This window comes from Blennius ocellaris, assembly GCF_963422515.1.
Source record: "Blennius ocellaris genome assembly, chromosome: 12".
Lineage (NCBI taxonomy): Eukaryota > Metazoa > Chordata > Actinopteri > Blenniiformes > Blenniidae > Blennius > Blennius ocellaris.
In genome coordinates, this window is record NC_137661.1 from 12,233,004 (window position 1) to 12,293,951 (window position 60,948).

The window sequence follows — 60,948 nt, forward strand, 5'->3', positions numbered from 1 at the left end:
ACTGGTGCGTCATATGAAAGAAGAACTATTAAAACAACGAGTAATCCTCAGGGGCTGTCTGCTATCTGCAACAATACCATGCACAAGGCAAGCCTCTGAAGTTTATTTACAATTTGATTAATTACTCTTTCCTCACAGTACTTCGCCCCTGAGAGGTGCACAAAATGATCCAGTGTGGAAAGCAGTGTGATGCAAAATAATGCCGGTCAGCTGTGAAATACACCTGGATTCAACCATATCGGGGCTCTGCTGCAGCTCTGCTGCAGCTCTGCCAACTCAGATTTGTTTTGTTGATACATCCTCTTAAAGGAATTCAAACAAGAATTGATTAGAAATTACAGCTTCTCAAGAATAAGATTACGTGATGTATGAAAGCAAAATACAATGTTTTATATTTCACTCGAGGGCTATATGTCTGTAATAGTCATCAAATTGTCAACAGCAAACAACTTGTTTCGATGTTTCAGCTCTGCATATCTGAGACACAGAATTTTTATTGTCTTTATTTACTAAGAAAAATCTGGAAACTTTGAGTCTGCCGAGCCATGGCAACCATGAATGCTTTGCTTTTATCATGCTTTAACAATTAGTTCAATATGATTCTTCTTATTAATATTCTCTCACGCACACTGCATCTGCAGATGGATGATGTGTATTCTGCAGAAACTACACACCCTCGTAGAATAACCACAGAGTCACTGCTTTGATCAATAATTCTGTCAGCCCAGTCATTATATCATGTCTTTGCTTGTTATTGTCTATAAGGTCTATTAATAGGTGCATTGCATAATGCATTACAACCACTGTAGAACATTGGCTTTTGCTCCTCTTAGCTACTTCTTCTGACATCATCAGAAAGAGCACAATATTTAGTATGAATTGATTGAAAGCACTTGGAACTGAAACGTGAGTCATTATATGCCTCACTCATATGCTCAGCCTTCAAATGTCACTGCAGTTCCAATCTCATTCAGCTTGTAGTTTAAAACTAAATGCTCAGCAGGCGATTTGACCAAGTCCTTTTTCTTTTTTGCTTCCTTTTTTTGGACATTTCACTGTTTTTGAAACAGTACCTGCGACCTGTGTAACCAAACTAAACTCACATTTAAAATTCAATCGCATCCCACAATCTGCTCTTATAAGGTGCATCAGCATTCTTCATATTGCAGCTTCATCTTCTCTGAAAGGTAATTTCAAGAATAAATGCCCAGCTGGTAACCATAATGCACTTTTGGCAGAGAGAATTGTTATAAGACAAGTGGGCTTTCAAAGTTCAACTTTGTCTCCAGAGAAATTAACTTTTTAATCTTCAGATAAGATCACTAAAATCTTCTCCTGAGAGGAAGACACAAGATTAACATGACAAGGGCCGGTTTGGGATGTCTCAAGGGAATATTTCGATTTTTCTCTGTGGATGTCTGTGAAACAGGAAGAAAAGAAGTATAGGTGCACACATTCTTTCAGGCAAGACTGAGTGAGCCTATCTATTGTCACATCAATAATAATAGTCTGTCTGGTGTTAAAAGTGAAATTCACAGAGCAGACAGACACAAAAGAAATGAGCAGAGTAAACTCAATCTTCAACCTTTCCGAACTCCCATGTTGAGGTTTTTTTTTTTTGTATGACAAAAATGTGGTGTCACTGTCTATATTAGATTCTGCAAGTTGAAAGTCAATTATTGTTGTCAGGGCACAGCTGCTGTATTTGATCCTATTTTTTCTTCCTGACAGTGAGGCAGAAACATTCAATTGACTGCATCAACAATATTCATTTTACTTTTCGCTCCATTGAAATAATCAGTGGATCATTTTTATTTATTTTTTTCATCCAGGGGGTAAAATCAATTGCAACAGCAAGAGTAAACTTGGGAAATCAACAATAAAATGTACTGGTCAAGTTAGTCAGACCTGACAGAAATTCAATTCTGAGATATGCTGCAGCTGCCTTGTTTTTTTCCCCTGCAGCAGAACAATACAAACTGATTTTTACAACCTGAAACATTGTTAACTATTGGTAATGCATTTTTTTTTAAATACTATTTTGTTGCTTAACTTAAAACATTTAGCTAAACCTTCCAGAAAATACAAGCATTTTATTGTTTTATGAATCAGAAGAGATGGTAGACATAATTATTCTTTCAATCATGGAAGTTGTCAGTAATGAAACAGGTAATAAAAGCAAAAGTAAGGATTGTGGTACAATTTTTTTGTAGTATTTTTTCTCTATTTGTATCTGTATTGCCATTTTCATCCATATCTGCATCTGTATTCATACTCACATATATCTGTATGTGTATTTGTATCCAGATCTTCACCTGTCTGTGAATCTACATCTTGAACTCTATACATGGCTTCTGTAAACCCCGATCCACGTCCCCATTCATCTGCCTCTCTTTCTATTTCTTGACTTCTTCATCTTGCGTCAGATGAAAAGAGCACAGCTCCCTCCTCCTATTCTCACCACCTTCTACAGAGGCACTATAGAAAGCCTCCTGACCAACTGCATCTCTGTCTGGTCTGGAGCCTGCAGTGCCTCCGACTGGAAGTCCCTGCAGAGAGTGGTGAGGACGGTGGAAAAAATCATCAGGACTCCACTTCCTCCCATCGAGGAGATCGCCAAAAGCCACTGTCTGACCACGGCTCAGAAAATCAGCAGAGACACCTCCCACCCCCACCATGGATTGTTTTCACTGTTGGACTCTGGAAGGAGGTTTTGCAACCTCCGTAGCAGAACCTCCAGGTTCTGTAACAACTTCTTTCCTCAGGCCAAAAGACTTTTGAACACAATAAAATAACACCTTCATTCCCCCTCAAGCCGTCACAATCGGATTACTTCACTGGACTGTAAGAAAGACAATATAACATACATAAAAAATGTGAAATATATTTATCTGTATAGTATTTTGTTTTTATATCTATTTATAGCTGCACCTTAATTTTGTAAATTATTTGATAAAACTTTTTTTTTATCCTGCACTACAATTTAATGCAATTAAATAAAATTCTTATCTGTACTGTAAAGTTGTAAATTTGAATGACAATAAAGAATGTCTAAGTCTAAGGCTAAGTGTATATGCATCTGATTCATATCTAAATTTGTATGATGATATTATAGTTTCCATTTCAGATCATCAGTTCATCTCTTTATGAACAAAAAGTTTAATTGACTCATCACCCAAAAACTTTATTAACAGCTCAGCTATATATTAGAAAGAGACAGGGTTTGTGGATACTGATGCTTTGAGTATGAATAGCTCATTCAGTTCACACTTTGAGGTCCACAGTAATACATTAAATTCTTCTGCTGGTGTAAAATGGTGCGTATTTAAAGAACTGAGGATTTAACAGGTGATTAGACACACAACAGTTTCCATCACATTATAAAAAGTCCAACATGGATGCAAAGCTGTTGCCTAAAAAAACAGAATGAAACCGTTATGAAGGCTAAATTCCAGCATCACAATACTGGTAATAAAAAACCTCAGATGTGATTTCCACAAAGAAGAATTATCCTCCCACACATAAGGATTTATTTATGAGCGAGGCCTCCACTTGCTTGTACGACTCCCACACGATGACCTCCGAGGTTTTAGAAACATGTGGCCATAACTCGACCTTATTTGTGAGGCATTGGCCTTTGTGCCATGAAAAAGCTTCAATCAACCCCTGTAATTTACTGCCAACTGATGTTCATCTTCATAAGAAAGGACATAAAAATTTTTCCAGGTTACCTTGAAATAGGGGTTTCATTATTGTAATAATACTAATACATATTAATGCTAGTAAAAGCAGCAGTTCCTGCTGTAAGTATATGGAGTTTCTCTCTGAGGCATGAAAATGAACATTTATTGAGGGAAGTGTCTCTAAATGTTTAACTCAAATTTACAATCTGTGTGAAAGCAAAAGTATATACTGTTTAAAACCTTTTGCAAGTGTGATTTAAAGAAATGTCTCAACTTACACAGCTGTGCATTCACAAAAATGTTATTCCTGTGAGCTTATATGGTACAAGCAAATCTAAATCCAAAATATGTGACAGTTTCACCATTTTGATCAAGTTCAAAGGATGTGAGGTCAAACAGTCAACAGTCATAATGCAGATAAGATGATTAAAATAGTAACTGAGCATTGAATTGCTTTGGTTTCATTATAACTTCATTCAGAATCCATTCAGGAAAAATTATTTTAATGACATTTTGAAGTTTAATTTCAATGTGTAATTACTGAACAAATGCTGGTTTTGAATCATTGTCTCACATTTTTAAATTAAAGCTTGAAATCAAAGCGGACATTTACGTTTATTATGATGTAATGTAATAAAATATGGTTGTTTGTTTTTTTCCCTGATTACCAAAAAGAAAAAAGAAAACTCTGCTCATAACCATTCCAGAGTTCGGTCTTGAACCTAAGAGGAAATTCTCCCTGAAACATGCGCAGCTACTAGTAAACATCATAAAAGAATTGCTGGCTGACGAAAATTGCATGGGGACAAGAATAATGGCTGACCTTCTATTAACACAACTTGGCAGGAGCAAATCCTGAATTCTCAAAAAGTTTGACTTCACATGTTGCTGAAAATACAAATGAGGCCCCACAACTGCCTTTATTATTCTTAGGCAGCTTTAGAAAACATCATGTCCATGGGAGGAGATTTGGAGATTCTGTGTTGCAAGATTGAAAAAAAAAATTGGGTACCGTACTCAAGGTTATGCATCAGTACGCTTACGTTTGCACACGCCCATGCACACGCACAAACATTTGTGAGCTATGTTTCATTTTTGTTTAAGCATGTGCACCACAAAGCCTTTAAGGGGAGTTTCTCCACAAGTGGCCCAAGTAATCAGTTTTGGCCAGATGTTGGGACGCTGTTCTGTGTTCAGAAAGAACTGACACAGATTTCTCTTTTTTGCATGATCTCACTGACTGTGTCAGTTTTTGCCCTATATAGGTTGACAACCAGCTAATCTGGGTACTTTCAAAATGACTGAAATTGGTTCGTTTTTAGTGAACTGTGAGTGACAGGAGTGACAACACCAGAATTAGTGTATAAATCTGTTTTCTCGTGTAATCTTTCAGCAAACAGTCTCCTAAATCTGCCGGACAACTCAAACTTTGTACCATTGGAGATATGCTGGGCCATTTTTGAGGTTTATATAAAGTCGTAACATCTTTTTCCTTTGCTTTCAAAAACAGAGAATCGATCCTTTGAACATATACCATATTTATGTTCAGAAACACAAGTCCTGGGAATGAAAGCATTGATTTTGACTCAGTGACCTTCTGGAGAAAGCTTTCAGTCATGCCTGTAGAAATCAAGATACTCTGAGGTGCATAGCTTTGTTATTTTCCTCAGCATCCATTTATTCATTCAAAATCCTCTGATAAGCAGCTTTGCATTCATGCATATTTTAATTGTTTCAAAGCATGGTCATCATTAAAAAGTTTGTATATTTGCACCTTTTACAACATTAATTACATTTTTTGTTTGGATTTTGCTTTGGCTCTATCAACCTGATGAAAAATCCTGCCTATAAATCACACTGAGCAGAGATGAAACATCAGGGTTTACTTCACATTCACAGTGGGGAAAAAAAAAAAAAAATGCCTGCAAGTCATTAAGGGGTGCTGTTGAAAAGGATCTAAAGCTCCTGTGTAAGTTAAAAAAGTGACAAAAGTTCCCACGGGGAAAATAAAATAGCAATAATGTTTCAACTTGCTTGGAATCAAAGATACAGATGAGAAAGTCAATTAGGCTGGAGGACAAATGCAGTATGTAGTGTATAGAAAATTCTAAATTTTCATTATATTCATGCTCGATAAATAATACAACACAATTCATCAGAAATCCGAAAAAATAAAAGAGGGTAAAAACTATAATCAAAGGAACAATAGACACCATCCAACCATCCGTCTTCCTCCCTGCTTTTTCCTGTTCAAGGCATCTCAGCCGAACCCAGCTGTCGGCGAGGGCGAGGGCACCCTCAACAGATCGGCAATTATAAAAAACATTCCATACAAGTTAAATTCTGATTTAAAGATATATTAAATGCATATTTTGTTGTTTGTCATACATATTACAGTGATTTCTTTCCATATAGAACGAGAGACCTCTGAAGTAAACGTGTGTGTGTGTCTGTGTGTGTGTGTGTGTGCGTGCGTGCGTGCGTGCGTGCGTGCGTGCGTGCGTGCGTGTGTGAGTCTATTAACTGTTTTGATCGGTCCAGTGAAGATATTCATATTTGTGAGCAAGCCTGTGCCACCTCTTAGCTTCCCTTATTTGCTTCCTCCAGCTCATTTTCTCACCTATTTTACATCTTCAAAGTATCAGGAGGCTCTGGTCTCTCAGACAGAGCACCCTGCTAAGAAGACACTTTCTCCACACTTTCACTTGCCAAAAAACTCCACAGAGTTTTGGAGAAATGGGAATATTTTATATTTCATTTCCTAGCATTTAACCATGCACAAACCTTGGATTACATCAGGGCCAGAACTGAGTGTGTGGAATGTTTGCAAATACACATAGGCTCCACAAATACCTTCCCTTCCAGGAGCATTTTGCTGCAGAGGTAGAGCTCATTAATTATTTACAACAGAGGGATTTTATGTCTCATCAACTCAAAATAAAATCCAGTGCTCATGTTCATGGAGACAAAGTGTTGTGTTCGTTCGTGCGTGCGTGCGTGTATGTGTATGTGTGTGTGTGTGTGTGTGTGTGTGTGTGTTTGCCTTGTGATGGACTGGTGACCTGTTCCAAGTGGAACCTGCACTTGCCCATAGTGAGCTGGCTCCAGCGCCCTGTCACCCTGAACAGGATAAAGCAGAATAAAAGATGAAGTGATGGTTTAAAGGAACAGTCAATGACCCAATAATTTATCTTGAAAGTATTCAATTGATAATTGGTAACCTGAAATGACCCTTTAAAGGCAAGACAAGTTTATTAATATAGCATAATTCAGGCTCAAGTCAATTTACAGGGCTTTTGACATTTTCTGACCCTCTCTGTTTTACTTCGGTTGCAGTCAACTGAGATGGAGACTTAAAATGAAACAAAGAAATAGCCATGTCTAAATCGTGTCTCTTGCGTCTAGAAGTTGTTACAATCTGGAAAAGTCCAAAGGGTTCCAGAAGTTCCTTAACACTGTTATCTTTGGCATAATCAACAATAATATGACAATCGACTGTTATAACAACAGATTCATAACCAATACATACGGCAAACAGTTTCCTAAAATCATGAAAAAAGCATTGCATTGGATAATGGTTACCTGTAGATGGTTGATTATACACCTCAATATACATAAAATAGGCTGATGACCTTTCTTTTTACACAGACTATTAAACAGTCAGAGCCACTATGTCAGTAAAAACACAAACCAACTGCATTTTCCATCATAACCAAATATTACAGCTCAGCTCCCACTCAGTTTGTCTTCTAAAAGCTTTACCAAATCAAACTATTATCGGTAAAAGGTTTCAGCCCGAGAGACATGTTTATGACTTTTAGTGCTTGATGACTCATGTGATTAAAAATGAGAGGCTGGTTAGCATCGAGACACAACACAAGCCTCCTTCTAAACAGTGGGTTGTTGTATGTCAGCAGTGGGATAATGATAATGGGTTCTAGTCACTGTGTTATCTCCCACACTACTTCAAATAGCAGCTGTGCAGCATCAGGGAGGATCATCCTGGTGAAAAAAAAAAATTCTAGTTCCTGTTCTCGCGCCATGACAGTCCCTTACCTCTGTGGGTCACGCCACCTCCTGCTTCATGAATCACATTAGCTGGAAGACTACTTTGTATTGACAGCATGGCCATTAACTTTGAAACTGTTGTTTGGCTTAAGAATAAATAACCACTGTTTGTCATACTCCAAACTTTACACACCGACTACCCATTCTATTATGACCATTTGTGGGCAGATTATGTCATATATTACCATAAATCAACAGGCATGATGCACAAGGAGCTACTGAGGCCCATTTAAGCAATGAGCAGGACTCAGGAGATCCATGCCTTGACTGTTGTTGTAGTTCTGGTAGCAAAAATATGATCAGACTGACTCAATACCTGCATGACAAAATATCAGTGCTAAAGCTTGTTGACTAAAACATGATTTGTGTAAAATAAAATATCTAAAGTGTTCTTGTGTGATGGCTGCCCATATACATGCCTCACCTGGATGGCTGCTTCAGATGGGACACTTTAAAGAGGCTGATGGATTCCACCACAGGAGATTTGACACTCTTCTCCACCTTTTGAGGTGGTTATGCCCAAAATACCAAAATAACACTTCTAGTGACTATATTCATTCTGGGGCTGTACACACGAGAACACCGTTTCATGTAACCGCATCGTTTTTGGCCCATCGTCCACATGGAGCAGAGTTTTGGGAGACTGAAATTGATTTACTTATTTAAAAACAAAAAAAATGCTCTACTTTAAGGCCTGGTATATTGTTTTGGGCCGGGCTGATAGTGACTGGTGAATGGAAATTTTATTGAGAATGACGGGAAAAAAAAAAGATTGTTTTTCCTCGTGTGGACTAAGCCTAAGTCATGTCCTGACTCTTCAATGTCCACTTTCTCTTGCTGGTTTATGAGTGTTAGAGAATTGTTTGCTTAAGTTTCATCCCTGGGAGAGTTTTGTTGTGTTTTTCTCTTCTTCCACCACCTTCTGCCTTTCCTGGAAGGCAATATCCGCCCTTGTCATATTCCCCACACTTTTTCTTTTCTTTAATTTTTTTCAACATGAAAAAGCGTCACCAAAAATGATCAGTCATTGCACTGAGATCTAATTTGGTGGAGATGAAAGTGAGGTGTCAGAAAAAAAAAAATTGAAAAACAAGATGATGCTCTTCTACTAGATTAGGGATATTGGAAAACCCATTTCGTCTTGAAGAGAACTCAATTATATATGCAGTCTGGCTCACGGGTTATGTTAAACAGAGCCAGCTGTCATTACTGAGTGAGAAACCAAAGTCAATATACTATCTCTAAAATGAGCAAACAACAGTTGTCAAACGAGCTCTTCATGTTTAATTTTCAGTACGTTTCCACTGTATTAGCACTTCATCAGTGTCAGATCTATCAATAAGGCATTTTTTTGTGAAGCAGACTTCGTCATCACACGAGCGGCATATTGATTTGTGGTGAATTCAAAGAGTCTGAAAACTCAATAAGATGTTGAAATTGTTTTGCATTATATGTCATGTTAGGAATATATCAATACATGTAAAACACAATTTAAACAACACACTGATCCACAATACCCTGTGACGCTGTACCTGTCAATTAATGCATAAGTCACTCCAGAGCAATGAAGGAAAAAAAAAAAACCTCTTCTCAGTCAATAACAACAAACCAGTCCCGACCTGTGCACATCACAGGAGAGAACAAGTGAATGACAACAGAAGGAGTTGTAGGATGGCCCCAACACCCTGACAGATCCTGTGGTGCTGTGCATTGTGTGACCAGCATTCATTGTGTGATACAACTCCACTCGCCTTCATGATCACGTTTCGCTCAGAACAAGAAAGTATAGCATGACTGTGTATAGCATACACAAGACTGGGCGAACTGTTTCAAGAGGGGGGGGAGAAGTAAAGAAGAAAGTGAAGGCAGGGTAATATTTAATTTTAGAAGACTCCCAGCTAGAATGAAGGGAAAGGGGGAAGGTTTACAGGACAGTATTGAAATCTAAAATATTTAAGGATATAGAGACAGTGGCAATGACCAAAAGATGAGGCTGAAATGGAGGTGGAAGAGTGGGAGATGTTGAGATATCCACTAAGAGTTACGGGAAGTGACAGGATTAAGAATGAGTACATTAAAGGAATTAATTTGATGAGAAAGTTGAATACACATAAAGGTTGAAAGGTTGTTTTTTTTTCATGGATGTAGGAGGGATGTAAGATAATAATGCTAAGGATGGAGCTTCAAGGACAAAAAACGGCAAAAAAAGAAAAAGAAGGCAAGGCCAATAGGCGGTACATGGTGTGAAAAAGAACAATACAGGAGACAGAGGACATGGGAAGAAGAAAGTTTGCTGTGGTACCTTCTAATGGGAAAACTCCAAAGGAAGAAGACAAGATGAATTCATACATAATGATAGACCTGCAATCAAACCTGGGACAGGCAGAGGAATAGAAGGGAAAAACAGGTGTTCATTATTTGTTTGAAGAAGCCCATAATTCTCACATTCACATCAAATATCAGGTTGGAAATTCACCACATAGGACCGTGAAGATAGTGACACAAAGTGATCTTGTCTCTGTCGACATGTTCTCTGTTTATCTTGACACATCCACAATGTGTTCCTAATCAAACACAAATGTATGGGGTAAACTTAAATCTGTCCTTCCAGAAAATCTTTCCATTAATAATGTTTTAATCACTAAATTATATCCACAAGAAGTATATCAAAATTTTGAAATGAAACCACCGGTGAGTAAATGTTCTTCTCTGCTGTACGACGGTTAATAATAAAGTTGTCACTAAGTAGGATATTAATGTTCTTCAACAGATATTTTAGAGAGATCAAGAGGAGAAGCATAATAGGGGCACTTAAGTTGATGCAAAGACATTCTGTCGTTCCACTTCACCTGCTTTCCACTGCACATACTGACCTTTGTAGGTTTCACTCCTGAGGGACGGTTGTTCATTCATTAAAAGAGAAGGAAGAAAGCAACCTTCAAATTCCTCAGTGTTCAGGTCTCAGCTGACCTCACATGGATTACAAACATGTCCCATCAGATGAAGGAGGTCCAGCAGAGACTGGACTTCCTGGGGAAGCTGAAATGCCTTTCCCATCTCATCCTAGTTCATTTCTTCTGAACAACAAAATAAGGCCAGAGGAAATATAATAACAGAAACAACAGTGAGCAACAGCGATGTTTAGCGAACTTTTGACACCTCAGAATTGTTTAAAATTTCAGATCAAGGATCTGTAGCTAAATTGTAACTAATAATCAGTTCATACTGCGTATTTTGCTGCAGTGTTAAATTAAATACTCAAAGGTTCTTTTTCCAGCCATGGCATTAATAAACATGAAAGTAATTCAATGCCTAATGACAATTTCAAGCAACATACATTAGGTTCAAGGTTAGATTTGCTAGAGAACACATTTGACTGCTAATGGTCATGTTTTTGCATGAGATGCATTCTGCAGACAATTTGCAATCCTAATGAGAACTCACTGATCACATAAATGGCAGAATATGCAAATGTGTCTATACAATTTTCTTTAAGATGGCCTTTTATGAACTGGGATGCTGGGACTATTTACGGTGTGAGTAGTATTGCTAAATTGCTTTTGTGAAACAAGTCTATAAGCATTTCTTGCTTTCTCACATTATAGGTAATAGACACTTTTTATATTGCCATCAATGCAAAGAAAATCATGTTTCTCATCAATTTATAAAGTATGACATATATCAACCACCAACTTGGCAGTCTTACTTTAATTTCACCATATTTTGCTTCATAATCAAATTGGCTTCATTTTCAAAAGGAAAAACGAAATAAAAAATTGCTCGTCTTCAGCCAAGTAATAGTGTTTTAGAGTAATTTGTCGCACACATTTGTTTTTGGCAAGAGACGTTGGTAAAGAACATTGTGGTTTGGAGTGAGGGAACACACAGGAGGAATGCAGAGCAGAAGGGCTGTGATGAAGATGGATGTGGTTGGGATTGGATTGAGAGTACCGGTACTCTGGCAACGTCGTCCAGTCTGGTGAATGTAAAGCGAATAGCATCGTTCACAAAGCTGCTATGAAGGCACATACCTGTATGAAGCTACACACACACACACACACACACACACACACACACACACACACACACACACACACACACACACACACACACACACACACACACACACACACACACACACACACACAATAAAATCAATTTCCTGTGATAATTTTACTGACACATTTATGCGATTTTGAAAGTGGAGGATATGTTAGAAATAGCTAAAGGGATAGAAAAGAAATGGTCGTATTTGTCTTTGCAATTTGTCATTGTGGGACGGTCTTCCTTGTGTGTCCCTCCAGAGGATCACAGGAGTAAAAAAGACCTAAATAAAGTAATAAATAAATAAAATAACACTCCCTTGACAGGCTGCCAGTTGACTAAACTGTAGAGCCAAAGGCACATAATTAACTACTCTCTCATATGATCAATTTAGAGTTTCCATGTGACAAAATAAAATGTTTATATTGTTGAGGAAAGTTAGAGTGCCAAGGGGAATCCATTCAAACACAGGGAGAACATGTAAACGACACACATAAAGGCCCCGCCTTGGAATCAATGTCTGGTGAGCCCAATGTAAAGTGAAAGTGTTAATCACTTCACCATTGTGCCGCCATGACAAGTTTATAACAGCATTACAGAGTTCACTTGGAGCTTACTCCAAAACTTTTAATGTCAACAGATTTTATTTTTAAATTTGTCATGTGTCTTTTCATGTGAAATCAGTAATGTTGCGTCTTCAAAGTCTTTAAAAGAAAATCCTCTGCTTTCACAAGTCCCTCCTTGAACAATTGACATTAATTTGTGTCTGTATTCATTCAAGAATTGCTCCATCATGGAAATGCAAATGTAGTTGTACCTGGGGTTATTGACTACAAACAGTGTTAAGCCTGTAAATCTGTCAGGATGAGGTGATTGATTATTGGAGGTTTGCTCATTAATATACAGCAGTTGTGAAGTCAGCCACTGTAGATAGAGCTCATAAGCACACTATCGTAAATTTAAGGCTAATCTGGCCTTGTTGATTCGTCTTTTACAAAGCCTTCTCTCTGTTTTTAGTTGTTTATTAGTTGATTATTGGGTGAGTATTTTATTCATAGTTCTTGTACACTAATTTCTTAACAGTTTCTTGAAGATATCCTGTACATATTAAATACAGACGTAGCATTCAACAAAATGTGAATATTTCCACCAAATCAGTTGTCTCAAAATACATATCTGTCCAAGTTATTTTACACTCTTTAATCTAGACCTCACCTGGTGTTGTAATAAATTAAATCTGTTTCCAGTTGACACAAGTTGAGAGAAACAATCATCAACAAACACACATAATTAGGTTTACCTAATACCTGAAAATGTGTATTTTTATGCTGTGGGGCGGAGTCAAAGTCCCAGCTTCATCATGTTGAAACTTTGGTTTTAGATCAAATAAAGTGACAAACATTTTTTTCAAAGACTTTATCAAGACATGCCACACAGAACTGTAAACAGGAACTTTAAAAGACAAGGAAGAAAAACAAAAAACAAACAGGAAGTAATAATCAGCTTTCAGTAAATAAATCATCTGAGAGTTGTTTTCCTTCCTCTGTACAGTAGCTGGAATATCAGTGGTACAACGTGTTTGTGCTGTGCAGTCTCCAGAGGCAATACATGTTATTGCATGAATTGAAAGTAATAGGCCATAAAGAAAGTATTACGTTCTCAGACTGGCTTCAATGAATGAATGCTAAAAAAGTGAACAGCTTTTCTGTGTTAGAACATTAAAATCCACCAAGTCTGCAAACATCTTAATTTCCCTATTGGAATGTAAACTCGGACGTTAAAAGTCAGTTTTGAGACCTTTTTCAACACAACTGACAATTTTGCGTTGTGGTTACCATAGCAACTAATTTGGCTCTGGATTCAATGTCTACCTGTTGTGTATGTTGAAAGCAGCTGAGTAGCAATGATTAATTTGCACAAGTTGTATTAGTTACTTCTCTGCAAAAGAGGGTGGAGTCACAGCTTCAGCTTTGTTTGGTGTTGATTGTTATCCTTACGTTTAATGACACAAGGTCGTATAACTCTTTATTGAGAAGCTAATGAAAAAAGAAAAACTGAGCAAAGTGATCTCGACACACACACACACACACACACACACACACACACACACACACACACACACACACACACACACACACACACACACACACACACACACACACACACACACACACACACACACACACACGCACACTCTCTCTCTCTCTCAATGTTCGTGCACATGTGTTGATGTGAAAGAAACTGTATGTTTATTGGGTTTTATTAAAGTTATTATCAAGATGTGTGGATGCATTTCCTTATATTATATGTGAAAGTGTTGCAGCATGACTGGAGATGCTGCTGAGTATCAACTCATTGGAGCAGGAGAGCTCAAATTGTTTAGCTCTAAAAAACAAGAAATTTACTGTTATTGAGGGGGCAGTATTGTGTGCCTACTTGACCAGATAACATAAACATGCATATTGTTTTGCGCATTATATCCACCTTTATACTTAGTTATTATCTGTCATCTGCACTCACTTAACAATGTTTTTTCTTGAGCAAATAAGTGTGACAATCATTTTGAGTCTGTATGCCAGCGTTACATTAGAGCTTGGTTGTGCTTCAATATAATTAAATGACACTTGGAATTTACTCAATGATGCCACATATTTCAATATATTCAAAGTAAGCCTCTTCCATATGAATAGAAAATTCAGTGACAGAACAAAATAGTATCTCTATAACCAAACACGCAAGCTCAGAAAGGCAGCACACTTCAAAGTCTACAACCTCAAATTATGTTTATGAAACCTGAACAAACTTTAGATTCATGCTTTCTGGCATCTCAGATGTAAAACAGCACCCCGGCAAATATTAAATTGTGGACACCTCATTCAGTTCATCCTTTTGAACTATTGATTTAGACTTTGTTTCTGTGTTTGCAAAAGGCAACCGTCTTGACAGTGACATGATGCAGAGGTTTGACAGTAAATCAGTGAGCATGTGTGTGAGGAGTGATAGAATTTGGGTATTTTTGCTGGGATTTTATTGCAGTTGGGTTTTTTTTAAACGGGCTGATGGTATCAGACAGATATTTTCTCTTCTCACAAACAATGAAGAAATACAGGGCTTCTCAATCTCAATATGTTTTTAATTTGTGATGTGAGTAATGTTTTTATTGGATTATTGAGAACATATTTAAAAATAAAAGTTACCACATAATATCACCTCAGATTTGGGTGGAAAATATTAATGTGGCAATACCTTCAGCTCCTTCAGTTACTATTTTTATTTCTTTGTGAAAACAAAACAGGTCTGTTCAAACCTACAAGAGTCAGATTGATCAAAGAAATACTGAAAAGCAACTTTACTCTACTTTATATATGGAGGCCACTAATGCACAGAGGTAAAACCCCTGATATCACAATTGGAATATTTTGTCTTTTCGATCATCACTTGAGATTACTCTGTTTGGCTTTCAGCAGTTTGTTCTGGCAACACAGCACCTTGTAACTTTTCCTCTAGCTTAACGATCATTTCCTGCTCCTCTTCCAAGTTCGCAACAATTGCAGTTTTTACACCAGCAAGTGATGTCTCTAAGTTATCAAACCATTTGTTCACTGAATTTGTCATCCATCAAATCGCCTCGAAGATGGAAGATGGAGAGTCTTCATCTATCTGTGTTTCCACAAGGTCATCGTTGAGGTTATCTGTATCTGGGGAGCTAACGCTTGCCATCTTGCTTGGTGAATTATCGCTTTCACCCTCTGGGTGATTTTCTTGCATCTTTTGGTCTTGTTTTCTGTTTTTAACCATCTCTAATAATTTTATTTTCCTTTAATTCCGTCAACAGGATTGAAAAGTGAGCATTTCTCATTTAAATCAAGCAATGGTGGAGGGGCCGGGTAAAAACACATTCCACACCATGGTTTGCTCAGAAGCGCCCCCAAGTTTTTTTTCACTCCCTTCAAATTTCTTTTTTTCTTGCCTCCTCCACACAACATGGAAATCTTCTGCAAACCATTTAAAAAGAGCTTCAGGAAAACGAAAAAGCAATAATAGTGCTGCATGTTTAAGGTTTTAATTATGAAGGTGAATGAAGGTCATTCTATGATATTAATTTGAAATGTATATTGCCATGTGCGGGTACAACAGCCTCTTGCTGAATGTCAGAACCACTAATTAGGAATAAAGTTAAGCTGCAAGCAACCTTAACTTCCCACGATGAGGATGGGAAGAACATTTTGCTCTACCCTGGGGTGACCTGTGAAAAATGCACATAAAGTTGTCAAGATTTGATTAATCGAGTTGTATTTAATAGTGTCAAAGTGCAAATATATGCAAAAGGTGGAGATTTCGAGTGCAACAGCTCATATTCCTGCTTGATACACCATCCATAAACACAAAGTAAAACACCTTTATATTGCTTCATGTTTCATATAACAGCAATTGTTACTAAATCAAACATTTTAATTCAATTAATCGTGAATGGAGTAAATCACCTTTCTCAGTGTCCACACTAAGTCCACCATTTAGTCATTTTATTGTTGAGCCAGGCGAGTGTCTGCATCTGATAAATTTGTGTAGGCCCATTAGAATCTTTAGTGCCTCATCAATCAGATGTGTCAAGCTCAATAGAGTTCAGCATGCATCATTTTTAGGAGGAAAGTACAAGGAAGAGAGAGTACTGGCACGATGATATAAAATCTATATAGATAACTAAATGAATATTTTTCCCTTTGCTAAATTCAAAGCAATATCATTACAAATGCATGATATTCTAAATTGTATCTCAGTCATGATTTTGTTATAGCAGAAGTCTTTGGGTGTGTATGAAGATACGTGCAAGGCCACAACAATTCCTAACAGGTGTCGTTGAACTGGAGCTCGGTTCCCCAATTCTGGGCCTTGAGGGCCTGTGTCCTGCACATTTTAGCTTTCTACCAGCTTCAGCACTCCCCAGTCTGATGTTGAAGTCAACATCAAGCTTGTAAAAAATATACTTTCTTTTTTGTGATTCACAAGACTTTGTTTTAAAAACAACATATGGACTTCACTTATATCATTCATTTCACCTCTTTCGCTGTCTCAGTGTGCTTTTATATGATCTGTCACATTCACCCAGCCACACACACACACACACACACACACACACACACACACACACACACACACACACACACACACACACACACACACACACACACACACGTACACTCTTTCCCCCCCCGTGGTGGGGGAAAGAGCTACAAGTTTCTAAAAATGGACAACAAAAAGCGCATTCCTACCACTTTCCCCTGTGCCTCTAACCACTGATATAAACTCAAATATCTCAAGGTTTGAATGTAACTCAAAGGAAAAGAGTTGCAGGCTACAAGGAACTAAAGTGAAACTAAAACAAGGTCACATTAGGAATGATTGCACACACTCCCCTTCCACTCAGAAATCAATATTAATCTATAATAACTTAAGTATGATCAAGTCATCCTTTTTCTGACATCGTGAGTTTCCATAAATGCTCTGATGAGCGGGTCCCTCTAAATGCTGATGATGCAAGGAACTGGAAGGATACTGAAAAATCTGAAGAAGCTCTCAGAACTCAAAACTTTTTGTGGAACAGATTACATAAGAATATTTAAGTGGTGTTGTTAAGTGTTTTAAGTTAATATAAAATTAATTATTTAAATCAAATTAAACCTCCTTTCCTTTGTTTATTGAGAATTCGGGCAGTCCTTATCATGGGCGCAACACAAAACACTTCCGGGGTTAAGTGAAAGTCGACAGATAAGGCGAGAGCAGGGACAATTCGGACGTACCCCTGGTTTTGGTGTTTGTCTTTTGGTCAAGGGCTCTTCACTACAGACAGGGTGCGATGAGGGATTGACAGACTCGATGGTTGGAAGGGTACAGATTCTCCTAATTGCACCTTTAAGGCACTATCTCTCAGTGCTATCAGTTTTTTTCATTTTCATCTTACTAAAAGGGTAAGCAATTGGATTAATAGGTTTAGTGAAAAGCAAGTCACGCTTTTCAAATTCTATTGTTGCATGAAGGGTCTTAAAGGATGTGAACCACTGGTGTTTTGTATAAGCTCTCTTTCCATAGTCCATTATGCAACAAGAGATGGATGACTGTTTACTCTAAATGACATAATTGCTCCTCAAGGACCTCTCAAGGAGGAGTGGAGGCATGACTTTAACTAAATCAATCAAGGAAGTGATAGATGGCTCAACCTTACCCTGATAATGCTTTTTAATGTATACCATGAGTGTGTGGGTGAGGTTTTGCTCGAGGGCTGTGTGCATTGTGTGAAGACAAACATCTCCAGATCACGTAAACACCCAGGATGAAGCAACAGGTCGCCTGCGAGCTGCACAGAGGATACCACAGTGTCTGTGGCTCAAAATGTAATTACTCAGATTACTCTTGGAAAAGGTTTGGATGCTTGTCCAGAGACAATGACTCCAGTATGATCCAGTCATAGTGTTTGGTCGTTATGACATGGTGAGATGCTGTGAGTGAATGACAATGAGGTGAAAATGGAAATCTATGTAAGGCGTGTTTTCCCATCACACATGAACATAACCATGATTTCCACTGGGGCTGGACATACTACATACCCATGTATCTATGTGAGAAGTGTCTATTATCAAAATTTAAATGAATATAACCCATGGTTCATATTAATCCATATATAAACTTTCCAATTGATGTTCCATAGTTTCTTTGCCAATGTTCTTTATCTTTTACCTGATTTACGTTCTTTATTAGCTGAGAGAGAATTGTGCTCAATCTTTTCCACACCTCTATCAGTTTGTGTCCTGACACTGATTCTCTCTGCTGTCCAAAGACAAACTAATGAAGCCATAAATCCATCCCACAGTCGTGTAGCCTAGTCCTGCCTAAACACTCATCAGTGATGTTTTCTTGTTTACAGTTGAGTCTGAGGCTTGTTTTACCACCATTTCTATGTACGTGCAATAAAGCTTACAGTGGTTGAAGTAAATTCCCTGTCACCACTCCAACAACAATCTCTATGAACAGTTTCAGTCTGGTTTGCATCGTCATCACAACACAGGACCAGCCCTTTTCAAAGTCACCAACAATGTCGTGATTGCAGCCGACTTCAGACTTTTATCCCTACTCCTCCTCTTTCTCGATTTAAGTGCAGCTTTTGACACCATCTTCCACTCCATCCTCCTTCACAGATTGGTATCCACAGCACTATTGAACACATGCCTGGGCTGGTTCGAGTCATCCCTCTCTGGTCACACTCATTCAGTTCATTCAGTTAAAAGCTTACATCCCAGCTATTTCCCCTTTCCTCCAGTGTCTCCCAGGATTCTATCCTAGGTGTCATTCTCATCCTTGTCTATCCGCTCCCCCTTGGCCATATTTGCCATAAATACAATATCTAATTTCACTGCTATGCGGCTGACACTCAGCTCTACCTCTGGAATTCACTTGCACCAAACATATGACATCCAATCCAACATTCAACATTCAATCACTGGACACTTTCAGATCACATCATAAAAAAAAGGATCTTTTTGAGTAAGCATACTTATGTTAAAAGATATTGACTGTAAGCTGTATTGCATCATTTTGATGTAAACATTTGTTTTTCAGATTATATGTTTAATTTCACCAATATGTGTCTGTGTGGGTCAGGGAGAGGTTGAGGGAGAAAAAGAAACAAGCATTAAATGAACTGAATCATAATATCTATCTGATATATCTCTATCTCGAGCTGCGTGCGTGCGTGCGTGTTACAATCTACAGGCAATTTACAGTTTCTGACAGTGTTAATGTTGGGAAGAAACTGGAGCACCATGCAGTCACAAGGAAAACATGCAATTCTACAAAGAAAGGCTTCCAAGCCCAACTTGAACTGAAAGCAGAGACCATCAATGAGGCAAGAGTGCTAACCACTATACCTGTGGGAAGCCCTGACAAAAAAAGCTATTTTTATTTGTTAACTACCTGCAACTCTATGACTAACTAATTTAGAGTTTTTCCTCAGTCTCTTTGAAACATTTCTCAACTCATCCCTGACATTTGGATGTGTATTTCACAAAACACTTAATGCAAATATCAAAATAGCATGGGTTGCCTGCAGAAGCCAGTTGTTTGCTCAAAATTGTTAGTTCAACTCTCAAAAGTAAATATCTGTGTCAATGAACATGACAGTGCCATCAAAATGCCAAACCCTTGTGTCATTGTGTATATAGAAGACTGGTGGAGCATGGGACAGTGCGGGGAATATCTTAATCTGGATATGCACAAGTGCAGAACTACTTCCGTGTCAACAAAGGCACATGTAATTACCGTATTTCATAGAATGTTTGAACCTGTGCTCACATGTTGTCAATTGACACGCAACTCAAGGCTTGCATTCGTGCACTGCGCGTCTATTGGGAACAATGGGGTGTTTATTTGAAGACAATCAGACCTTTAAGCCCTCGTAGGCCATATGAAATAAGGTGGCGGGCCACATTTGTCCTGTGGGCCTTGAGTTTGACAAATGTGCTAGAGAGTGCCTGGAAAGTTGACAAGACACCCTGTATTGTTTGGCCCAATAATGGGAATAAGCGCTAACAGAGATAACAGCACCCATGGTCTTCCTACCATGTTGGCCTGGCACATCAACTGTTGCTCTGTGGCCAATGATATTTCGATGACGTCTTCTGCATTTCATTAGTTTTAAGCTGGCCTCATTCATGTTTCATTGTTAGACGCAATCTTACTTTATTTTTGCTTTACACTGTGCAATAATACTATTCTGCACATTGTGCTGTTTTTAACTGCTGCTTCTAATGTTCTTGCTGTTTTATATGGACAATACTGCCTTTACAACCTCCACGGCAACTGCTAATACTATTATTGGCAGCAGGCCTGCCACTGTGCATAATTTTCTGCTTCCGCTCACCCACCTTTTCTGTGTTATATTTTTTTATTTTTCTTACACTTTTTAATGTGCCACTCTTTGCCCACCTAATTGCTCCTCAGAGATTAGTAAAGTTTTCTTCTGATACTGATGAAATTGTGCAGTGGTTCACTTGCTTCCAGTTCCATTACATGCCATACCCAGAGGACACAAAATGAGTTTTATGAATTACATGCGTTTTCATTTTGGACAAGATATTACTTGATTTAGTCAGGAGAAGCACATTGAAATTAATAATCTCTTTAAAGTGTGTTCTTGAGAGCTGGGGGTCTTGCTCAGGGACTCTTAGTGCATGTTGTTCTTTGGACTGTGTGGGAAACCGGAGTACCTGGAGGAAACCCACACTGGGAGAACCATAGATGTTTTATATCTATGGGGAAAACATGCAAACTCCACAACCCCAAAAGGCCCTGTATTTGAACCCATGACCTTCTTGCTGTGAGGCAAGAGCACTAACCACTGCACCAATAATATTAGATCAAATGTATTTACAGCACATAATGCATATTCTTATCTACAGCCATAGCGAACCTGTACATACTGGCAGAACAACCAGTAAGTACAGGTTTTCAAATGGAACAGCGTACAGCTCCTTTGTATTCATTTTGAGGCTTTTTTCAGCACCCTGTCAGTGGTTGAGATTTTATTTATTTAACCAGGAAAGTCCCGTTGAGATTAAAAACCTCTTTTTCAAGGGAGTCCCAGATCCAGATCCACTCTTTATCTCTCTTAAGGCCACTACACACAGTGCGATTTCCAGCCGTCCCAGATGAAAGATAGCAGACATGGAAGAATTGTGGAGAGATCTTTGGTTTTGGCTCTAAATCGGTGGTGCGATATGTGAGGATGGCCCCAAGCACAGACTCCCAAATTTCCATAAAAATTGAGTTTGTCAAAATAATAGCCCATGGAACACAGGGAAACAAAAGTGACGAGACGACACGACACAGACAATAGGGGGAGAGGCGTTTAAATACACAGGACAAGGGAGGACACAGGTGGAACTCATTATGACAGATAGGTGCACACAGAGGGAGAAGACCATTAGATAATTGAAAATGTGAGGTGAGACACACATGGGCTGACAGAGACAGAGATCTGACAATATGTTGCACTGGTGAGTGCAGTGAAAGGACGACCCTTGTCATGGTATTGCAACCAAAGAAAACCTGCAATAAAATTCAGACAGTGTCAGATATTTGGGGTGATCGTTCAAGCTCCGTTTGTAAAAATGGCATCCCAGGTTGGTCTCTCTTTTCGAGCCACAACTGTGTCCATGTTCTGTCCATCTCCTTTTTTTTGGTAAACCGGTGATTGTCAACCTTATTCATGATGAACCCAAATTTGGTTGATCAAATAATTGGTTGTGCTTCACATATTTTCTTTGGTTAGAAAAATTCCAAATTCACCTGCAAGATTAATTTCAAAAGTTTTAACTAGGATTGATGACGGCACGACATTGAATGTAGTGTGAAGATAAATTAGACATCCTGACTTTAATTTCAACCCATTCTTGGTTGATGTATTGTGTGATGCCTTGTTGGGTCTGTTCTGTCTTCTGACACTGGCAATAAAGCTGCTGGAGGTGGACATGTGGATGTTGTGAACAGGAAATGGAACTTTCCAAACTGGTAATTACTGCTATATGAATTTAATAATTTATTCCAAAGGCGTGAACGTCTGAACCGACCTAATCACCCTTTAACCCTACAACTCAAAATGCATATATTTATATACTGAATACTTCACCTGATTAATAATATAGTGTTATGTGATACCCTGGTACAGGGTATGTCTGGGGCTGAATCAAATACAGAGTGGTTTAGAAAATGTTTGGAAAATAATGTGGGATACAGTGAACGCTTCTCTGGTTAGTATAATGTAGCACGAACTGGACAACAGCCAGAACCATTTATTCCTCATTTATTCATGTGTCACACCTCTCACCACAAGCCATGTGTGGAATAAATCAGCCATACATTGTTCTCTTTATTAGCCCATAAACACAATACACGGTGTCAACAAACAGAGGAAGCTTTCTCATGCCTCACAGGAGCCAGCAGCGGCATTCATGGCATTCACAGAGCTCACAACAACAAGACAGCAAACAAACAACAACCACATCTTGTGCAGGAAAATTATCGTTCTCCTCTGTCAAATGTTCAAATCTTTTCAGCACAGAGCCCAAAACTGTGTATGTGTGTGTTGGGGGGGGGGGGGGGGGGGACTATATTCAGCAGCCACGGAAGCCAAACACAGAAATGAAAGATTATGTTCATATCTTTTTAATAGAATTATAGCATTACATTGCCACAAAGGCCAATAACAGCAATAAACAGGTCAAAAGTGCATCTTGAACATAGAAGAAGACAACAACTTGCTTAGCAACAAAGGGACATTTTACAAACTAAATATCTCTGTTCTTATCTCAGCAACATGTTATGTAACCTATCAGTTACAGATATGTCAATATATCTGAGAAAAAAAAATACCTTAAGCCACAGTGTCTATTTGATTCCTCATTCGAATAAAGGATAAGAACACAAGAGGACTGTGAAAAGAGTCAGTCACTGTTTGAAGGAGTTCAGGTAGCCCTCATCTGAGAATCGAGTCTCAGAGTTTTACAGAATTTGGAGAAACTTGAGCGTAGGTCTCGTTTGACACCCAAATGCAGATGCACAATGGGAAAGAGAGATAAGAACATGTACAACTGATGGATATCGGGTAGAACCTGTGTGGTGGACCTAACCGGTTTCTGATGTTTTTGACAACTGTGCTGTCTGAACAGAACAGAAACTCGTTGATTATTTATTGTCAGTGGTGAAGCGTTTGTGTATTATCCACAGGTGAGTTTCAAAAATATTTCAAAGGCATATGATGAATTCTTTTTAAATCACTGATGCTTTGGAAAGGCTGCTCTGACCAGTGGGAGCTTTAAATAACAGCAAATAACCTTAGTTTATAATTTTGGTGAACTAGTCTTTTCTCAATTTGTAGATTTTTCTTAATCCCCCAAAACCAAGGCATTGAAAAGATTTAATCCAGTTATCTCAAGCTCTTGTGAAAGGACACAGGCTCTGCTACAAAAGTATGACAATCTTTCATTAAAGAGATATTGTTGTTAAACGAGATGGTTTTCAGCTTTTTTGTCATATAGATGTTACATAGAGGAAACAAAATCAACAGAATACTTAGATCCAAACATTTGCATTGTTCTTCAGTTTATACGGCGTTAAAAGCAAGTACAGATTTGGATAATATATTCATTTATATCAATTCATGTTTAGCGCAAGTGAAATGTTTAAAACAAGCAAATAATCTTATCTGTGAGGATCTCCCCTTATCTTAAAATCTCAAGATATAAGCCTGTGAGGCTTTCAATGAATTGCTGCCATGCATACGTGATTTGACAAACGGAGATAGATACAGCTGATATTATTGGATTCTGATCAAGTCATTATGTAATTAAACCCTCCACTCCTTCCATGCTGGTGCATGATTTTTGCGTCATTTTCAGCTGAAACCGTTCCCGGCACAAAGAGACGCTATTCAATCAAGAGAGGATCCCACAACCTACAGAAGGGAAGTCTTGAACGGTATTTGTGTGTTTTTCCAAGAGGCCCATGTGCTGCTTTTATGTTCCACTGGCAATATTTAGTTTGTGGCTGAAAGCAAAAGAAATCCGGGCCCACCTCTTCCTCAGCCCAAACGTTAACATTGCCTTTAAAGATGTGGATCAATAGAGTTGGTGATATTGTGATCTCATATTACATTTTAGTGCCCTTCATCGAATCAACATTCATATTTCATAATAAACTGCAGAAAACCAGAAAGCACTCTCTGTAATTATTGAATTGGCTTTTACTGGATCCATTAGGCAGGCTTGAAATGCAATATTTTTGACAAAATTATTTCCATTCCATTTTAGTTTCCACTGTGGGGTTTGGGTTTTATGGAAAATTCACAACTGAGCAAAGGCCGGATGACTTTAGGGGGTGGAGTTCTTTGGACAATTACTTTTTCCTCTGTTGAAAAGCAGGAAGCTTCCCAGTCTCCTGGACAGAAGACAGAAATAATTACACAACACAAATTCAGGGGGAAACTCATTAGGTGTGTTGTAAAGCTACCATGTCCCAAGGCAATTAGTGAATAAATGCATTCATTGTTTTAAATCAGTGAATTACACGACAGTGCTAACTGCTTAAGTACTCTATTACCACTGCACAATGTGAACATGTGCTCAGAATAAATGTTCTTGATGCATAGCCACGACCTTCATGGCACTGATTACAACCCAAACTGCTCAAGTCAGAGTGATAGAGTTAATTCTTTTAAAGAAAAAAAAAAAAAAAACGTTTTTATTATTATATAATATTATCATATTCAGACCTGTCCGTGATCTCCCGAAAGATCATGAGTAATGCTATTAATTCGGCTTTGATAGAATACTTCTGAATGCTTTGTTTCCTTCGACAGTGTTGCTTTTAATTAACAAACAAGGTTAATCCTTGAGTTTGTTGCTGAAACCAAAAGAAACCCAGGCCCACAGGCCCAGTTGGCAACTAAGACGGACTGACTTCATAATCAACACAGGGATCAACTATAATCTGCTCTGTGTTTGATGGCGGATGAACAGACAGCAGGGAAACAGAAAATACTCATCTTTCACGTGGCTTTTGCTGATGACAATTTCCGATAGGATCATTATCACTGCGCCTGTGTGTATTCTCACGGTAGAAAGAAAAGCGTAAGTCCAGGCACGGCAGAGCGTACATTAGCCTATAATCTTGTTGGCTGATGTGCTGAGAAGGCAGACTTGTTGGTTAGGAGTGATGAGAAAATGTCCAATCGCCTGAAGGGAACCATGACAGCAAATGTGCAGGTTCTTGAGTGTCTATCACTCCTCTTGATGAAAACATGTACAGTTCAATGAGACGACGGAAACACAACACAAAGTTGGCAAATCGAGAAATAAATTAGCACCTGTGCAAAAGAAGTGGATGAACTCAAAACAGCCTTATGTTCTTTTTGCAATAGCATGCAGTCATTTGGCACTAACAGCAAACCACCTCATTTATAAGGAGATCGATTTCATCTGAATCCTCTGAAACGATTGCACCGTACACATAGAAATATAGGTATAATTGGCCTTTTCAATGTAGCATTGGCAATACAAGCAACCAAATATGTAGCTGATGCTAACAACTAAACAAATTAATAAATTACTATGAATGCAGGCAGGTGTGAAAATAATGTAACGCGCCCATATATCACTGTGAACAGCTTACTTCATAAAGCATCACGTGAAGCTATACAATAGCTGAAGATGAGCAAAAGAGTCCTTTTAAAAAATATATTTTTGACTATGTGAACTGAAGTCTGTTTTAAACGTGTGTAAACAGTTTTCTAACAGCTCTCTGCTTGTCAGCATTGAAGTGAAGTCGCTCTCTCCTTTTACAGATAAAACTACTAAAATTCCAATATCACATTTGATGATCTCCAATAAAATGTGGCTGGTGAAATGTGTTGGTGTGTGCTTTCAGTCCAGTGAAATTGGCAGACATTGCTATGTAAGACTTTGATAGCTGTAGTCGTTCCACTGCAGCGTCAGGAGACCCTGACGTCCGTTTCCTCACAGATTCACACTTTGTCATTCTAAGACTGGCACGAAACATACTTTAAGAAGTAAACTGCATGGAAAACACAACACATTTCAAGCTAATTTCATATGCAAGAAAGAAATTGCCAACAAACCAAAGGCTTCACATTTCATTCCCCTGTCTTTGAGCCAAAGACATTTAGTACAGTAAGCATAACTAGCATGACTGGCATTCTGTACAGAAACAACAAAGATCACATCATCTTTAAAGACACTTACATACATAATCGAATAATCAGTCTCTGGCTCTAGTTGAAAATTTGGTATCATCTTTCTGAACAGCCTCTTATTGTTTTTGAATAAAGTGGTTCAGTTTCATGTCAAATAAAGTCAATGTATTTACGACACAATAGAGGCAAATTCAAAACAACTTTCTGAGCTCATAAACATTCACAAAAAACATGATTCATTTCATCAGCTTGTGGGTTCAGTTTATACAAAGTGATGAGGATGGGATGCATTACTTCCATATAAGTCTGTTTAAAGTCAGCCTTGTTCATTTCTAGGGAAGAGTTGTTGTTAGAACTGATAAGTGCCGAGTGGGGACTTCCTGGCAGCCAAATGCAGCCAACGGTCAGAGGTGACATGGTGATGCATTCACATGCTGGTTAGGTGACTTGGAATGAGATTTTCTGCAAGCAGAACAAATGCTTTGAGTTAACTTGGCAGGGTTTCATTAGAACTGCAACTGAGGCTTCTCCGTCCCCCAATGTACATTATCCATGTTTGGAGGAATAATCCATAGTACAATCTCGATTTCCAAAAAATGTCCACATGCATAAATGTTTTCCTGGTTCTGGGTCACAAGATATTAGATGACAACCAAAGACTGACTCAGTTGCTTTGTGATTTACAAAGGTCTTTTGATTCTTGGTTTGGCTTTTTGAGGGCATCCAGCACGGTCTGGGTCTCCTTCTGCTCCTCAATGGAGCAGTTGGAGACAGCATTAGCCACGAGACAGAACTTCCGCAGGAGGATCTCCCTGAGAAGCAAATAAACCCACGGGTCCAGGATCTGGTTGAGGGAAGCCAAACGTATCACTGTCAGGAAGAAGTTACAGTCGAGATGGACATCTCGGCCAGTGGCGTTATTGGAGGTTCCTGCTCTTGAATTACATTCGTGAGAGGATACTTGGGTGGAGATCATCCTCAGCATCAGCACCTGAAGGGTGGATAGTTGCACAAAGCTTAAAGTAGTATCACAAACATTATACACAATTTTACTATTCACTACAGTCCACAACAAAAGAGCCTTCCAGTAAATAGCATTTTGTTGGTAGATAACATATTCACATGTATGTTCTTGTATTGTTTGGGTTTTTTTTTTGTATTTAATATGCAATGTACTGTGGCTTCTATGAATTTCTCTGTGCGACTAATAAATATGTGACTGAAGACACATGACCTCATAGAGTACGCTGAGCAGACCCATGCAACAGGGATCCTAAATGGATTACCTCTAATGGAAACTGGCAACAGCCCTTCAAAGGACAATACATGACAGTACTCATCCCAGTTCTCGTATATTTTCTGATTGAATGCATTGAGGGCAGAGTGATCAGAAACAGAAGGGAAAAAAACAAGCAAGTGGCTAAGTGAATGGCTGGTTTGGGTAAAAGCAGAGAAGTTAAACTCTACTTGATGTTCGGTCTGCATTCACATATTTAACTGTCCTGCAAACAGGAGATTGAATGTCTTCAGTCACATAAAGGTTTGTAGTGTTTTCTGACAAACGTTCACAATAAACTTATTTAAATTCCCAGAGAGTGGTTGTTTTTTTTTGTCCTCATTAGGATTAATACTGCATACAGTAGGATAATGAGGACAAATCTCTTTAGGGGGACTGAAGAAAACATCATTTGAACACGTACAACTTGTGGTATTATCTGACAAATATATTGGCAGCAGTTGTTTGTAGGAAAACTTACCAAGAGAGGGGACCAGCATATAAGCAAAACACACATGATCCCCAACAGCTGAATGACGGTCTCTGTGGTGAGCCGCTCCCACTGCTTTGAAGACTGAGACGTCCCAGACTTTGTTTTACACCGGATAATTAAGCCCCGGATCGTCACCACGTTGCACGAGAGTGTGACGAGCAGAGAGAAAATCCCAAGTACGGCGAAAGTGATCGCAAAAAATATATTGCCTGGGACTTCGCTGTCCCCTGTGCTGATGAAGCACCAAGTCCCCGGCCACTGACGCGTGTATTTCCCGACCCCCGCGATGGGCAGCAGCGCAAAGAGCAACACGAGACACCAGATGACAACCAGAGTCTGCTTTGTCACACTTGTCTTCATGTGATTAGAGTACCAGTGGGGATTTGTTATGGCCATGGCTCTTTCAATGGCCATGGCACTGGCCAAAAAGAGGGCGCACAAGCCAAAAGTTGTCATACACACGCCAAAAAAAGCGCATAAGTTCCCAGATGGGTCGATGCGCTCCCATTTCAGATTAGCTCGGTAAACTGATATTACAATTGGACTCGTCAAAAGCTGTCCAAAAAGGTCAGTTAATGCCAGGGATCCAATGCACAGCAAAAAAGACTTTTTCCTTTTATTTTCCTTCTTTCTGTAAGAGATACACACCAGAATAAGAGCCAGTGAGTTTCCCACCATGCCGGTCACCATCATGGTAATAGGGAATCCAACTGATACTGATCCACAACTGGAGTTCTTGGTGATGTTGCCTTCGCGCAACGTTTTGGAGACATTAGACTCCAACATCTGTCCAATAATGGTTTGCGAACCCTCTAAAGAATCACAGTTGTCGGTCGTCATTTTTCCGGACGGGATAAAGCCATCAGCAGGAAATTCCCCATGTGTATCTCTCCAGCATAATCTTGCGCTTCGACTCGGCTCCAGCTGAATGCAGTGCGTAAAAGCGCGTCAGGTCCTTGGAGATGGAGGCGGGACTACTGAAGCGACACGTGAGAGCGCACAAGTGAGAGCGCAGTGGTTTAAACTAAGGCATTTCTTGAAGGAAATCTTGCGGAGTGTGCCTCACGTTGGGATATCAGTCTATTACTTTTGCAGTCACAAACAGGTCTAATGACACTTGAGAGGAACGCAGCATAATCTCGGGGCGCATCTTCAGGACCAACAAGAACGATCATTAAATGTCGACGAGGTGAGCACACAGGCGGACTGATCTGATAAGATTGGAGACTGAACACAGCTTCTGGGTCTCTCAGGGTGGTGGTGGTGGTGGGGGGGGGGGGGGGGGGGGGGGGGGGGAGGGGGTAATGAAACATTACTCAAGTATCTGCACGCAGAACCAGGCCGTGGTGTATTAAAAGGCGTCATTACGCTCCGATGTGAGATCAATACGTAGAAAGTCACATTTAAGAAAATTAAGTTATGGGTCATTTGTTCAACTTTGTGCGCCCATTAGGACGATACTCACGCTCAATAAAGATCAGGATGAATGTTGCTTTTAATGGCCATGTTACCCTGGCCCCATTCATATTAAGAGACGGAGTCTGACTTAGAAGATGTAAACTATAATTAAAATGTAGTTTCTATTACCAATAGTTTGTCGACACTAAAAAAGTGTAACACTAAAGGATCAACTTTATTCAAACTCTGGAAAGTATCGACTATCATATGAAATCGCACCAGTGTCAAGACATTGCAGCGTAATAACCAACGTTATATACTGTAACTTTAGGGTTTTTTTTTCATTCCTGTGGCATAAACTGCCACCTGTTGACCAGATCGAGAAGAACAAGTGCTACCATTAGTGTTTCATTTATCCGAGCCAAACGCATTAGGTGGATTTAAGTGTCTGTCACCGTTTAAAGTGGTGTAGAGGATGAGGGGAGCACTATGACGTTATTCAACGCCCAACGTCGAACCATCAGCCACAGTGAAGTTACTGAAATATCACTTTGAAATTGCCTTATTATTCAGCAAACAAGTGACTTCAATGAAATCATTTCAGTGATATGAGATTACGAACACCACGATTTAATGGTTTGTTTTTAACCAATGGCTTAGCAAGACATTCTGCACCAATATCCCCAAATCTATTAATGCACCTTAATAAGTAATCAGCCCATGGCTCTCAAAATGCTGTTATAAAATGTAGCTGTAATGATCACTTGAACGACTTGCATGATTGACAAGAGGCATGCTAAAATGAACAGTCTAAAAAAAATAATTCTATCCTTGTTATTAATACACATAACTGTCGTTTCTAATTCTCAGACTGAACAAGGAGTGGGACTGAAATGTCTTCACCTTCTTTGCAATATACATATTAGCATGCATCTACACCCAACTTTTAAGTTCTAATTCAGCAACCGTCTTTAGTTGTATTTTGTGAATTGATTGCATACATGTATTCAGAACCACTATAATTTTGTATCTTTTTGTTCTGCTCCTACATTCTCAAAGTAAATACCCACTGAGCAATAAACAATTGTGAAATCAAACACACAGCAGTATGAAGAATCAATGTCAACATAATTTTATTTACATTGTACATTATGGTAGATTAACCCATATAAAGACTGTACTGCCACCGTTACTTTTGTCGGACTAAACTGGAGCAAAAAAAAAAAGGAACAGTTTTCTATCAAGTCTGTTATTTTAAGTGACTATTAGAAGAAACAACTTGGTACAATGAAATCAAAATGGGCCTCGGCGGTGTTAAAATGCAACCACAATTCTCAAAACGTTGGGCTGTCTTGTTGATTGTAAACAAAATACAAAGACTTGCAAATGTCATAAACATGTTAATTCCCAATGCAACACATCACATTTGTGATTTGCAATAGTTCACCATTTCATTGGCATCAGCCATTATTGATTACGATGGCAGAAACGTATCTTGAAAAACTTGGAACAGGACCATACATACCATTGTGTAACAGCTCCGCTTTTAATGGTTGGAAAGTGACAAGACCAGTTGTTCAAGTTTTGTCGTGTCCATGGCCTCCAGAGCAACTTCTACTATAAATACATCTGAAGGCTGAAAGCTTCACATTTTTGCCTGGAATAGTTTTAGCTAATCTTCAACTTGGTTTCCATTTAATCTGAATAACTGAAATGCTCCTCTGGTTGTTTTGTTTCTCTAATCTCTTGGCCAACATGGCAAAGTTGTTTTCCCTTTTTTAACTTTTTGGAGCGGAGCGTCACATTCATGATAAAATTATATGACTAAAATGGTCAAAATATTTTTTCTGCTCAATTGACAGGTCATTTATGTCCTATTTGGAATATAATGTGGGTTCATGGGATTTGCAAATGATTGCATAGCGTTCAATTCAGATGTAGCAGTGTCCCAACTTTTTGTCTAATTGGGGTTGCGCCCTTTTACCCAAAACAATAACTAAAACATTGAATCCTAAAGCAAAGAAATTTTAGTTTACTGCCATTAATTTAAAACAAGCAACATCAAAAAGTAAAATACTTACCTTTGTGAAAACAAAACATACATTTACAAAGAATGTAAAGAAATGGCCAAAAAAAGCTACATTTTAGGTATTTTAATTTGGTGCTTTAGTAATTCATATTTATCAAAATTACAAAAAGCTAAAAAAAAAAAGGAAAAAAAGTGTTTCTTTTAATTTTCTTTCTTGGGCCTCAAAAGGCAACCAACACATTTTGCTCCAATTTCCAATTGTGTGTGTTCAAACAAAACCTGTCATGAAGGACAGCCAAGAGTCTAGTACAGCCTCTACACAGTATATCTGACTTTTCTTGTAAGACCAAACATTTATGTTTATTGGACACCTATTGTTACAAACACGGGTCACAGATTAGGGTGTGTGGTCTTAAAAAGGGAAGGTGTAGGAAATGGCGGAAAGAAGTTCTGTGGCCTCTGTGATTTCTGAGGGAAGTAAGACTTCTGAGATTAGATGAAAATGAACAGCATACTGAGGGGGGACGTGGTTTGTTTTCTTTGCAACACAACATGCGCTTTGATTTAAATTGAATATCTTGTCTGAAAGGCTGTAAGTTATTTCTTTTTTGAACTGCTGCCAGAATGGGAGGATCCAGACGACTGGCCGCCGCGCCTGAAATCACACAAACACCACGGGAAGAGGGAAAAGGTCAGCAAGCGCAGTGTCAACACTCAGTTTTGCATTCAAAGAAGCAATGACAAGATCAAGAAATGTGAAAAACACACACACAAAAAAACCCCCAACATGACAAAGTGTGTAAATCTGAACTCCCATAAGCCAGGTGACAGATGGCTAATAATTATCAGTGCCATTGTGGTATTCCACAGAAACCCAAACCTTTCGGACGAATGTGATCTAGAACGCTTCCGTTTTCTCCCTCCAGATGACGACCTGGAGCGACTGTGCTTCTGACCCCTCTCAGGTGAGGAGGGGGGGGAGGGGGAGTGGGACCTCTTCCGGGGAGAAGAGCCCTTTCCAGACCTGGAGCTGGATCTTTTGGAGGAATAAACCAAGCAGCAACGTCAGTAACACCAGGACACCGTTTCTCCAGCGTGGGTATTCATTAAGCTTCTCTGATTAAGAGCAACTCAACTTTATATTAAACTAGATTAAATTAAATAAGACTATTATAACCAAGGCACTAAGACTCAATCAGTGCCCCCCACATAGATTTTGTCAACTATTTAGCTTCATACATTTGACCATTTAAACGTGGGCCAAGGCAGCAGTAGTGCTGAGAGATGCTTGACGAAGACAAAAACCTTTTACTATTAATACGCTCGGACCAATGTGAAACCTCGAATAAACCTGCAAAGATGTTCATACCAGAGTGACTCAGGGAAGAGCACAGGGCAGTCTGCTATAACCTGAGCTAGAGAATAAAGAGGCTGTTGTGGAGCTTTCTAGTTCCATACATACACTCTCTACAGGGAGAGAGTGCATGTCACCTCATTCACCTGGAGTGTGACCTCGAGCGAGATCCAGATCTGGAACTGGAAGAGCCTCCAGAGCGAGACCTGAAAGACAAAAGAAAACAAAACCTTTCCAATATTTTTTGGAACGAGGATACAAATATGTGAATCATTTCCTGCTGATGATTAGGGCTGCACAATAACAGGTATGTGGCGTTGCCACTTGGTGACGAAGCACTTGCTCATACCCCTTGAGATACAAAGGTCGCAAAATCGTGGAACCGTCTACCAGTAGATGACGGAGAGATGCGTTTTCAATCCAGATGTCAAGTGCGGGTGTGTTTGTTTTCAATTCTTTAGAGAGAAACGAGTTCGAAAATAGACTTAAGTGTGAGAAGCATAGTCCCAGTGTGTCCGGCTGGTGCAGAACGCGCTGCAGAAAACCCTTGGAGCCACCGGATTATTATTATTATTATTTTTTAAATATGAACATATTCAGTATGTACTGCATTTAAAAAAGTGAAACAAAGGGAAATGTTGGTGGCTGTCAATATCTACGTTTGCTGGCCAGTCAAGATAAAATTGGACTTTGAGGCCATTAAACTAAAATGAGTTTAACATCCCCGATCTAGAAAGACCATAAATCACTCGGTGCCTTCTGTGACTCTGAAACTAACCCAACTATAAACAAGCAGTTGGGCAACAGTTCTCACTTCCACCACAATGGTTAATGTCTCACCATGCACGCTGACCGCAGCCATGTTTCCATTTAATTGTCAAATAAGTTGCCATGCATGGCACAAAGGCAGTGTATGGTAACATAATTGATTTTTGTCATTTGTGACTTGCATAAAATAAGCGCATGTTGATAGCGGGATGACGATATACTGCATCATGCAGCTCTAATAACAATTGGCAACAACAAATTGAAATCAGTCTCATATGAACACATGAGATGAATCAATAAATGGGTAGGGCTTTTCAAAAGTCGACATAAATAATACATCGTTTCAATCTGAAGTAAAAAAAACAAACATAAGATCACTGAATCAGCACATCAGGCTTCTCACACCACAGATCGGGGGAGGGGTTAAAGAGAAGGGTGAACAACAAATCAGACAAACATGACATTTAATTGAAGTCCATCAGTAAATCAGGAGGAAGATTGAGCTGATACTGACATTTTGCCCGGAGTTACCCTTGACCTGTACCCGTTTACCTGGACCTCGACCGTGAGCTGGAGCTGGAGGAGCGCGAGGACGAGCGGGAGCAGGACGAACCTGAGCGGCTGCCCCGCTTCTTGGCAGGCTTATCATCCTCATCACTGGCATCGAGGTCATACTTTGACAAGTCGCCATCGTCGTCATCATCATCATCCTAAAGAAAGAGTGGGGGTAAACATCATGCTTGGGGCGATGGAAAGAACTGTAACACTTTGTGAGAATTTCAAACTCGCTATGAAGCTTACATCCAATTTATACTTGGACAGATCACCGTCTTCCTCCTCCTCCTCCTCTTCATCATCCTCTTTTGGCACTTCTTTCTTTTCGCTTTCTTTTGAGGAGGGTGTGCTGCTCTTCCCACGATACTTTTTCTTTTTCCTACCAAACTGTGGCGATTGAGGAGGGAAAAAAAACAAACCCCAAAATCATTTAATGTCACCTGCAGCAGCTCGAACATCTGTAAAGATCATTATTCTACAGATGGTGAAAGGACTTGCAAACGCGTACCTCATCATATTCACCATCAGATTCCTCCCGTTCAATATACTCCACGTTTTCCCTTTCGTTGAATCCTCCACCATAACCTGACGTATAAAGAAAAAAGAAAAATCAACAAACGCAAACTAGAAATCAAGAGTAAACCAGAAAGCGACAAGAGCTGTAAATTGTTGGGTTACTAGGGGTGTTGAACATAATCGCTTCGACGAGGCACCGTGATGCGAACAATTCTGCATTGATGCCGCAGCAAAGCATGGCCCAAAGTCGCTCATTAGTTTAACTGCTCAATACGGGACTCCGAGCCGTAATAAATTCTAAAGAGTTTCGGGGCTCTCACATCAGCGATGCCAAACATGCATAAAGTACGACTGACCAACTCGATAACGGCGAGCTGGAGCGTGTATGTGCGCAGCACATGGCGAGCTCACTCCCTCGGTCGACAGTAAGCATAGGAGAGCGAGTGGACGCATGCTATGCACTGCCCTACGCAGGAGTCTACTGGAGCCTTCAAGGCTGTTTGGAGCTACGAGCAACATCGAGCAACATCAGGTAGGACAGGAAATGCAGAGCTGTTGCACATCGTTTGTTAACAGCATTTAATAAGTACTCATATTGGCAAGTAAATAACGACTAGCACTCAGACTCATCTTTCAAAAGTGGACTTGAGCATCCCTCGTTTATAATTTAACTGTCCTTTTGTGAAGTGCACTGCACTGTATGATGCCATTTTAGTATTTACTGTTAATACACTTGTCTGCATTTAGACTAAACTCATGTTCATCTCCCAAATCAATAAGCGAGTTCATATATATCCGACTGCTTGTATTCATGAATGACGGAAGTTAGCCGTGAGCAGCTATAAAGAAAACTGTCGATATAACGGTTATACAGCATGATGCGTCTTGGAAACAAGTCAAAGACGAGGTCATCGTAATCAAGTGGTGAGACCAGTGAAGATGCAACACTTCTTGGCAAATTATTGAACCAAACGGTTTCCACTCCACGGTTCAATATGCCACTGTGGACAGTGGGTTTTCGGGGATACAATTTACAGACTACTGTGTTTTGGTATGTCCACTGGTCGAGTCAGCCTGGTGCAACTCCCCGCGAGTTAATATCTAATCACTGTCATTGCTTTGCCCACTGACACTGTTGCAACTGAAGCACCCACCGCAACTTTTCTCCCTATAGCCAACAGCACGCAGCATGTCTAGGTAACACAGAGTCCGGCATGTTGTGGTTCAGCAAAGTGTCCGAAAAACACAGTAATTCCTCATCTAAAGTTCAGTCTCAGCCTGAGCAGATCGATCTTGTAGTCCGGGGAGTGGTCTTTACACAGGAACAGAATTGGAAGAGGAAGTCTGTAGCTCTTAGCCTGTTTAGCATGTCGGCTCTTTTCCCGCTTTTCTGCTGTTAGGTGCACTGCTGTCTCCTCTCAGACCGCTGTTTTGTTATATTTGCTGTATATTTGGGGTCAAAATGTCCCTCGTGCCACATAAATGGCTGGTTCCAGTCCCACATTATGATTCCTCAGAAGACGCAGGTCATGAGCGCCGATTGTCAGCCTCTGCGCAAAAAGCACTGGCTTCATACAAATCTCTCATATGGGATCATTTCAGTTGCAATGAGGGAGTGAAAAAGGTCAACAGAAATGTCACTATCTGCAAATGTTGCCAGTAACATATACCAAATGTGAAAGGAAACTTCAGCAATACAAGCATGCATTTCCAGCGTAAGCACCCTGATGTAATGCTCCGACAGGACCCAAGAAAATAACTCCACCAGGAAGAAAAAAAATGGATTGAAATCAAACCAAACTGGTGGCCCAAAAACTGAGGTTCAGACCAAATCGTGGGCGACCTATACCATTGCACCTCTAATGCACAACCCTCTGGGTTACCTGTTCTCTCTTCAAGCTTGGCATATTTAGGAGTGTTACACATGTTGCACTCTGATCGCCGGGCCCAATTCACATTTCCACATCTAGAAGGAAAAAAGAAACACACAGAAATTCAAAAATTACTGAACAACAAAAAATTACATTATGTCAGCATTTCCAACATAACAGATTCTGTTCATTATATCCCTTGAATGGTGTTTACTGGAGAAAGAAGGCCACAAAAGATGCTTATTTGCTGCTTCATATGTGCCAGATAACAGTGAAAGTAAGAAAGTTAGTTTTTTTTTCTTTCCTGTGGGACCCGATTCAATGCAGGTCTTTATGTGTTAAACACGTACGTTTTGCATTGCCAATCATTTGCACTGAAGAGGCCTCTGCTCTTCTCAGCCAGAGTTTTCCCAATTTCTGTTCCTCCAGCTTTCATCATCTTTGCTTCTGTGGTCTTCTCTGTAGAAAAGAAAAAGGGAAAAAAACCAACACATGTTCAAATGGTTTTTCCTATGTTGTAAGGAAAATGTTATGCAGAGAAAGAAACAAGGGACAAACCTCGGCCACATCTGTTACAGCTAGTTCTTCTGGCAAAATTTACGTTCCCACACCTGCAAAAACATGATAAATGTAGTTATTGTATATGCAAATAGGAGCTAAACCGTCCATATGGAGGACAAGAGTGAAACAAAGCAACGATCCCCAGCAGAAGAGAGAAGGTGTCTGTTCCCATGTGCCACTGGCTCTTTGGAAGGACACATTTTGGTCAAAGGCCTCGGCAGTGACCACTGCAGCTGGCTTGTCCGTCACGTTTGAATGCAGTCTGGTGGAAACATGATATTGCTGACTCCAGATGACTCTAAACTCGGGACAACTTGGCTTCTCAACCACGATAAACAACACCCACAGCAGCCAACGCAGACGCGGAGCGAGACGGGAGCTAATAGGCTAACGACAAAGTCTACACCCTGTAGCTACTTTTAATCATATGCTCCAAATCTAAAATTAAAAACGCCCGAACAATCTCAACCCACGAGCAATGTGTAGTAATACAGCTGATCTTTTTTGTTAAACTGCAGGAGGTTGGACGGCAAACAGACGGCAGCTACAGAGTTAGCATGAGCCAAATGCTAATAGGCCGAAAGCCTGAAAGGGCGAAGAGCGCTTCCACACACGTGCGGCTGAATTCAACCCCCCTCGGTAAGCAGTACGTGGAATTATTAATTGGGACCCTTACTTCTTATCGGGGCAGATCCAGTCTCCGTCGCTCACTCTGAAACTCTTCCCGGACATGTTGCCTGTTGGCGCCTGGCTCTCTCTCTCGCAGGGTGTGCTCTCACTCACAGTGTTCATTCCACTGCACTGAGCGTTCAGCTCGACGCCTCTGTCTGCTGCCTTCAAAGGCTGTCTGTAAATCCCCACATCCACCGACCACCCTCCCCACATCAGCACACAAACTCATTATCCTGCGCGAAGTCTGCGCCCAAGGGTCTGTCAGGGCTCGCAGCAAAAATTATAAACGTCTTTTATGTTGCGATGATGAAGGATTTTATTCGCGCTTTGTGTTTAGTAGTATACGTCACACTTTGTGTGGCACTTAATTTTTCACGTTATATTAAGGCAATATAGTTCTGCTCTTTTTCTTCTACCAAAAATTTGATTTGTAAAGTGATAATTTAGGACTTTTAGGTTTAAGGAGACAGAAAACCGTATTTCCGATTTAAATTTAATGTAACATCAGAAAAAAAAAGGTCTCAACTTGTAGGACAATCAAGCCACTTAAGATGTGTGACCGTATTAAAATGTGGGAAAACTTAAGTATGGTTGGGGGTTTTAAAATGTGGGAAAATTTAGGGCCCCGTTCACACGAAAATAAGTGTAGCCGCAAAACTCAGCCATGCACCGACCGCACTGGCAGACTCCCAAGGTGGAACCTTTCTTTCATGGTCACGAATTCTTAATACATAACGGTAGTTTTATAGTTGACAGTTCCCCCTGATAGCATTCAATTTGTTGTCTGTCTATTCGAATGTCGGGTTCTCTGGATTTTGTTAAAGTGTATAGCATATTGTTCTCTGCACACGTCTGAGTGGTTTCATTACACAAAAAAAAAGAAAACAAGCAACAGCGCCCTCCAGTGACCCGGAATACGAACTACATTGTTGTCATGCGTCTGCTGCAGTGTAAATGCAACAGTCAAGATGTTTTCCCGTAAAATGTTGTCGTGCAAACAGGGCCTAAGTATGTGAGAATTTTACAGTGTGTGCCAGTTTTAAGATGTAAATCTGTGAGGGTGGTACTCACTGTGAAACGTTTGAGAATCATCGTTTTAGCTCAATATACAGCTACAGAAAAAAATTAAAATATTTCAGTGTGAGCAGACAAACTATCAGAGCTTGAATGCTCATTGGCTCAGACTCCAAAACATTCTTATTTATTTTTGGTAATAAGATGACATTGCTTTGTGCATCATTTTGAGGTGTCGCTGTGATGATAATTAATAATCGTGTAATCAGCACATAAAGGTGAGTGTACAGGAAAAAACTCCTGGTTAACAAAAGGGTTCAATTGTGATTTTACATGTTCGTCCTGTGCTTTCTTCTACTTCCTCCCACAAACACATGTCTGTTAGTTTAAAGGGGTGCAATTTCACGAAGGACCAGGACAAAGGACAACATGAATAATTTGCACTACTGTTGAGATCCGAGACACAAGCTGCTCAATAGGAATTACCTCTTGATTAAAAAAAAAAAAGTTTTTTATTAAAAGACATTTTTGTGAACTACCGTTGCTCTGTGTCTGTGTCACCCTTTCTCAGAGGCTTTTCCAGTCTTTGTCTGGAAATCATGAGCATGTTTTAGATTTCCAGTTCATTGAAGCCCCCCCAAAAAAGACGAGGTGACAATTTTAGATGTAATAGAGCCAAGAATAACAGTAATGTTTGGTTGATTCAGAATTTGTCAGTGACGCCCTGAGGGCTGGTCAACGAGAGCAAAAGAGTGAGATATGGGCCCTGGGCCATATGAGGCCATGTCTTAAAGTCTGTTAATTCTTCAACTGACAATCCACACACATATATATAAACATGCCTTTTATCCAGGGGTGAGCTTCAGCCCATATGTATGGACATGTTTGTGGCAGGTTCCTGATGTATACATTTTACGTCAGATAATAAAATAATATACAGGCATTGATGAGACATTATGAACAAATTCTTCCTTTATTGAGCAACAGACAAACACATTATTTGTGGCTTTTGCAAAAGGGAGATAAGGCTTCATAGAAAGGGGAATTAGAAATATAGACTCATGCTTCATTACACATTTGTTGTGAATTGGTGTTTTTTTTTTTTTTTTTTAACCCTTTTTTAAAGGTCCCCTCATTAAAAAACTAAGAATCAAATTTATAAGTTCAGACTCTTATCTCAATTTTTGTTGCAACACAAGTAATGGCCACTAGATGGCAATTAATACCAACATTTAACACGGCACATTCCTGCATGCACGCCCTCTTCTTTCATTTCGATCTGTTCGCAGTGACGACAATGAGCTTGGTGATTTATATTGAGAGCTGAATAGATTTATTACGGGGAGAGATGATTGCAGATGAGCAGTTTGTGGTTACAAGTACTTTAAAATGAAAAACGAAATACTCTTTTTGTTTTACTTGATACACTTGGCAGAGAAGATATTCTCATAAGGCATTTTTGATGGGCTACAAACGTGATATTGGACTAAGCTTGCTTGTCCAATCTCTTGGCCACCGCCACCACACTTACACTACATGTATTGAGAGAGACAGGGAAGAAAAATAAATATTAATAAAAAAAAAAAAAAAAAAAAAGAATATATATATATATATATATATATATATATATATATATATATATATATATATATATATATATATATATATATATATATATATATGTGGTAAGTGTGGTGGCGGTGGCCAAGAGGTTGGACAAGCAAGCTTAGAATCAGAGATTCAAATCTCACTGCTGACAGGTCCCCACTGTGGCTCCAGCAAAGTCCTTGACCAACGGCAATTAACAACAACAACAACAACAACAATAATAGATGTTAATTGTAAACTCACTTTACATTTGAACAATCTCAAAGTGCTACATGCAACTTCCCAGATGTCACACACCCGTGGCTCCTAGTAAGTAAACAGTTATCTATTAAAAGGATGGCTAAAATGCAGAGAGCAATTCACACTAAAATATCTATAAAATATGCTTTCCTTTTCTATCACATGTCTGATGTTTTGATTTAATGTTGCCATATAGCCCAACATACAAAAAATTGTTAGGGGTTGTCATTCTGTGCAATATATATATATATATTTTTTTTTTTTTTTTAATAATAGATGACGAATAAATGTAAAGCAGTACGTTAGTGATTTATGTCAGACCTCAATAAAACATGACTGTAACTGTTCTTTAATAACTAAATCAAAGCATTGGTTAAGCATCCATGAGCTGGGAATGCCTGCAAGCAAGGATTGATCTCTCACAGATTATCTTGTAACGGGAAACTGGGGGAAAAAAAAAAATCCTCAATGGCTCTCAAGTGGTCCCTGCTGAAATCTTTTATTAGTCACATGCTAAATTGAGTTCCATGCAAAGAAGGTAAAAATTATATTCTGCTCTAGAATTTGATCTCACATTAAGTTTCAAATAGCAACCGATAAACACTAGGATTACCTGAATTTAACGCCTTGAAGTTATTTATTCAGTACCGGATCTGTTTAAAACAAACAAACAAAAAAAAAGCAAACAAAGAGGGCAGCAATGTTAAAAACAACATTTTACACATACAGATGAGATAATGCTACAGCTTCAGCTATCTGCCTTGTTAACACGCAGACTGTTGCGGGCCATATGTCGCTGACAGATAAATACCATTAATGAGGGTGAAGGAAGAGCTTTAAGCTGCAAGTCGCAGTTATTTCTCCGGTGATAAGATTTAACAGCTGCTGTAGTTTGGAGCTCAGGCTGCTCAAGAATCGCCTTTGTCCACCCTCTCGGTCAAAGTGAAAGACCCTCGGAGGTCACTGTCACAGCTGGCGAACGACCCTGAAGCCCTGCCAGAAACCATTTCAGTATTTCATGCGGCAGTCTTTTACTTTCTTTTCTTTGCTTTCAGTTCTGGTTGCCATTTTCTTTTTTCTTGACAGGGGTGAAATGACATTGGTGAGGCATGTCCCTTATATCTTGGGTGAGATTGGTTTATTTAATTGAGTATACTGGAGATGAACTGAACAAGATTTTTTAATCATACATTGTTTTAATCACCGTGTATCTGTTAGGCAGACATGCACTTGATTTATGAGCCTCACGCAAGACTTATTAGGACCAGAGGCCAGCGATGATAAGGTAGACGAGTCTGGAGAAGCATTTTTTGATATTGCCTCCTAGTGTTAAAAGGAAATGATTCTTGAGCCTTCATCAATATAATTCATGATATAGTACATGGGGGCCAGGAATTTCATATTGCCTGCAAAAACACAGCTCCACACACTCAGCTCGTTATTTGTTCATTGCCAGGAACTGCCGTTGTGCTTTTTGATTCTGTTTACTTCATCAAAATCATTTTTCCTACGAGGGAAACCTATATTATTCTTCTTGATGGTGTCAGAGGCATTGCTACTTACAAGTTGCAGCTGAAGATGTACTTTTACTGGCTTCCCGCATTTCCCAGAAAGAAATAGGCATGATGTGAACTGAATGAAGCCTTGAATAACTAATAGGCAGATGCTGCAAATGCTCTGGTCTTTGCAGCACCAAGTTCGTTGAAAGATTCAGTCATTTCAGAGGAGTCGGGCAATTAAATCTCACTGAGATAAACGCATTAAATTGCAGAGAAGTGGCTTCATTGGTGGTAATGCTTTCTTAACTTCCCCACATCCTTTTCTGGCAAATGTGCAGCCCACCTTCTGATTATGACCTGGGTCAAAAACACTGCTAAGAGAGATTTTTCATGGGTGTCAATGAGGCTTTGGCTTTACTCACACTGTTTTCTAGCCCAGTGGCTGGTTATGGCTGAAGGTTCATGCACAGCAGTCTCTGACAGGGAAAGGCAGCCATGTATGTAGGTTTGGAAAACCTGCTGCAAGCCACCAGGGCTTTCCACCACTGACAGATGGCAGGGAGCTGTTCCATCGGAAAAAATAAATAAAAAAAGGGGTAGGGCGAGGGTGAAGAGTTGGAAGCAGGATGACATTGGCACACTGTCCTCAGTTCCCATCTCGATATCATGATTCAGCATTAATCAGGTGGTCATACATGCCAACAAAAAGTGAGCTGTGGGTCTGTTTATGAACTTGATGTCATTTATGCAAAGAGATTGCTTTTGTGCCTGGCTGTTTCCTCACATATAGAGGAGAGTGTAACACAGTTTGAGAGGTGGCTCTGTGCTCAGAGTTGAGGTAGGTGAACTGTAGGGTGCCAAAGAACCCCATCAGAATTATATAACGCAGACTACTGCACAGTGAAACAGCTTGTGCCGGGAGATGTGCCACTGCATTGTGCCGTATCTCCTGTCCTCTCATCCACCCCTTATCACTAAAGCACATTCATTTTTGGAGCCAGAGAGCATGCACTTTACAATCCAGCCTCACCATTTCTTGTAAAGGAAATCTACAAAGCATGATATGATGTGTAAAATTTGAAACTAATAAATCTGGTGTTTAGCAGTAGTAATAAAAATACAAGATGGAACAAATTCTACTGGTTCATCAGTTTTGATTGTGCGAGCTTATCAAAGTGCTTTGTGCTTCGTGCTCAACTGGAGCAGCAGAGAGCTCCGAGCCTTTCACTTTGATAGAGATTTTTAAAGTAATTATTTTTTTAATCCAATTTTTATTGATTGTATGTTCACTATAAGCAAAAATGCTTATGATTTGAAATTTGAGACAACCCTCAAGAGGAAACGATCTTCAGTAGTAGCATATTTCTTCTCGAGACAACCATAATACTAAGCAGGTGATCTCCAGCATTCCTTGCCGACAATATCAATGCGTCAAGGCAGGCAGATCTTGACAGGCCAGACAATTGGAGGAGTGATGTCGGCAAAAAGCCTAGACCAGACGCTGTTCTTCAAATGGAATCAGAGAATTCCACGGATAAAGTGTTTACAGGGCGAGAGGCGATCCCACTTGATGATTCCTGTGTGACCAAACAAAATGCAATATCTAAACCCCTGCCTCCATTAAGGCAGGAGCAGAGGGACCATCTCCAGTGTCATCTCTCAAACGGTTTTGTCAGGTCTGTCGCACAGACTCCTGTTTAATTGCCACATATCACTTTTGGGGAAACTTTGAAAGGACAGAAATCAATGTGGCTCCCTTTTCAACTCCACAAGCAACTCAGCAAAAGAATAATTCAGAACAGTTAGAGATACTGCAACTTGCATTTTATTTCCTCTCTAGAGCTGATTATTTTCTTTTCAAAACAATGCCAGTGCTTGAGACTGGATAAGCATATAATTATGAAACATTATTCATGAAACTATCTGTGTTATTGATGTGTTTGATTTCACCACCACACTGTGCTCTCTCTGCAAGTTGTATATTCGCATAGCAGAGGAGAGAAAATGAAAATGAGGAAGGCAGAGTGAGGGGAAAATGACAGATGGATAGAACAGAAGAAAGAAGTGATGGGTTCACCGTAAACAATACTCAGACCGTAATTAAGTGACCTGACTTCAATTAGAGGCGTTATGTGAGGAAAATTGTTTTTGTGGTTTGACGCGCTGAACCATGCATTTGATCCCACAATTCTACTCCTGTTATCTTTAACCCCCTCCCTCTCAATCCACCTCTCTTTATTCACTTCAAGTTTCACATCTGCACCTCACTTCTGGGCTAACAGGTACTGTGCAGGTAGTCTGATTGCCATGTAACGATGGCAGATGCAAGAAAATGTGAAGCTGCATGGATGTAGCTGTGGCCTTTGCTTTTTGTCTGGCTTTGCTCTTGGGGGTGACATAGACCTGGCAGTGGGGTGATTAATGTGATAGGTGGAATTTGTCTCGTTATGCCGACGCCGCTAATAAATGTCTTGTAAACAGCCAGTCACCGCTGTTAATGCATCATCATAATCCAGGATTAGGAGGTGCCAGGCATGGCCAATAAATGCAATTAGGCACTGACAAAATTAATTCGCCTGTAGTTTCCTGTGCTCTGTCCGATCTGAGTGAAACTCAAGTGTGTTCGATGATTCTTCACAAGTAATACTCCATGAAAATAATACAGGATTCAGTTCAGGAAAAAAAAAAAAAAAAAGTGAAGACATAACGTGAATCAGATGTTGAATGAAAATGTGACACTGCTACCAAAATGAAAGTCTTCCTGAAAATAAACAAAAAAAAACAACAAAAAAACATACAAAAAAGCCAAAATATAGTGTACCCCCACATCAACAAGTTTTCAATGAAGGCAGAGAAGACAGGTGACTTTTAAATGTGACTGGTCGTTAGAGAGGTCACCCGGACAGCCATTAACTGCCTGTCACTCACCTCATTCATGCCTCATTGGTGAAAGTTCTGATGCATTTCTTCACATTTTTATGGGCACAGCTTATTTTTAGCACCTGGGACTTTGGTGTGCTGTTTTCTAAAGATTTTAAAGACACCCCTCCTCACCTTCCCCAGCTTCCAGTCAGCCTGTCCTATTACCAGAGTGATGGTCAATTGAGATGATCAATTTGCATAATGGAGCATTAAATTGAGCCCATCACAACCACCACTCAGCAGCTTGCTCCCATGGAGTCACTGAGAATGGCAATTGCTCTTGAAGAGGGAACATGTATCCTCCTTGCTGGAGTATCCTTTCACCATGCATTTGGCTGGTGAATATAGCACCAGCCACTGAATAATGTAGCTCTTATTCATGAGTAATCTGTTACTGGATTGAAAAGTTCATGCTAAAAGTGGGTCCAAGTATGAGAGAGAATATTTACGTTCAAATGTTAAAGTGGAATTAAAAGTCAGATTGAAAATGTTAACTTTTTTTTACTTTCCCTTGCCGCCCTTATTTTACATTCTCTAATGATATGAACTCTCATGGGTTATTCACCACCGAAAAATCAGTTAAAGTTAAAACACTTCCTTTCAAAGAAAAATTATGGTATTTCAGTCAAAAAAAAAAAAAAAATCACCATCAGTGTGTTCATCTATATACACTGAACAATATGTTTAGTTGCACATATTCTCAAAGTGACCAATGGTAATTGGTTTTGGACACCGAGCAAATCATTTGATTAACACCCACCAAGAAAATCCCAAACTGTTATCGTAGGTAGATTAGTTGAGCTCTTTAGAAGCATGTCAGTGCCTAAGGACCTGTGACAAATTGCATCCAGAGGGCTGCTTGGATCTGAGGCCGGTGGACTGTGATTGATGTGCATGCTATGTGAGTGGCAGAGAAGAGTGAGATAGAGCCGTCATGGCCTTCCTCTTCAACATGTTGCATTTGTTTTTGGGTGGTGGTGGTGGGGTCTCTCTGGGGAGGAGTGCTGTCCAGAGAACAATACGGCAGAGGCTCCTTCGTGTGCAGGTTTTGTTAACGTGCCATTTGTAAGTGCCCATTTGGCACAGCCAGATTTTGCAGCTGGCAGTTAAAGCTAAATTCAGTAAATTGAGTGCACCACTAAGATGGACTCTGATAGTTTCACAACCTCAGTCACAATTTTCACATCAATTTCACAGTGAAATATCTTTTATCAAAAACCACACTCCATTTGTTTCATTTTACCACAATTGACTTTCCATGGAAAGGACTCCGTGCGTACAAGTGATTTACCCATGTCATGAATAGTAACTGGGAAACTTTAATTCCCATGAGTGAGTGTTACCTTTTCCTGCCACAGGCAGCCTGCTGGGCTGCTGGCAGCCTATCAGCCACAACCTGACAGGTGATTGACAATAAAGAACTAAGGGATTCAGAGGAAGGTGTGAGGCAATGATCTGATGTGTTTTTATGAAGCTTTTGTCAGATGTTTTTGTGACACTGCTATTGGATGAAACGTGTCGGTGGAATTTAATTTGGCATTTTGACAAGGAGTTTTCTCATAGGAGCCAAATTTGAGGACAGATTTATTAAAAAGTGTACAAATAAATTGCTATCCAAAACGAGGTGTTGACTTTTTTGTGGATGTTTTGGCAAAATGTGATTGATGTAATATGACAGAAAGGGCAAAATAATATTGTGACTTGTAACATGGAGCGTACAAAATGCACCTTTTAAACCTTAAATGATCTACTGGTCACCTCTTTACTCTTGCTTATTTGGTGATCAACTCATCATACAACACACCTTTGTATTACCTTACATGTAGTTGTTTGGTCTGTGTATACAAATGTGCTTCTCTTCAATTCATCCCGTGTCTCTCTGTGGGTGAGCAGAAATCCCTGTTTGGATCTGCTTTGTGTATGAGAGTCTGCGCTGAGAGCTGCACACCTCCTGGTTTGCGGAGGATTAATTGGTAAGTCTCTGCATGCATGAGTGCAATCTAATTTACCTCCATCAGTTGATACACAATAGCAAAGGTCCCTAAACAGGCAGTGATAAAATACAGCTGAAGGTCTCGTTCAGTGTCTGGTCTGGTTAGTGCCAGCGCAACCTGGTGCCTCCACTAAGGGCTGTCACAGCCTAAGCAGCAACTCCCTGCTACCTGGCTGGAATCTAACCCTTTACTCATTTTATTTCAAATATCGCACCAGAAAGACAACACGGCTGAGTATTTGCTCCTGTACGCTCCAAATCCATACCATTAGCATAAATGGGGAATCAATTATTCCAGCCCTGATGGAGCTGATTATGCAGAGACAATAAAGTCAGAAGGAAGGAGTCATAATTACAAGATGACCTATGTCGCCTTTCCTCCACCACCACTGTACCAGCGCCATGTTGATATTTCATGGGTGAATCGGTAATTACCTGATAAGAACCGCCGGAAACACGGGGAAGCAGATTGGCCCATTTTACAGAAGTCCTTCAGTGGAGCAGTGTGCACTGCTGCAACATCGACAAACTCAGACGGAACAGTGACTATGCCCCACCACCCACTCACAGCCACTTCCTCAACGCACAAACAAGAGAGACTCATCACACTCGTTCACTGTAGAAATGTTGACTCTTCAATTTACATTAAGCGTCAAACTTAACTGGTGTGTCAGACTCTTCGCGCTGCTGCCCATTTGATGATAATAACCAGTATAGCTCTCTGTGGGATGAGGAATACAATTCAAATGGCTTTATCTCGTGAGGCAGAGGTTCTGTGATGTGCCAGGAACTCCGCAGCACAGCCCACAACCAGCTAGTACAGAGAAGTGGGGCTAGCACTTCCATCTCATGCCTGTCAGAATGAGAGAAGGGGTAACAGAAAGGCAGATGGGGAGAGCAAAGGAATTATGTGTGAATGAAAAAGAGAGGGACTGGGGTGTTTTATCCCCTGGAGTTTCTTATGAATAAAAACCTCACTTCATAAAATTCTCTCTGTTGGACAGAGAGGGGAAATTTCACCATTAAAGAGGCACAAATGGCTATTTGCTAAATGAAGAGTGTGCCCACATATGTTTGTCGTTGTTGGGTTTTATTTTTTCAAAGCCGAGGGTGAGGCGCTTTCTGCGCTATTAACCCTTTTACTAAAAAAGCTCCCAGTCTCATGCCCCCATTTATAAATCAGCTTCTTTGAAGAGACCACCATGCATCACAAGCAGACTCTTATGTGTTCCTTCTCTTTGAGAGGCTTTTGGAATCATGTGGAAAACACCAGGTAGCCCACTGTTTTCACCACTGAATGATATTAGCAAATGTGCTGCAAGATGTTCTGAATTATTTACATCGCTGGAAACACAGCATCCTGTTATGAGGACAACTTTAAAGGCTCCCTTCTTCCTTCCCCGGTAATAATGTTGGCTATATTAGCACGAACAAGCAGCGTGCATGTTCATTTCAGTTTGAGCAGGAATTTGTGTGAGATCAGACACCGCCTCGTCATCTCTGCTCAGCCGTCCCACAGCTTGCTTTGAAGTGCCTGGCTACAGAGAATAATGAGGATGCAAGGTCATTTGGGATGACTTGGGTAACTCCCAGCCACCTCCCCCAGCACACACACACACACACACACACACACACACACACACACACACACACACACACACACACACACACACACACACACACACACACACACACACACACACACACACACACACACACACACACACACACACACACACACACACACACACACACACACAGAAAAACATCTCTGAAATCGGCATACACGATGTAGTATGCAGTAAAGGAGGAGAAAGAGGAAGGCCGTTCAAGTTGTGTGCGAGGCAGGTGTTTGTGAAAAAGACATTGCGCTTGATGTTCTATAAATGCAGAAAGCAGGCAGGGTCAAATGAACTGTTCTGAACTGTGATCGGTATTTCACATATACACACTAAGCTCTTTATCACTCTTTATCAGCAGAGTTGAGTTGCAGTTTTGAATTCCATTGGAGTGAAAACAATAATAATTGTCTATGAGTATGGAATATAATATTTTAATGCTTTGACCTGGGTAAACATTGTGTAAAATGAAGCTGGAACACCTGATGGACATAAGAATAAATATGACTTGATGGTGTAACCATTCAAGTTTTGGGAAACTGATTTTTTTTCTCCACCATCTCCAACCTCCAATTCCTTGCAAATCATGCCACATTGCTGCCACCTTTTGAGACAGCTGGGCCCAATTGTCTCTGGCAGATGTCAAGGCATCCTGGCAAAGCAACATAAATCTGGGACACTTGGACTCCACAAGCAGACGAGACATCTTGGAAATCCATGCCACCACAAGGGGACACTGTGGACATGTCTGCCCAGGGGCTTGTTTACTAATATTGACATTGCTTTGATAAAAAAAAAAATATATATATATATATTAAATAAAATATACATAATTTCAAACTATTTAAGTTTAATATAACACATTTTAGATGAAAAGGGGAATACATTTCCATCATCATCTGTAAATTGGGTAAATTTACTGTAAATCTGTAATTATTAAATATTTGAGAGGCCTCTTATTTCCCAATCTGTGTGAGAGCGTGTGTGCGTGGAATATAGTGAGGGGCTATATGGCTAGCCATTTCACTCTCTAATAACCTCTGTTGAAATGAGACTTTTGGGGATTGAGATAACAAACGATTATCACTCTGTGTTATTGTGATAAGCATGCAAAGAAAACTACACAGGGACACAGGGCATAGCCAATTATGAATATGAAAACCTATTCATTGAGCCAAGCCCCATTCTTTTCAGACTGTAACAGCCTGACACAATAGATATCCTCCGCTGATTCCCAAATGACTTCCTGTCATGTTGATACAGACACAGGTTTAGCTGGAGACCATGGATGTGGTAAATTATAAATATGGATGTCTAATCACTGAGCAAACACCATTAGGCTACAGCGCATTATTTCCTCATTCCCATAAACATCCACTCATATTCAGACTCATTCGTGCTGCATGCATGTCCATGAGAGTGCATACTTATCAATGAAAACACCTAGTCACTGTAGGAAATACAAACAATGGGCTGTGTCCTGTTTTCAAAGCTTTCTTGTGTAGGATTTTGAAACAAATGTCACTCTGGGCTGTTTTATGTGCCATTACATAGAGAAAGAGCAAGTGCATTTTATTTTCCATATTTACATAAATATCCTATCATATTGATGCAAAACTAGCATTAGTGGATATTACTGTGGTAGTGTGGACTCTCAAGTGCAGTCATCTCTCAGCAGTTCCATTAACTTGCACTTATGTTAATGCAGACACAGTTTTATAGGACAGCTATGGGTCTGTTAAAATTTCAATTTCAGTTGTTCTTTGGTTCCTCACTCATACCAGAACTCACTCACACAGGAAAAGCTCTGTGCAATGGCGTTTGATTACTGTTTGTTTCTCATAGTTTTACAAAATCGATTTTTACAGTATATTGTTTCTGATACCAGTATTGTGAATAACACAATATGAAGTAACATATACTTTTGGTAGTGAATCAAATTTAAATGGTTACTAATAGAAATGACTAACACAGTAACCATTACTGAAATTAAAATGAGATTAAAGTTACTCTACTGGAATCCACAGGGAAGAAGTGAGAACATTTAGGACCCAATTTTAGTGGTTGATGTACATCGCTAATATGATATCAATACCTTTCTGAGGGAAATTACTCACATAGACACATTTTTCCAGCATTAAAATTTTGCAGAACATCCCCCGATTTGTTGACATCCTACCAGTCATAGAAAGTGCTAAACATCCCAGAGGCATTGAGCACACAAGATCTAGTTTGTACCTGGAAAAACAATCAACGATCAGTTTCACAACATTAAGGCTTGAATCCTCGTCCTTTGAGAAAGTCTGGCATTTTTTGGGGCTGAATTGGTCAAATGTTGTTGATGTGCAACTCCATCTTTCATATCCCAGAAACCCATGTGTGTAAATTTCAAAGATGACGTCAGTTAATCGAACATAAATACAGTTTGATGGCTCCAAATTCCGGTTTGTTTATAAACACATTGACTTTTAGTGTGATTGATTGGTTGGATCGCAGGTTGGAAATTTGTGGAAATGAGTGGTAATGGTCTTGTTTTCATGCATTGATTTATTCTCTGTGCGGAAGTGATACATTTTATGGGTGGTATATTTAAAAAAAAAAAATGTATATTATATTTTAGAGGAACTTTAATACTTGTTACTTTTGTTGCACGTAAAAACATGTTTCGAGGTACAGAGATGCTTTCCGTCTCAGTCATGACCAATAGATCAGCTATTATCTTGAGCATACCTTAGCTGTTGTTTCCAATTAAAAACAATTGTATTAAACTCTTCATGGAGGGCTATTAATCCTGGACTCACACAACATTTCTGACAGCAATGGTAAAGATGTTAAAAACTATTTTGAGATTAACATCACACTTTTGGACATTCTTTTCATTCCTGATTTTGGACATGCTTGCATGAGTCACTGCCATTATTAATCTCCTTTGCTATGCACTGTATCTGTCATGACAGTTTTCTAAAATATTCCACCTGAAATATCAGAAGAATCAATGATTTAATAAATAAAAAAACTGCCTTCATACCAAATACAGAATGTGCTTGTCAATGTCATAATGACACCGAGGCCCTGGATAATATCTGTCCTAAGAAAATGTCAAGTACATAACCTTCGCAAAGCCAAAACTCATAATTCTTAGTGATGATGCCAAATTGTGTTGTTTTTTTTTTTCTTTTCTTTAACTGATGAGGAAAAAGTAGGGCTAAACCTGAACATCTCCTGAAATATTGATTTCATCATATCACTTCTTAATTCTCCAAACTCAGCACCAGTTTCCAAACACTGAATGGAGGAAATTGACAGTTACACACTTTCAAACCTTTTTAAAATATCTGCTGATTGTGTGTGTACATTTGTGATGAAGCATACATAATAGCTTCACGTTGCACCGTAAGTGTAAAAGCATATAATATCCAGGAAAAACAAAAGAATGCCCAGCAGTCTTATGTTGTCACATACACAAATAGTGAGAATAGACTGAAATTTAATGATGAAATGCTCCAAGGATTAATGCAAAATCAAAAAAGTGTGTACAGTATAAATATCGGCAGATTATAAATTAACAGGCTTTAACAAACACAAACAGTTCTGGGGCTGCAATGTAATTTTATTTGTGAGGGGGGCTCATCCTCCCACATTGGCTGATGTAGAAAAATCCAGGAAAACAAGCAACTGGATGTTTACAAGAAAGTAGTTTCCCAGCGTGGCTCTATATGTAATTTGTATAATTAAGTAACATGGTTAATGAGTGACAAAATGAGAGTATATTTGAAGTATTTTAAATAAACATTATGTTTTAGAGCTTACAATAAAAAATAATCTAAAAGGACAAATTGGAAGCTAATAGAATATGCTTTGATGTAAAACTATATTTGACTAGTATCAAGTAAAACCACTGTGGTAATTGAGGGGCTAATACATTTTGGTCGAATAAAACACCCAGTAGTGTCAATATTAAGGTTGTTTTATTGATAAATACAGGAAGTCCAGCATTGAAAGTCAGCAGCCAAGATAAAAGTGAGAATAGTTACATTTAGTTAGCCCAGTTTGCAAGAATCATTAAATTTAACTCATACAAAACAAAAAGTATGGATGTAGAAATGTAAAATATAAGTAATATTGCCATTCTCTGCTTCATTGTATTACTGTCTGACTTCATATGGATGGTGACAAATTTCAGTTTTCAGAAGACTTTCAAGTGAATGGCGACGTTGCCTGTTTGCTCTTGTTATATGTGCTGTCAACTGGGAAGTGGGGCATTCCCAAATGGGAGTTTTTGCTATTTCCACCTGTCAGAACGTAAGATAACCTAACCTTACCAGCTGCTGTTTAAGCCTCGTATATGTATCTCCTGAAAATACATCTTGACCGAGAAGTTTAATGTTATTCATGCATTTCTCCCAAACCTTTTCTTTGCTTTTGACCTTCTACAATATTTAAAGTTTCTGTTGCACATTTCAGTAGTTTCCCCCCATTAATTCCATGGGATCATTAAGGAGAAATGGCACTGCATTTAAGTACTTTCAAAAACATCTAATTTCAGTAAGTATGCAGAAATGTTCAATGTTTCAACAAACAGTGGCTCTGTTTGTGAGCTGCTCACAAACCAAAGCACGGTGTATATAAGTCTTGTTATCTTGTCAGCTTTTAGGAACTGAGCAATCACATATTAAACGCTTTGAGAGGTGCCTCTACACTTTGTCATTCTCAAAACCAATACGCAACTGCCATGACACTAATTTGGATAAAGTGGTAAAGTGGGTAATAAAGATGGCAGATTTATTGACACCAGTCAGAGCACTATGTCTAAAGTCTCTATGCGTTTCACTCATTCAAGATTCTACATAACTGATGCTCGTGTCTCAAGGTTTACTGGACTTGGTTGAGTCCCAAAGCTAATTAGATCTCTTCAGGTGTTTTTATGTATTCTTAATGTATGTGTTCTTTTCTCAGACAGAATAACTCAGGAGTTACTTTATATTTTGCTCCATTTTCACCTTTTGAATCACCGGTGATTTAATTTCATGCTTTCAAGTTTTATTGTCACAGTCAGCAGAAAATATCTCATCATTCTAAAGGCTTAAAACCAGGGCCTTGCAAACATGATTGTGTACAATTGGATTAATTAAATATTGAGGTTTGATCAGGTGGGTCAACAGTTTCATCTTACGTAATGGACCGAGGTTTAAATATGGGCTGTGGCCTTACTGTGAAGTGTTTACATGTTATTATCCAGCTTGTCGTGATACCGACTGATCATACATTGGATATATGTGGGATAGTGTGTCTTTCTCAGTTAACACTAAACTTAACAGAAAACTATTCTTGTCTTTATGGGGTTAAAAAGAAGATTAGGATGAAGGTTATGGAGACTAATAGAATTAAAGGTTATTGTGTTCTCTGATGACTCTGCTCAGCCGGTGGCTGGACGGTATCTACATGATGTTTGTTCTGCCTGGAAAGGCCACACCTCTGTGAGATGGAGCTGAGCATGTGACCCTCTCCTCAATTGCATTTGTCTTTTCTTCTCCTTTTCGCCTTGCTCCACAAACAGCACGAGTCTGTGAGTTTGGAGTTGTGTGGGCTCAGTACTCTATACAATCATTCCATGCCAGATGCAAACAAATGAACACATGAACAATGCTCTGAAGCTCGTCTAAAGCATGCAAATCTCTCATTTATATACACTTGTTTGTGGTTTATTCTTAGTTGATACACATGCATCTGTATCAAGGCGGTACAGAAGATAGATGCATGCTTGTGAACAGACATACTCCTTGTGGATTTTGTAGTACACTATGAGTTTAAACTCACTGGTAAAAGTTTGCGATGATCTGGTATCCAAATTAGTGGCCACTGTGAATTCACTTCCTTAAGGAAGGAAAGGGCAGCAGTTATGAGGTATATTTTCCCATATTTGGGATACTGGTCATAAAAAAAACAAAAAAACATTTGACTTAACTTGACTTCATTTGATGTAAGTTTGTAATAATTTCAGCTCTTTTTTTGCAGACTGCCACCCCTGAAGGTGATGAGAATCACACAATATCATATCCTCACCGCAATCATTTCAGCAGAGAACAACTGCTTTTTTTCTGAATGTGCTGCAGGTCACCACGTTCTTCATACAATATTGCATGAATCCTATTGGCTTTAAAAGTGTATTTTATTGCTCTGTGTGACATGTCTGAAATTGTGTGATGTGCCTGTGTGATGTACACACCTGCCCAGTTTATCATTTTATGCGCATCTTTTCAGGTTCTTAAGTCTGTGTGTGTGTGTGTGTGTGTGTGTGTGTGTGCTTGAGCAAGGGACAAGGCTGTCATCTTGGCTGCTTCCCAGGAAGCGACATCCAAATATTCACAGCTGTTGGACGGTCCTCTGCGACAATCCTGAGACACTTTTCATATTGAAATACACACTCACAATTAATCCTGATTCTATTATGGGCGAAGTCCAAATCCTGTTGGTTATATGGGGCAAGAGCAGGAAACGCTGAGCTGAAGAGAGCATTGGTTCTCACATCTCGGTCTCATTACAATGCCTTTGATGAGTTCATCACATCAGGGTTGGCTAATGAGTTTGAAAGGCAAATGTCTGCTTTGCTCTGGGCTTGCTGACAGCAACAAAAGCCTGTGAGCCTTAGTGGTGATGCTTGGATGTGGAGTGGCCTTGTCAGGGGGTTGACAGTTCTTCACAAAAGACACACACCAAAAACACCCTGTGTTATAAGTTAATCAATCAGGTCATTGCTTTATTTTTAATCATTTTGGCTTATTTGATGGTTTTCTTGTGCCTGTCTTGTATTTTGCCTTGTTTCTCTTTTGTGACACTTGTCACCCTCCCACAGGCAAGAGTTATAAACATGCACAAGAGTTTATCCGGACCCCAGATTAACTGTTTGTGTGTCATTGTCCATGTGTCTGTCTGTCTGTTTCCCATGCGATGAAAAACTGTACAGTGTGACGACTGCCTTTAGTCCATGTTATGATCGTCCCATGACTATTAATTAGACAAACTGTACAAGAGATGGATGGGTTAAGGTATGACTCTTGAATGTTCTCAAAACAAATCACAATTTAACTTTTTGTTTTGTCCATTATTGCTCAATTCAAATTCAAGGTGTCTAATGAAAGCAGGTTAAGGCTTCACACTTCAGAAAGGTAAAATGACTTAAAATGTTTGTTTGTTTTTCCATTCTCCACTGAGAGAGGTCACTCTTGAGCTGGCGAGGTCATTGTAACACATTGCAATCTGGAACACTTGAGAGTAGTAGACCAAGCAATCCCTATGGAAATAATCTAGGATTATGCTGTTGCATTGCTTATCCCCACCATATCTCTGAAAAGCATTTTCCCAAGACATCAATAAGCACATGGCTGTAGATTGCACAGACTGTGGCTCCTGTCATTAAGTGATGCCATTTTTGTCCATCTGCGAAAGTGAGATCTCAGAAGATTGTTTTTTGCCAGGATGGTCCCTAATGATTTTGCTGCCTTTCATGACCAGAGGCAATGGACAGAGGCATTACGCCAGTCGCCATGGCATATCACTATGTCTATGTGTGAGACCTCAGAGAGCCGTCTGTCAAAAAGGTGTCAAAAGGGTCTGTGGGCTCCGAGTGTCTTAATCACAAAGCCTGAAGACAAATCCAACTTCTGTTGCCTTGTCTCAGGCACTGGACCATGCCAGACCATTGCCAGACAGCCCTTTTATTGTTAGCAAGGATTTAAGAATGTTGTACTTTTTCTCTTCTCCTTTGTTTCCATTGACTTTACTCTCTCTTTATTCAAAGACCCTTTCTATGTTTTAGTAATGTCTGTGTGCCTTACCTGTTTTTGTCCTTCCTGTTTTATTTTGGATCTTCACCTGTCTTGTCCATGTTTCAGTTATTCCTGTCTGCTCTCCCCCTGTGTGTCTAATTGTGGTCAGTATGTTTCACCCATGTCGTCCCCTTCCCCAGTACATATAAACCGTCTTCCTTCATGTTTCAGACCATCATTTTTGTGTCATGACTTCCCACATCGTCCCTAGTGTTTATTGTGTTTACTTGTGTTTTGGTCTTCTCGTGTTTTTTTTAGACTCTGCTCAATTTTTGGAAGTTACCCCTTAGATTACCCTCACAGGATACCTTCACCTATTTCTTTGAACTTCACTGTCTTGTTCGTGTCTGCTTTTGGGTTATTCACAATCCGACCTGAATGTTTTCTCTAATATAAAGAAAAAAGTCAAGAACTGCTAAATTAGTTTTATTCATAGTTTAATAATGTTGGAATTTTTATTTTATTCAAACCAAAAGTCTGACAAAGGATTAAAATGAGAAACCTTCTTTTTTGTAGAAATCAAGCTTTCACATTCAGTACTGTTAAACATAATCCTTGAAATATATTTGAAGCACAGATTCCAAATAAGGAAAAATGTGTTAATTAGTTGTGAGTCATACAAGACTATCATTTGCCAAAAAAAAGTTATTTCAGAAGAAATAAAAAACAACATTTTATCTCACACAACATAAATCATGATGTAATAGTGGTTTTTTTTTTTTGTCTCAGCAATCTGAAAGAAAATATCAAGGTTAATAGACTGCAGTGACATTGAATTTTCTCCTGTATATCTCTGTCGAATACAGACTGTGCTTGTGTGCAAAGCAGCAAATACAGAACAAGAGAGTAGGGAATTATGATGGAGCAATAACATGGTATTTAGGTATTTAGGTGGAGAGGTTTCAGATGAGTACATATAAAGGAAGTACACATTTGATTAAGCACAGTGGAATGAGATGCTAAGTTCGAAGGTGTCAGTGCTTGAGGGATCCAGAACCTCACATAGAATGTGATTTACATAGGGAATAAATATGATCAGTCTGAGCTGTGCGAAAATCACCTTCAATATATGCAAGTTGCACTTCACAGAGACTTGAAGAGTTTAAATAAGCCTGGAAATGTTCGCAATTTACACTTGGCCAACTTTTAAAAGGGGTGTCCAAAAAACTGCCTCTTTCCACTCAGAGTGATAAGAAAGTGAGGCGGCTATGGAGCCTGGAAAAGTAGAGCAGAATAGCTATCCACTCTGAGGATCAGTCAAGTGTCATTCTGTTCTGTTCTATTCTATTCTATTCTATTCTATTCTATTCTATTCTATTCCATTCCATTCTATTCTATTCTATTCTATTCTGTTCTATTCTATTCTATTCTATTCTATTCTATTCTATTATTGTCCAAATCTAAGAATCTAAGATTTACTTTAACTGGCTATTTAAGTAATACTCACTCATTCTTGTGTAAAGCATAAAATTGACAATCCTATAATACATGTTTGCTATGAAGCAGAATTTATAGACTTACATACAACTATCCATCTTGAGTAAAGGATTTATCCAGGATAGGGCCGTGGGAAAGCAATCACAGCTGACACTCTGTTCATCACAAGGTGAGGAATGAAAAACTTACACAACCACCCACTCACACACTTAGATACAACTCGCCTATCTGGCATGTCTTTGACAGTATCAAAAAGTTACTCTCGCTCTCTCTCTCTCTCTCTCTCTCTCTCTCTCTCTCTCTCTCTCTCTCTCTCTCTCTCTCTCTATCTATCTATCTATCTATCTATCTATCTATCTATCTATCTATCATTAAAACGTACAAACAGACGGCCCGACTGATCGTGCTGCCCCTTGAATGACAAGTCAGAGTCAAATGACCAGTGGGAACAGATGGAGCGGATTTGGAGGGGGCCCTGAAGAACTCCGGCAGTGCCTACATCCCACACAGTGCTATGTTGTCGTGCTGGGTTTGTTCGTTGTTCCATGTGGACAGGAGACATATGGACGTCGATGTAAGTCCACCTGATTCCACACAATATTAAAAGTCTGACCAGTATTGGTTGTGCCAGAGTGATCGGTGGTGTCTGCTGCCTCTCACAGAGCGGTGTGTGATGGGCCTTTTACAATCACACTGAGACGACCAGGCCTCTTCGTCTGACGCAGATGAGCTCTGGAGCCCAGCCCAGGTAGTGGATGATGTGGGGTAGCCACAGGCCATCAATGAACAGCTCTTGCTCCCTCTTCTCCTTCCATGTTTTCCATTTTCCTTCCCTCCCTCCTCTCCTGCACACTCCCCTCCAAGTCTCCCAGGCATTCTGCACCTGTCCCTGCACCAAAAATACCCTGGGATGCCAGCAACCCTGCAATCTGTCACCTCTAGGGCCTCACTGACATTTTTAATCAGAAAGTGATAGGATCACAGGAATAGATGATATTTACTCCTTTAGCAAACACTTCTCCACAGTCCATGTGATAGACACAGATTTGTAGCTATCCAGATAGAAATACATCAAAGAATACATGTGACAGAGTCCAATTATTGAAGTGTGGGGATTAAAAGCCAATATGTAAAACACCCTTTGCACTTTCCCACCCTTTCATGCTTTCTTAGTCTCACACCAAGGGGGATAATGATTTCTTCACAGCAAAGGAGAAAGGCTGTAAATGGGTAACACTGTGAAAGCCTAACAACAAACAAAAAATCTTTTCAGGTTCATTCGGGGAAAAAAAGGTAGATTTTATAGTTGATCAGGCTGGATCAGGGTTGTTCATTCAAACACCAGAGTGAGTAGTGGGAAGACTGATGAGCATTACTGTTATCTAACATACTGTAGCTACCTGTGCCAAAAAGTTTTGTTACATCCTACTGGCAGTATTTAAAAATGTGTGCTGAAGGCATATTTTCCTGGCCTCACTATAAAACATTTCTTTTGTATCCTATCCTTTTGTGAAAGGTGGCAGCCTCCAGGGGGAAAAAAAAATCACAAAGCATCTCTTGAGTAGGGTATGTTAAATAAATCCCAAATGCAATCTGCTTTTCTTTTTTTTAACCGCAGTAATGCTTCTGGATAATTAGTTCGGGCATGAACGGAAAAAAATGTCCTATAAAGTCGCTGTCAGAACCCTATTGAGGAGAAGATTCGCACACAGGCAGATGTTACCCTTAGGCAACTGATTTCAAGTGGGAGTTCTTTCTACTAACCCACCCCACCATGGACAGTAGCAGGCAAAATTATAAAATTATCCCCAGATTTGTGAGAGGAACAGTGTGCACCTTCATTAGTGCTCCTGTGGGCTCTTGAAGCAGACAGGTGAACAGGGCAAGTAATCAAATGAGAAGTTCAAAAATCCACCACCCCCACCAGAGAGATAAGCTGTGCTTTTTTCATCAAACTTAGCTGCGGTATAATTAAGGGTTATAGAGTGTCTCTCATCACAGGTTTTTATTTTTTTTATTGCTTTTTGTCAGAGGCAGCCTATATAGGCGGCTGTGGCTGCGTCCTATTTCTTCGACAAAAAATGCCAGGGTAAGGGAACGGCTGCCATCCTCTCTATGGTTTGAATAATGGTGTGATGCCCTTGCTGTGCAGTCCCTTGGGGATTATGTTTCAACAGTAACCTGCCAGAGTAAAGGTTGTGGCAGTAATTAAAACCAAATATTTAAGAGTTGGGCAGCAGTCCGACGCTGAATTTCCAGATCAATGTGGGCCAAACTGAAGGACCTTGTTGCCTGCCCTGGGCTCAATGTGCCCCACAGAGAAAGTCAAACAGATTGAGTCAGCTCAACCGCTGGCTAACTCACTCAGCTGTGAGGCTGCATGCCTGCGGGGACCTCTTGTTACAGACCTGGATTCTTTTTCTCAGTGTTTACTAAGAAGAGGAATGGGATGCACTGCTGACAGCTCTGAGCACTGGGCATGTTCTCTGTGCTGACGTAAAAGCATCTCTAACCAGTAAAAGTGCAGAGTGCTTTAAACAAGGTCCTGCCAACAACAGCTTCTGGCTGCAAGTACTTCTCATGTTGTACCCGCCTTAAGGCTCGATGCATGCATACATTCATCAAAGTGTTTTGTGACATGTTTAAAGCTGCAAAGCCTGGTTTCTATTGACATTTATAACTCTTTTACACCAGATTTATTGGCTTGTGGCGTCACACGTCACAACATGAGCCACAGTAGGTGT

General features: G+C 39.6%; 2 protein-coding genes across 3 annotated transcripts; both read right to left on the minus strand.

The window, feature by feature from the left end:
• Nucleotides 1–27,217: 27,217 nt before the first annotated feature.
• ptger3 (prostaglandin E receptor 3 (subtype EP3)) lies at nt 27,218–29,200 on the minus strand (the record flags this gene model as incomplete). The annotated part of the gene is made up of 2 exons (XM_080505722.1): nt 28,311–29,200; nt 27,218–27,544 (listed from the first exon to the last, which is right to left on the minus strand). The coding sequence occupies exons 1-2, from the start codon at nt 29,160–29,162 to the stop codon at nt 27,218–27,220; spliced, it is 1,179 nt and encodes a 392-aa protein (XP_080361848.1). The 5' UTR covers nt 29,163–29,200.
• Nucleotides 29,201–30,836: 1,636 nt separating this feature from the next.
• Nucleotides 30,837–38,192, minus strand: zranb2 (zinc finger, RAN-binding domain containing 2). Of its 2 annotated transcripts, none has more exons than XM_080506792.1 (10): nt 38,051–38,192; nt 37,372–37,424; nt 37,164–37,272; nt 36,826–36,908; nt 34,935–35,011; nt 34,673–34,813; nt 34,485–34,581; nt 33,250–33,309; nt 32,630–32,785; nt 30,837–32,404 (listed from the first exon to the last, which is right to left on the minus strand). In XM_080506792.1, exons 1-10 carry the CDS (start codon nt 38,164–38,166, stop codon nt 32,127–32,129), a joined length of 1,170 nt encoding a protein of 389 aa, XP_080362918.1. In that variant the 5' UTR covers nt 38,167–38,192; the 3' UTR covers nt 30,837–32,126. The 2 variants fall into 2 exon arrangements, with proteins under 2 accessions (XP_080362918.1, XP_080362919.1); XM_080506793.1 differs by having other exon boundaries at nt 32,212–32,404; nt 34,424–34,581.
• Between the last annotated feature and the right edge of the window lie 22,756 nt (nt 38,193–60,948).

Excerpts from the sequence above, each read along its gene's own strand:
- zranb2 (XM_080506792.1), bottom strand. The coding sequence starts at position 38,166 with ATGAACACTGTGAGTGAGAGCACACCCTGCGAGAGAGAGAGCCAGGCG. Across the intron at positions 36,909-37,163 it reads AATGATTGGCAATGCAAAAC|ATGTGGAAATGTGAATTGGG; the intron begins GTACGTGTTTAA and ends TTTTCCTTCTAG. Across the intron at positions 33,310-34,484 it reads GAAGCGGGGCAGCCGCTCAG|GTCTCGCTCTGGAGGCTCTT; the intron begins GTTCGTCCTGCT and ends TTTGTCTTTCAG.